General features: G+C 34.8%; 3 protein-coding genes across 3 annotated transcripts; all 3 read left to right on the forward strand.

The window, feature by feature from the left end:
* Positions 1–22,665: 22,665 nt before the first annotated feature.
* LOC128290084 (uncharacterized) lies at positions 22,666–28,274 on the forward strand. Its single transcript, XM_053025308.1, has 3 exons — positions 22,666–23,307; positions 27,553–27,639; positions 28,256–28,274. The coding sequence occupies exons 1-2, from the start codon at positions 22,839–22,841 to the stop codon at positions 27,606–27,608; spliced, it is 525 nt and encodes a 174-aa protein (XP_052881268.1). The 5' UTR covers positions 22,666–22,838; the 3' UTR covers positions 27,609–27,639; positions 28,256–28,274.
* A 10,374-nt stretch (positions 28,275–38,648) lies between these two features.
* Positions 38,649–44,950, forward strand: LOC108460650 (mitogen-activated protein kinase kinase kinase 1-like). The gene is made up of 9 exons (XM_017760228.2): positions 38,649–39,892; positions 40,783–40,867; positions 40,996–41,058; positions 41,844–42,001; positions 42,449–42,521; positions 42,617–42,676; positions 43,694–43,804; positions 44,088–44,335; positions 44,543–44,950. Exons 1-8 carry the CDS (start codon positions 38,886–38,888, stop codon positions 44,295–44,297), a joined length of 1,767 nt encoding a protein of 588 aa, XP_017615717.1. The 5' UTR covers positions 38,649–38,885; the 3' UTR covers positions 44,298–44,335; positions 44,543–44,950.
* Positions 44,951–55,568: 10,618 nt separating this feature from the next.
* On the forward strand, positions 55,569–59,573 carry LOC108458123 (nitrate reductase [NADH]). Its single transcript, XM_017757393.2, has 4 exons — positions 55,569–57,159; positions 57,261–57,401; positions 57,718–57,950; positions 58,068–59,573. The coding sequence occupies exons 1-4, from the start codon at positions 56,181–56,183 to the stop codon at positions 59,382–59,384; spliced, it is 2,670 nt and encodes an 889-aa protein (XP_017612882.1). The 5' UTR covers positions 55,569–56,180; the 3' UTR covers positions 59,385–59,573.
* Positions 59,574–64,080: the final 4,507 nt, after the last annotated feature.

Below are 64,080 nucleotides of genomic sequence, written 5' to 3' on the forward strand. Positions count from 1 at the left end.
CATATGATTTCCTTCTTCAGGAATTTGCTGACAGCCAACTTTGTAACATTGGCATATGAAGTGGCTTCTACCCACTTGGTGAAGTAATCAATGACCACAAAGATAAATCGATGCCCATTTGAAGCTTTTGAGGAGATCGGCCCAATGACGTCCATGCCTCACATAGAGAAAGGCCATGAAAAAGTCATAACATACAAAGGCGAATTAGGTACATGAATTTTATCTTCATAAATTTGGCACTTATGGCATTTATTGGCATAATTGATGCAGTCTCCTTCCATGGTGAACCAATAATACCCGAATCTCATGCTTCGTCTGGCCATTGTAAAACCATTGGCATGTGTTTCGCAGACACCCTTGTGGACTTCTTCCAAGATTTTCTTAGCCTCAACAGCGTCTACACACCTTAGTAGCACCTGATCCTTTCTCTTTTTATATAAGATCTCCCCAACTAAGACATAGTCACTAGCCAGTCTTCTTAGCGTCCTTTTGTCATTCTTAATTGTTTGGGCAAGGTATTCACGATTCTTTACGTATCGCAGTATATAGTGATACCAAGGGTGATCATCCTTTTCTTCTTCTTCTTCGATGTTGTAACAATGAGCCAGAGTCTCATAAATACTCATCTAGATAGATTTTACATCCTCTTATTTGCTCACTTTGATCATAGAAGCCAAGGTAGCCAAGGCGTCAGCCATCTGATTTTCGTCTCATGGAAGATAATAGAAGGTGATATCATCAAACTCCTCAAGTAACTCAAGAACCAGCCTTTGATAATTAATCAACTTGGGATCTCTGGTCTCCCATCCTCCTTTGAGTTGATAGATCACCAGTGCAGAATCCCCATATACCTTAAGCACTTTGATCTTACGTTTTATGGCTACACGGATACCCATGATGCATACTTCATATTCTGTCATATTGTTTGTGCAATCAAAATCCAATTTTCTAAAGAAGGGATAATGATCTCCGTTTGGGGATACCAAGACTGCCCCAATTCCGTTACCCACAGCGTTTGAAGCTACATCGAAGTTTAGCTTCTAAGGATGACCTTCTTGAGAGTCTTGTTCAGTCGTTGCCACATATATTGGATCTTCATTCGAGAAATCAAAGTTCAAAGGCTCGTAATCTTCTAGAGCTCTACTAGCCAGAAAATCTACTATTGCATTCCCTTTTATATCCTACATTAGAGGGTCTAATTTTAGGATGAGCCAAGTTGTGTGGTACAGCATGTACGGTCTCAGTCTTCAGCTTGTCGAGATCAAGGCGCAACATAACTTTTTGATTGGTGAATATCTTATCTTGTATTCATTGAATTTCTTACTGAGATACTATATCTCTCTTTCTTTTCTTCCTGACTCATCATGTTGACGAAGCACGCGTCCCATGGAATTCCTGAATACTGCCAAGTACAACATCAGCGGCCTATCTAGGCTAGGTGGCATCAGTATTGGGGCATTGGACAAGTAATGTTTGACCTTGTCGAAAGTCTTCTAGCACTCCTCATCCCAAACGCCTGGGTTGTGTTTCTTAAGAAGATGGAATATGGGGTAGCATTTCTCAGTTAGTTGTGAAATGAACCGAGCAATGTAGTTTAGTCTTCCTAGAAAACCCTGAACTTCTTTTTGAGTGCGTGGTGAAAGAAACTGTTGTATAGCTTTTACTTTGTCTGGTTCGATCTCAATCCTCTTTTCACTAACTACAAATCCTAGCAATTTTCCCAAACTAGCCCCGAAAGTATATTTTGCTAGATTGAGCTTCAACTAGAATTTTCTCAATTTCAAGAACAATTTCCTCAAGACTTGTACATGCTCTTTCTCTGTTCAGGATTTTGGGATCATATTATCAATATAAACTTCGATTTCCTTGTGCATCATGTTATGAAACAAGGTTACCATCGCTCTTTGGTATGTTGCTCTCGCATTTTTCAGTCCAAATGGTATCACTTTATAGCATAATGTTCCCCACATGGTTACGAATGTGGTTTTTTCCATGTCTTCAGGATACATCTTTATCTGATTATATCTCGAGAAACCATCCATAAAGGAGAACAGTGAGTAACCTATCGTGTTGTTCACTAAAGTGTCGATATGCGGCAATTGAAAACTGTCTTTCGGGCTGGCTTTGTTCAAGTCCCTGTAATCTACGCACATCTATACTTTTCCATCTTTTTTAGAGACGGGGATGGTATTGGCTACCAATTCTGAGTACTTAACCACTTGTAAGAAACCAACATTGAATTGCTTATTGACTTCCTCTTTTATTTTTAGTAAAACATCGGGTCTCATCCTTCGGAGTTGTTGTTGAACTGGCTTGCACTCTTCCTTTATAGGGAGCCGGTGTACCACAATATCAATATCTGACCCCGACATGTCCTGATATGACCATGCGAAGACATTCTTAAATTCTTAGAGTTACTCAATAAGGTCTCGCTTTGTCTCTACAGTAATGCGAGCTCCAATCTTTACCTCTTTTTCCTCTCCTAAGCTCACAATTTCTACTGACTCTTTGTAAGGTAGGATTTGTTTCTCATCTTATTCTACCATCCTAAACAAATCAGGAGATAGGTTACAGTCTCGATTATCTTCCAAATTCTGAGAATCCTCCATACACATTTCTTGTTCAAAAAGAGATTCTGAGTCAGTAGCAGTGTCGCTCATATCATTGATATCTGGAGACCTGTTATAGGGATGAAGAAAAATTCAAAGAACAAAAGAATCTAATAATAATTATATATATGGTATGGTTATGAATGAAATAAAAGAATAAAAGAATATTTGCTCAAGATGATATGCAAAGATTTATTTTTATTGAGATAAAGATGTTGGACATAAGTCTATCTTATAAAAGGATTCTTATTGCTCCTAGGTTTAGAGCAATAAGTGTGTTTTGAACATTACTCTGAATTGGCTCTAAAAACTGCAGGAATCTCTTCTGCAGTCTAGTTGTTTAGAACACTTCCAGGTTCATAGGGGCAGATGTCTGATAAATTTCCTCCCTAAATTCTTTCTTCAGATATGGTGTTGATGTTTAGATTTCCAAACATTTCCTCAGTGGTCTCTTTTCTTGACATCTTTCATTTAGGGTGAATAGTTCCTTCTGACGTGAAAGCTCAGGATATATGATGAAAGTCGCGCTCTTCTCCTTTCTTATTTCTTCTCCAACTCTCTCTTCTTTTGCTTCACATTTGGCCTGTATCTTAAGCTAAAATGGTCTCGTTTTTCCTTCAGCATAGGTGCCTCGACCCTTCCTTGTAGGCATTTTTCATGTCCTCTCCCAGGCATGGCTCCTTTTTCAACCATCAGTTGCAGGCCCATCCTTATAGTTCTGGAGATTTTGGGCATCGAGATCTTGTTCCCTTCGATAATGAAGGTTGCATTCACGAACTCTAGCAATCGAAAGGAACATTCTATCGCTTCATCATCTGCCCCTATATATGGCGCGTCACTGGTTACTGATGCAATAATGTCTTCCTCCGTGTTTATCATTACCAGCCGACCTTCTGTTACCAGCTTCAATTTTTGGTGCAGTGATGAAGGCACTACCCCCGCTAAGTGAATCCAAGGCCTCCCCAACAAGCAGTTATAAGAAGGCTTAATGTCCATCACCAGGAAGTTTACCTCATATGTGTTTGGGGCAATTAAACGGGGTATTTCAATCCTTCCTATTACCCTTTTTTCAATACCATCGAATACTCTTACTATGTTTTGGCATGTCTTCATATGAGAGCTATCCACAGGCAACCTATTCATTGTGGATAAGGGTAAGACATTCAAGGCCGATCCATTATCAATTAACACCCCTGGCAGTGTATATCCCTTGCAGCGGGTGGTAACATGCAAAGCCTTTATAGATCCCATGCCCCCTGGCAATATTTCATCATCATTAAAAAAGATGAAGTTGTCAGCACTTATATTGTTGACTAGGCGGTCCAGCTTGTTTACAGAGATATCGTTAGCGACATAAGCTCCGTTTAGCACTTTCATCAATGCGCTACAATGTGTCTCTCAGCTTAAGAGTAAAGCCAGTACCAATATGCAAGCTGGTTGTTTATGTAGCTACTTTACAACGCTATACTCCCTATGCTTTAGGAATTTCAAGAATTTCTTAGGCTCTTTCTCAATTATCAGCTTGTTAACAGGCAATTCAAATCTGGACACCTTCTATTTCTTTTGTTCAATCACCAAGGCTTTTCCTTTTGTGGGCTCAGCTTTTGTATTTAATGTATCATAGCGCCTCCCACTGCACGTGTAGAAACCCACATCCTGGTCCTCACTTGAAGCGCCAACCAGGTTCTCCTCTCCTGGGATCGTCACTTGCAGGCATACTTCCATAGAATCTTTTTGCTATCCTTGTAGGGAAGAGCTACATGTCTCTGAATTATGACTCTTAGTGCCATTCGAACTCCTGTTTCATTGCTTTTTGGTCGTGTGATGATTACTACCGGTTGATTTACTTTGTGGACCTTCTCTATTGATCCCTCATCTGAAGCATAAACTTCTCCTTCTCTTGATCCCTTGACCTCCTCATAAAACTCTATCTATTTATTTTCCATCAACTTTTGCACTAACGCCCTAAACTCAATGTATTCTTGGATCCCGTGACCCTCTTTAGCATGGAACTCACAGTAGTTCCCAATCCCTTCAAGTCTCTCTTCTGAATCATGTTTGATTAATCCTTCCTCTACCATTTTCTTCCAAACCCATTTCAGTAGGGTTTTTACTCCCGCTACATCCGTCTTGGTTCTTTTCCCTCCATTCTCAACTATCATATTTACCCCTTTATAGGAATGACTGGGCAACAGATTTCCTGCCACATTAGGTCCTGATGAGTCATCCAACTTCACAATTCCCATCTTAATGAACCTTTCGATCAATTTTTTAAATACAGTGCAGTTCTTAATTGAATGTCCTATGATCCCCGCATGGTATTCGCATTGAGTATTTGAGTCGTACCATTAGAGGAACAGAGGTTGCATAGGTTTTAGGTAGAAAGAGGATACTACATGTGTGTCAAACAGACTCTGATGCAACTCCTTATATGTCATTGGTATAGGAGTTAACTGGAGCCTTTTTGTATTTGGTCTTGGGTTGGATTTTGGCCTTGGAGGGCCCTGATGGCTAGTAGTCACCGTCTTTGGCTAGCCCATAGTAATTGGTTTCGAATAACCCTTTTTGTATGTACTTACATTATTCACCTTGTTTTCGTTCTTCCTCGGGGCCGATCTTTTAGAGTTTTCCCCCGCGTCTTTCTTACCATTTCTCACTGCGTTTTTGATCATTTCACCGAACATCATTATATCCGAGAAGCTCTTAGGGCATATTACCTGAAGCTCTCATTTTGCTTCTTCTCCATATTCTGCAACATGATTTTTTCCGGTGCCATATCTGTTACGTAACCATATTGTTTCATGAAGGCCTGTGCCAGATCCTTCCATGAATTAATTTCGGCACGACTTAGTTGATTATGCCATTTGGCCGCAGCCCCAGTCAGGCTGTCTTGGAAACAGTAAATTAACAATTGATCATTACATATCTTGCCATCTTTCGACAAAACATCGTGATGTGAGCTTCAGGGCAGCTAGCCCCATTATATTTCTAAAACTCCAGGGTCTTAAACTTGGGCGGGAGCACTAAATCTGGGACCAAACTCAGGTCCTTAGCATCAATTCCGCAAGGATAATCAACATTTTCAATTTGAATTTTTCTTCTAGCCATCTGCATCAACCTCAAGTTACTTTGGCAGTTCCACTCTTGTTTTTTCCATTTCTGTCATATCATCTAGATCAGGAACAAAAGGATTGGTTGGGTTATCCCCTGGATTGGAACCTGAGCCTGTTTGGTAGTTTATCGGAGATGAGGTACTTGTCTGATATTAGGGCCTGACGTTAACGGACACCCTTTTGTGGATATGCGTTTGGATGTGCTTGGGTGTTTGTTGGGGTAAGGCCTGAAAGATAAACAGTGTCCTCGTTATCATCCCCGAAATTGACCATAGGGCTCTTTTCTTTTTCTAGCCCTCCAGTTAGCAATTGGGTTAATTGGCTCATCATATTCCTTTAGGATTCTAGCATCTGATCCCTTACATCTTGTTGAATTTTGGCCAATTGTTCTTGCATCTGTATATGCAGCTAATCTTGCATTTCTTTTTGCATTTGCTCTAATCTTTCCAATCTTTGGTTTATTTCTTTGGTTTTGACGCGAGTACTATAACGATGTTCGGTTGGTTGAATCTTGTTGGTTTCCATATTAACTGAAATAATTTCATTTTAATTAGGGTCTTTTCATGAAATTTAATGCATATGATGCAATGTAATGCAAATGCATGAAATGAATGCAAAAAGAGGCATTGATTCTAATTCAATTCTGTTAGAACAACTATACTAGAAAACAAATTTCTTTACATAAAACGGATTACATATATAGCTTTGCCGTAATGCTCAAAGCTTTAACTTTCCTAAGAAGCCAAGCTAACTCTCGACCTCGATCTGACTCTGACTCATTTCAAACTCAGCACATCAGCCTGGACTGCTAAAGTTTGTAAATGATCAGCCACCTCTCGTACTTAAGTCAAAGCTGCACCCATAACATAATCCCTATCTCTGACCTAATCTTAATATCGATGAAGTTGCTCTTGCCACTACTCGTTACTTGCTTCCAGGAGTTCAACTCGAAGTTCACAGTTTTGTAGCAAGATTTCAAGTTCTTTTATCTTTCCTTTTAGCTCTTCAATTTTGCTTAAGCTCGCTTTCAGTTCAATTGTTGAGTTACGATTACGATATTGATGAAGTGACTTTTCTAGTTCTGCTACCCTGGCTTTTAATCCTACCTTTTCACTTTCGCATTCCAATAGGTCTCTTTCTAGAGCATTTTCTCAAACCTGGGCATCTTAGCATTTCTTTTCAATTTGATCGGCTATATTCTTCTCTTCTTTCATCTCTTGCCACCATTGTTCTGATGTCTTTCCTAGCCTGATAGTCCTCATTGATAAACACAACTTCTTAAAATCCGTTTTTAGACTGTCTAAATCCTCTTCGGCCTTATTATTTCTCTTTCTTAATTTCTTAGCCACTAGCTTCTGAACACCAACATCTAATCCCAACTGTATTTTTTCCTCCTCCAATTGTTCTATCTTCTTCCCTAGCTCCGAATTCCTTTTCTCAAAATCCTGCTTTCTGATCTCTAGCTCGGATGGGACTACTTGCAGGTGTTCTTTCATCGATCGAATGCCTTCTGGACTTAACATAGGGATGTTGTCATTGACTCTTTTACCCCACCACCAGTTATATTTGGGGGTCGTCAAGGGACCTGCAGCAAAACTTTTCATTCTGGGGGTTTGGTTCCAAGTATTAGATATCTCTCAAACCTTTTTCTTGTAGTTATCACCCCTATATACAAACTCGCACTAGGCCAATCCTTGCGTTGTTAAAATGAATTGCCTTGATCTATATTACTTCAACACCAGCAGAGGAGCATATCCAGCAGCCCTCGATATCCCAAGTAGAAGGATCTAGTTGAAGTTTCCACATCGATATAGAATCTCAGCAGGGATCATCCAAGGAGCTTTCCATTCGACATCTTCATCCTCTAGACCCTGAAGAATTGCCATCCATTTCTTCTTTGAAATGTCATCTCGTCTTGGAGTGGCTACAAATTCTTTGAGCGGAGAGTAATTCTCGGAGAATGCCCAGTAAAAGACCTTTTCCACTTTCCAAAAATGGTTGTGAAACCAAACTAGTAGGAGTTGCGTACACCTGATGAATCTTCCTTCGCCCGCTCTTCGGCATGCACTCAAAGGTCTAAAGGTTTTGACCAAGATTGCCAGGACGGGCATGACCTTTTTATCTAGCCGATCAAACAAGTCTGAAATTGCCTCGTCTACGTGCCTTAGAGCGTTAGGGAAGATTACTAACCCGTAGATGTTCAGAGCCATCAACCCTCTTTTTTGTGTCTGGATGTGCTAAGATCAAGTCCCATAAACTTCTCTAAGGAATACACTTACTATCTCCTTTTTGCTTGATCCGGGCCGCGACCCATTGCTCACTCATCCCCGTGATGCTCATCAACTTCTTTACAAAAGTCGGGACATTGACGGCTCTAGAATAGGCCTTATCGACCCAAATCTTTGGACAATGAAGCAAGGTTGTATATTCCTCCACAATAGGCACCAAATCTGCCATCCCAAAGGTAAAACAGTTGTAAACAGAATTCCAAAATTGAGCCAAAGCTCTGAACAGGTGTTTATCCACTTTGATGTCGAGTAGATAAGGCAAGTCACCATAATTACCATAAAATAATTGCTTTGTTTCATCGTCCCATTGATTCCACACCTCTTTCAACTCTTAGAGGTCATTTTGGGTTACACTAACACGAGTGAAATCCCACAATTCTGAAACGTACCCTTCCGTCAAACTATCACCTTTCTCAAATTGTGTTTTCTCAGACCATATTTGGACAGCCTATAACACCCCTTACCCAAGTCCGAGGTCGAGACTGGGCACGAGGCATTACCTGACTTAAATGCATGCATACAAGCATTTCCGAGTTGCAAAAACTGGATCAAATTTAAAACTCTTCAATTTTAATCTAGAAATTCTTAATATGGGCATACGAGGCCTAAAACACACTTTGGAAACGATTTGGATTTAGTCCGAACACCTTTGAAAACTTTGTAAAATGTCACTTAAAACAGGGGCACATGCCCATGTGGCCATTTTGACATGGTTATGCTAAAGGTCTGCGTGGTTCACACGGCCTAAGCATGAGGGACACGCCCGTACCCCAAACTCGTGTGGAATTAATTAAAAAATTCAAAACTACAGGGGTTTTCACACGGCCAGGCACACGCCCGTGTCTATAGCCTGTGTCCCTCACACGGCCATGACACGCCCGTGTCACAGCCTGTGTGTAAAAACCTTGAAATTCTATTTCTGACATCAGCAACCAATTAGGGGCACATGGCCAAGGCACAAGCCCGTGGCCAGAGGCCGTGTCCTCTACACGACTGAGACACACGGTCGTGTCTCTGCTCATGTGTTTACTACCATGCATACTGACTTGCAAATTCGAGGTGCAGGGGACACACGGTCGAACAACAAGCCCATGAAGTTGACCGTGTGTCAAACACGACCTAGGCAAATACCCGTGTGTCTAGTCGTGTGGATAAAAATAGGCTATCAACCAAGCCTTTTTGCCACCCTTACTTACATCAACCTACAAAACAACTCATACCACTAAGTCACACAGCAACACAAAGCCAATTCAACCACAACAACATATCTAATACAACCACATTACACTTTAACAACCTCACAAGTACTTGATTAGTCATGCAATTTACTCATCTATGAAATCATCATCATTTGTATATAAATCATGATACTATTAGCCATTATCCTTGGTCTTATACAAAATAAAAGGGTTTCACCCCAAGCCAACACATTTGGCCAATTAACAATGACACAAAACTCAAAGACAAGATCTTATACATGCCATAATTAAAATAAAAGAACTAATTATACCAAGTGCTTCAAATGATAGTGTGAACAAGGCCTCTGACGTTCTTTGATCCACGGACTAACTTGGCGGCACTACAAGGAAATGGAAAGGAAGAGAAGTAAGCACAAAGCTTAGTAAGTTGCATGTAAATAATGAAATAACTATAAGTTACCATAAGGGATCATACTCCCAGCATATCTCAATTTGCACATGAAAGTAAGGATTTATAAACACTACTTGCTCATATTTGTTTCTCACCAATCATACAACATTGATTTGAACTCACATTTCATAATTCGTGTAAAATACACAAGTAGTCATAGGCACAACTTACTCATTTTCCTTCCTTACTAAACATAAAAAGTAAATGAAGCTCGTGTTTCGTAATTCTCATTTAAGTACCTGTACCACTCACCATATGGTCATAAGTTCTTTCATTTTGATATAAAGCATAAATCTCTCGTTGAACCATTTGGAATACTGCAGGAGATTCAATAGCCCCAAACATGGGATAAGATGCCGACGCCATGTCCCAGACAAGGTCTTATACTGGCTAGTACATCAAAGTCGATGCCATGTCCCAGACAAGTCTTACATTGACTTTCATATATCGAGCTAGTTGCCATGTCCCAGACAGGTCCTACACTGGCTCTCATCTATCAGTGTCGATGCCATGTCCACTATAGGTCTTACACTGACACACAATAAGCTGACACCATGTCCCAGACAGGTCTTACACAAGCTTGTATATCTCGAGGCTGATGCATGCCCCAGACATGTCTTACACTAGCTCTCGTCTCAATGTCGATGCATGTCCCGGACATGTCTTATACTGACTTGTATATCTTCAGACCGATCCATGTCCCAGACATGTCTTACACTGGCTCTCATTATGTGGTCAATGCATGTCCCAGACATGTCTTACACTAGCACCCATATCACCCAATGTCATGGCATTAATATCCAATTCTATTCCTAATGTTCAACCAGGAGTCTTTATTACATTAATTTCTCAACATGCATACCCATATTCACAATCAAAACAATTTATGCAATATCAATTCAATTATATATCATAACAATATAATTGAATTATTAACATACAACTTACCTCAGATTACAAAACGTAGGCGACTAGTCGGTTTAATCTACTTGCTTGGCCTTTCCCCAGTCTAGGTTCGGATTTTGTATTTCTTGATTTAAAATAATAAAAATTCACTCATTTAATAACTAAATAAATTTAGACAATCTAAAATTCATATTTTTTGTAAAATGACCATTTTGGCCCTAGACTTTCACAAAATGACCATTTTACCCCTAGGCTTGAAAATTAATTTTTATCAAATTTCTTCATGTCTTAAGCCTAGCCAAGCTCTTTTTACTCTTATAGCAACCCAAAATTTCCATTATTTCACCACATTACTATCTATTTTACAAATACTACAAATTAGCCTTTTTTTAGGTGTTTTTCATGAACACCAATTCACAAAAGTTGTTTATTAAGCAACTAAGATTCATTTTCTTCCATAAAATTTCAGGAAATATCATAAATGCTCTCATGGTGAATCTCTAAGCCTTTAACCATTTTGCAAAATAGTCCCCTCAATAGGTAGCTCATGCTACAATGGTTCCAAAAGTACCAAAATCATCAAAAATAACCATCTAAATCACTTACTTGAGAGAAGAATAAGCGTGATACGAGCTCGCCTCGTCTTGAGTGGAGTCGTATGTAGATTGCCCGATCGTCTATGAGAAGAAGTTGATGAGTATGGAATAGAGAAGTGATTCCGGGTTTGAAAGAGACTTGGGTATCAAAGTTTAGGTTCGAGAATGGTAATTAAGTTTAGGTTTAAGAAAGAAAGAAGTTGGGATAGTTGGTAGGTTGTTTATGGTTAGGGAAAGAAACGAAATTTGATTGAATTGGAATATTTGGGAAATGGACGAAATATGGTATGGTTGGTCCTAAGAACAAGTTGAACCGATATTAGCAAATATCGACCCGAGACTTATTAGTTCTGAAGAAGGGATGGTTAAAATTAAATGGACCTCGACCCACTATCTAGGCAGATAGGAACCTCGGTATAAAGGGTTTTGAACGCCACACTAAAACTAGTGATAAGTTCGGTTTCGTGAAAGAATTAGGTTGACGCCACTACTAGGTAGATAAGCCAACGAAAATCTTAAACGAGACTTAGAGAAGAAATTCTTACAAGAACAAAAGTTTGGCTATATAAAATTTGGTAAAAAGTCCCTTTACAAGAAATAAACAAACTATTTATAGTTGTTGCAAAGGCTAGCCGAATAGCCATTTTAGGTAGCTAATTAACCTTTTGTTTTCTTCCTAATTAAGCTAAAAAATTCCAAATTTTTTTAGGGAGTTTCCTTGAAGCTTCTTGGCTTTGGAGAACTCATTGGGCGGCATTCTAGAAGCATTTGTTCAGCTGGAATTAATGGCACATTTTGGGAGCTGAAATGCATATTTAAATTTGACATTGGAACTTGGAAGCTTAATTAAGCTGATGCTTGGAAGAGTTGAATGGTATTAGCATTTAAATGAGCTTCTTGAGTAGTTGGCCGGCCATAAAGTGTGAAAACAAATCAATGGACAGCCCCTCAATGTGAACGCATGGTTGTTGGTGTGAAAGTCTTGAATGCCAGCTTCGAAAATTGAGTAGCCACGTTGGGGAGAATAACCATCAGCTGATGGTGAATGTTGCATTGACCGAGCCATCATGGCTTTTGGGAAAACCAATTCAGCAACTTTAATTTGTTTAAATGTCGTCCCATGCATTGCACCTGCATACACAAATTAATTCAGCATATTAATTAATTTAAACACATTAATTTCGGCTGCTCAAGACACATTTAAAACTTGTAGTAGCTAAGACAATTTAATTATGCAAGGTTAAGACATGTATTAAATAGGCTGGAACTTAGACAAATTTAATAGCAAAAATCGGCTGGGCAAATTTAATGAGCAGCTCATTTAAAACCGGTCTTAAACTTGACAACTTAATTAGCTAATAAATTAAGCTAGTTTAAGACACCATTATACCTATATATAAAGTCTAGATTATGACAAATTAATTATTAAGACCTAATTAACTAATTTAGCTAACAGCAAATTAAATGATTTTATTCCAGCAAATTAAACGAAAAAAAATAAAATGAGCAGAAAACAGGCTCTTAAGCTAAGTTAAGCTGATTTGAGCTTGAAGGAGAATGCATGGGTCGCTCGGCTTGCTGATCCAAGAGCTTGCAATAAGTCCAGCAACGGTTTCACCCCAAACTCTATCAACTAAGGTTGTTGTTGCGTCTTTGAATCTCTTTGCTCGAGCTCGGGTAATCGGTCCTACGGGCAACTCGAGAGAATCTACATTAGTAGCTGACAACTCGGGAGGTGTGGTCGTATCAAAGCGGCTGAAAGTTTCAAGCTCCCATGGCTATTTCTTGGAGGAAAAATCGGTGGAAGAAGGAAGAGAGAAAAAAAAGATGACAAAATTTTCTCTTTATTTTATTTATTAGTCAAATACATCACCTAATGCCAACAACCCTTGATTTTTTTGACTGTCTTTGTCTCAATGGCCGGCTATGCCTTAAAAATTGGCCTATTAGCATATTAAATACCCCTACTTTATAATCTATGGCCATTTAACACCCTTTCCTAGCAATTCACAACTTTTTCCCTTTATGCAATTTAGCCCTTTTTCAAAATTAAGCTTCCACGCGCTAAAATTAATCCATCAAATTTTTCATGCACTCATATAATCATCCTATAACACCAATTTAATAATAAAATAATTTCTCTGACTTCAGATTTGTGGTCCCGAAACCACTATTCTGACTAAGTCCAAAATCGGGCTGTTACAATTCTCTCCCTTAGGGATTTTCGTCCCCGAAAATCTTACCGATGAATAGATTCGGGTATTGTTCTCTCATGGTCTCCTCGGGTTCCCATGTGGCTTCTTCGACTCCATGTCTATGCCACAATGCTTTCACGAGCATTATACTTTTATTCCTTAATTAGTTGACCTCCCTAGCTAAAATCTTAACCGGCTCTTCGCCGTAAGTCATATTCGGCTGAATCTCAACCTCAGTTGGGGCGATCACATGCGAAGGATCCGATCTATATCGATGTAACATGGACACATGAAACACGTCGTGAATCTTTTCCAACTCTGAGGGCAAAGCCAATCTGTAGGCAACAGGCCCTACTTTCTCAGTAATCTCATAAGGTCCTATGAAACGAGGACTCAGCTTGCCCTTTCTACCGAATCTGAGGACTTTCCTACACAAGGATACTTTCAAATATACCTTATCACCGAATTGAAACTTGATTTGTTATCATTTCAAATCCGCATAGGATTTCTGTTTATCTAAAGTGGCTCCCAAGCAATCACGAATCACCTTAACCTTCTCTTCAGTCTCTTTAACTAAATCGACCTCGTGAATCTGATTCTCTTTAAGTTCCGTCCAATACAGGGGTGTTCGGCACTTTTGCCCATACAAAGCCTCATAAGGTGCCATTTTCAAACTCGAATGATAGCTATTGTTGTAGGTAAATTCAACCAGCGGTAAGTACTTTTCCCAACTTCCTTGAAACTCGAGAACATAACACCGTAACATATCTTCTAAAATCTGAATTACTCTTTCTGACTAACCGTCTGATTGCGGGTGAAATGCAGTGCTAAAATTTAGTTTCATTCCCATTGTCTCTTGTAACCTCTTCTAAAACTACGAGGTAAATCTCATATCTCTATCCGAAATAATCGACAATAGTACTCCATGAAGTCTCACGATATCAAAAACATACAATTTAACCAATTTCTCAAGGGAATAGTCAGTACGTACCGGTATAAAATATGCCGACTTGGTGAGCCTATCAACAAGCACCCAAACGGAATCCTTTTTTCTTGGCGTCAAAGGCAACCTCGACACAAAATCCATGGTTACACGATTCCATTTCCACTCAGAAACCATTACGGTTTGAGGTAAACCGGAAGGTACTTGGTGTTCGGTCTTCACTTGTTGACAAACTAGACACTTAGAAACAAACTCTGAAATGTCTCTTTTCATTCCCGACCACCAGTACATTTTCTTCAAGTCGTTATACATTTTCATGCTACCCGGATGGATAGACAAGTAACCACTATGTGCTTCTCATAAAATCCTCTGAATAAGCTCATTGTCCTTGGGTACACAAACCCTATCTTTGAACATGATACACCCATCGGTACCAATCTAAAAGTCTGATTCACAATCTGTCTTGTTCCGAGTCATCTTGGCTTGCAATTCATTAACACCCTTCTGAGCTTCACGGATCTCTTAAAGGAACATCGGTCCAGCTCTCAGTTCTACTAGAACCAGACCATCATTGGCCATAGACAGCTGAGTGTTCATGGCCCTAAATGCGAATAATGACTTTCTACTCAGAGCGTTGGCAACTACATTTGCTTTTCCCGGGTGGTAGTCGATTATCAACTCGTAGTTTTTTATCAACTCCAACCATCCCTGATGTCATAGGTTCAACTCCTTCTGAGTCATCAAATACTTAAGGCTTTTATGGTCGGTGAATACTCGACATTTCTGGCCATACAAATGGTGTCTCCAAATTTTCAACGTGAACACGATGGTAGCCAACTCTAAATTATGTGTCAAGTAGTTTTTCTCATGTGGCTTCAGTTGTCTCGAAGCGTAAGCTATGACCTTACCTTCTTGCATGAGTACGCTCCCCAATCCATTCAAGGAGGTGTCGCTATATACCACAAATTCCATTTTCAGTTTCAGTTGCACTAAAATTGGGGCTTCGGTCAATAAAGTCTTTAATGTCTCAAAACTCTGTTGGCACTTATCATTCCACTCAAACTTGACCTCTTTTTGTAGCAGTCTAGTCATCGAAGTAGCTTCATCAAGAACCCTTTGACAAACCGTCTGTAGTACCCAGCTAAGCCCAGAAAGCTTTTAATCTCTAACACATTCCTCGACAGTTTCCACTCTGCAATAGCCGAGATCTTACTTGGGTTAACTCTAACTCCTTCACCCGACACTATATGTCATAATAATCCGACCTCTCGGAGCCAAAATTCACTTTTACTAAACTTGGCATACAGCTGTTTTTAAATGCTCCGCATGTTCACTCACATCACAAGAATAAATCAATATATCATCGATAAAGACCACTACAAACTTATTCAAATATGGCCGAAAAATACTTCATAAACACCGCAGGGGCATTCATTAAACCAAAGGGAATAACAAGGAACTCATAGTGCCCATACCTCATCCTAAACGATATTTTCGGTATATCTTGCTCCTTTACTCTGAGCTGGTAATAATCGGACCTTAAGTCTATCTCGGAAAACACGGTGGCTCATTTCAATTGGTCAAACAGATCGTCTATCCTTGGAAAGGGATACTTGTTCTTTACCATCACCTTGTTAAGCTGTCTGTAGTCTATACATAGCCTATTCGACCCATCTTTCTTTTTCACAAAAAGTACCAGAGCACCCGATGGAGAATAGCTCGGTCTCGCAAAACCTTTATCCGTTAACTCTTGTAGCTGAACTTTCAAATCTTTTAACTCCGTCGGTGTCATCCTATACAGAGTAATCGAGATGAATGCCGTACGAGGGACTAACTCAATTCTAAATTCAACTTCCCTCACTGGAGGCAATCCGGATAGTCCCTCAAGAAAAACATCTATAAACTCACATGCCACTGGTACTGATTCGATCTTCAGTTCAGATACTTGAGTATTCAATACAAAAGCGAGGTAAGCTTCATACCCTTTTCTTAAATATCTCACTGCTAACATGGACGATATCACCACATGCGAATTGTCCAATTCACCTGATTCAACCCGAAGAACATCCACGCTTCCACATTTCAACTTAATCACTTTTCGTCCATTGTCCACTACAACACCATGAGAAGTTAACCAATCCATCCCAAGGATTACATCAAATTCATTAAATGGCAATAACATCAAGTTAGCCGGAAAACAATGACCTCTAATTTTCAAAGGATAATTCCTACATACTCAGTCAACTAACACATGTTTGCCTGACAGGTTGGACACTTTTATCACAAATTCAGTGGACTCGACTAGCATGTTCATATGGGGTATCAATTCCATACAAATATAAAAATGGGTAGACCCCGAATCAATCAAAGAAACAACAGATATATCATAGATAGAATTGGGAGACTCTGCCTCTTCACGGGCACGTATAGCATAAGTCCTTGTAGGTGTTCTCCCCTCGGACCTCGCAGCAGCATCTCTAGGTGCACCTCTGCTGCTAGCCCGACTTCTCAGGTTCTTACGTGGTCTACCCCTTGAAAAAGCATTACTTGATCTCACATTTTGATCTTTATCTTTCTCGACCATATCGGGACAGCTACGAATAAAATTGTCCAATGACCCACATTTAAAACAGCCTCTTTCATTACCTCGGCACTCACCAAAATGACGTCTACCGCACTGTGAACATTCTGGTCTATTTGGTCGAGCACTACCAACACTTGCGATAGAAGTGGTTTGAGCTTTAGACACTGCATGCTGCTTGCTCTTGTTTCTGTTCGAAAATCCTACTGATGCATTTGATCGAGCAGGAAACTTTCTCGATCTCTTGGATGAGGTCTAGTGTGATTCCCCATCTATCTTTTCTTTAAGTTACGAGACTTGATGTCAGCTCTCCTATTCTCTTTGGCTATTTCTTCGGCCTTGTAAGCTCTCTTGACAAGTACCACAAACTCCCTTAACTCTTAGATGCCAACCAATAGACGGATGTCTTCGTTCAGACCATCTTCAAACCTCTTGCACATGGTGGCTTCTGTAGATACACACTCCAGCGCATATTTGTTGAGCCTCACAAACTCACGCTCGTACTCTGTCACCGTCATATGGCCTTACTTCAGTTCAAGGAATTCTTTCCTCTTTTGATCAATAAACCTTTGTCTAATATACTTTTTACGGAACTCTTCCTGGAAGAATTCTCAAGTTACTCTCTCTCGGTACCACTGACACGAGAGTATTCCACCATTGATAGGCCAAGTCTCGTAGAAGTGACACTACACACTTCATGCACTCCTCCGACGTGCACGATAGCTCATCAAATACCCTAATGATATTTTCCAACCAAAACTCTGCTCTCTCTGGTCATCATCAATGTTCACCCGAAATTCCTCGGCCCTATGCTTACGAATTCTGTCTACTGAAGGTTTCTCCCTTCTAATCATGTCTGCTCCATGGGGAGCCATAAGGGCAGGCTGTGGAATCGGAGGAGGTGGGAGAGGTGGAGTGTTTGGATTCACACGAACAAACTCCGAGTATCATGCATCCATTATGTGGCAGTAAGCTTCTTTAGCCCCTCCGCCCTGACTCATTGTCACGGGCCCACTATCTACCGAAGCAGTCCCTTCAGCGGGAGTCGGCGCATTACTTTCCACATCATCTACTGTAGCCACTTCAGGATCTATTTACTATATATAAAAACACAATTTATAGCATCAGGAGTCGTCACACTATCAGTATACAACTATGGCATATATAGCTAGACTCGTACTCACGCTAGGTTAGTCCTAGAATCGACTAAATCATAGCTTTGATACCACTAAATGTAACACTTCTTACCCAAGTTCGAGGCCGGGACTGGGCACAAGGCATTACCTGACTTAAACTCATACATACAATTATTTCCGAGTTGCAAAAACTGGATCAAATTTAAAACTTTTCAATTTTAATCTAGAAATTCTTAATATGGGCCTACGAGGCCCAAAACACACTTTGGAAACGATTTGGGTTTAATTTGAACACCTTTGAAAACTTTGAAAAATGTCACTTGAAACAGGGGCACATGCCCGTGTGAAAGGGCAACACGCCCATATGGCCATTTTGACATAGTCGTGCTAAAGGCCTACGTGGTTCACACGGCCTAAGCACAAGGGATACGTCTGTGCCCCAAACTCGTGTGGAATTAATTCTAAATTTGAACCTATAGAGGTTTTCACACAGCTGGGCACAAGCCTGTGTGTACAGCACTTGTCCTTCATACGACCATGACACGCTCGTGTCACAGCCCGTGTGTAAAAACCTTGACATTCTGTTTCTGACGTCAGCAACCAATTAGGGGCACACGGTCAAGGTACACGCCTGTGGCCAGAGGTCGTGTCCTTCACACGATTGAGACACACTTTCGTGTCTCTTTCCGTGTGTTTACTACCATGCATACTGACTTCCAAATTTGAGGTGCAGGGGCCACACGATCAAACAACACGCCCATGAAGTTGACTGTGTGTCGTACACGCCCGTGTGTCTAGCCATGTAGACAAAAATAGGCTATCTATCAAGCCTTTTTGCCACCCTTACTTACATCAACCTACAAAACAATTCATACCACCAAGCCACACAGCAACACAAAGTCAATTCAACCACAACAACATATCTAATACAACCACATTACACTTTAACAACCTCACAAGTACTTGATTAGTCGTGCAATTTGCTCATCTATGAAATCATCATCATTTGTATATAAATCATGATACTATTAGCCATTATCCTTGGTCTTATACAAAATAAAGGGGTTTCACCCGAAGCCAACACATTTGGCTAATTAACAATGACACAAAACTCAAAGACAAGATCCTATACATGCCATAATCAAAATGAAAGAACTAACTATACCAAGTGCTTCAAATGATAGTGTGAACAAAGCCTCTGATGTTCTTTGATCCACGGACTAACTTGGCGGCGCTATAAGGAAATAGAAAGGAAGAGAAGTAAGCACAAAGCTTAGTAAGTCGCATGTAAATAATGAAATAACTACAAGTTACCATAAGGGATCTGTAACATTCCGAAATAGGGCCTAAACGGAACAGTGGTTGCGAAACCACAAATTCAGGGTAAAAAAAAAAATATTTTATTATTATTTTGAGGTTCATGGTATGATTACATGATTGTGTGAAAATTTCGTGATAAAATTCTATGCATAAAGTGCTTAAATTGAGGTTAAGGACTAAATCGAATAATTTGCAAAACTTGCATTCTAGAAGTTTTTAGTATGAAATTATTTTGGAATATTAATTAGGAGATCTTAAATGGTAATTTGACCAATTTTAAGTTCATGGACAAAATTAGGACATGGAAGGAATTTTTGAAAGTTTAGTAAGGAGGGCATTTTGGTCATTTGGTTATTAACATTAATAAAAGGTAAAAAGATGATAAAATTGTATCATCTTCTTCAAGTTACCAGCAGAACCTTACCTCTCTCCATAGCTGGGGTTTCTTCAACTTTCAAGCTTCATAGTAAGTGATTCCAAGCCCCGTTTTTAATGATCTTTACGTTTTTGAAGTCCCGGTACTCGATAAAGCTTATGCTAGCAATAATTTAAGTTAGGAATCAAATTTGGAAAAATACCCATAGGTTGAAATTTGTGTATTTTGATGTTTTATGATGGAATATGAGGTTTTAAATTATGTTAGACAACTTGTGCTACTTGGTTTTAAGTGAAAACGAGTAAAAGGCTTAATCGGTAAAAATACCTAATAGTCATAAGTACATGTTAGTGTGTGAATTTGATGTTGCCATAGAAGGAAAAATGATCAGAATGTCATAAAACATAAGAAAATAGGATGAAGTTTAATTTACGAGCCTTGGGGAAAAAGTGCAAATATGTGAAGTTTAGGGCAAAATTGTAATTTTGCCAAAGTTTGAGTAAAGGGTTGTTTTGATAAATGTTGATATTAAATAAGCTAAATTTGCTATTATATATCAAGAAGAGCGAAATTCGAGAGTAGATCGGGAAAAGAAAAGTAAAGGACTAAATTGTAAAGTTTAGTCACATTTTGTATCGAGGTAAGTTTACAGAAAATAAATGCAATATTCTTTTATTTTACATTATTATTGTCAATTTCAGCATTTATATATTTATGTTATGAAAATATTTAAAGTCGAATTTAAGTTTGAAGTGACAGAGGAAAAGTGTTAGAAAGCCCGGTTGAACCCTAGGAATGTTAGGATATTAGGGTTGACAGAGACGAAACGAAATGAGCCATGTAAGTCCATATTAGAAATATGGCTTTGGAGACAGGATTGAGCCATGTAAGTCCATATTATATATGGCATTGGAGACAGGAATAATTCATGTAAGTCCATGTCAAAGACATGGCATTGGCGAGATATTGATGAGCAGAAGCGACCCTAGTATCCTTAGTATTCCGAGTGGTTCAACGGGTCGGGATACGAGTTAAATTACAGTGAATTAACAGCAAAGGAAAAGTAGATTATACTTATGAAAAGGAAAGGTCGGTAAGAAAGAAGGTAAGGAATAAAGAAGAAGATAGAAATTGAGAAGTAAAAAATTTATGATGTTAGATGATATTATGCATAATTATCCATTATGTTGAATGTTGTGATTTATTTGCTTGTAAGCTTACTAAGCCTAGTGCTTAATCTCTTTATTTTCTTCTTCTTATAGTACTTATCTAGCCACTCGGGGATCGAAGGAAACGTCGGAGGCCGATCACACTATCAAAGAAATAACTCGGTATAATTAGGCGTTTTGTTTTGTGTATGGCATGTATAGAAACTTAGCCACTTTTGGTATAATATGAACAATGAATGATGTGTAAATACTTGCTAGTGATTAGCTAATAAAATGGCCGATGATATGCATGTTTATTAATATGTATGATTGAATGGTGATTATCACATGAAAATTATGAAAATGTGAAAGTAACCTAAAAACAGATTCAAGTAATAGCAATGACATAACTTTGAAAAATCACTAAAATTGTATAAACATATTTTGAAGATGAATAATATATGAAATTAAAGCTTATTATGTCTATTTTCTTATGGAATAAGAAAAATAGGTAAAGGTATTATATTTCATGATATATCTGAGTTTTAGTGAAACAGGGTCAGAGCGATTTCTGGAACCCCTATTTCAAATTTGGAAATTCACCATAAATTGTAAAAAACTAATTAGAAGGTATACTTTATATGGTTATAATCCTTGTTGAGTCTAGTTTTAATAGAAATAAACTTCTTAGTGATATGAATTTTGTACAGGAAGAAACATGGTTCGTAGTAACAAGAGGTTAGTGCAGTCGAGTTTTGAAATAGGGGAAACTTTAACTAATAAACTGTACTAATTGGCCAAGTCAAAAATCTATGAAAAAAATTAGTAGATAGATATATGAGTCTAGTTTCAGGAAAAATTTACGGATCTTAATTTCGAGTTTCAAAACTCAAGATATGAATTTTAGGCGACTCGACGCAGAATGGCAGACATTCGAAATGCTTAAATAAACAATTTAAACCTATTTAAGGGATAGAATAAGTTTAGTAATGCCTCGTGCTCGATTAAGCAACAGTCTCGGGTAAGGAGTGTTACATTTATTGGTATCGAGCAGGTTTAGTCGGTTCTCGGAACAGTTAGTGTGAGAAAAGTCTAGCTATACATGCCATACTTGTATTTTGATAGTGTGACGACTCGACGATTTTTTTAAATATTTTGTTTTATAGTAATGGATCCCGGGCGAGCCGGTGATGATGATGTAGAAAGTAATGCGCCTACTTCCATAGAAGGGCAGCGCCATCCGAGAATAGGCCAAGAATAGTTGATCGGGGAGGAGTGACTCGAAGCTCTCTTAGAGCTTTGAATGATTTGTTTGCCGAGTTCGTTCGTGCGAATCCGTGAGCTAGACCTCCACCCCTCATGATTCTCGGGCTACCCATGTAGCTCAAGCTTCCCGATCCACGAGTACAGTGGTAAGAGAAAACCACCGTTGATAGAATCAGAAACAAGGCGTAAGAGTTCGAGCAACAAAAGATGATGATGCGAAAAGAGCGAAATTTTGGTTGGAAAATACTATCGAGTCTTTGACGAATTATCTTGTACACCGAGGAATGTATGAAATGTGTAGTATCACTTCTTAGAGACTCAACCTACTACGGTGGAAGACACTTGTATCGGTTGTACCCGAAGAGAGGGTCACTTGGGATTTCTTTCAGAAGAATTTCGTAAAAAGTACATCACCACCATTTATTGACCGAAGAGAAAGGAATTCTGGAATTGAAACAAGGCAATATGATGGTGACCGATTATGAGCGTGAATTTGTCGTGCTCAGTAAATATGCTCAAGAATGTGTGTCCACAGAGGCTATCCTGTGTAAAAGGTTTGAGGATGGGTTAAATGATGATATCCGACTGTCAGTGGGTGTCCTAGAAATAAAAGAGTTCGTTATTTTAGTTGAGAGAGCCTGTAAGGCAGAGGAGCTATTAAAAAGAAAAGGCAAAGTTGAGACAGAGACACAAGATACAAAGAAGAGACAGATGAGCAGATCATTTCAGGCTACATCCAAGAGGCCCAGAGAGTTTTCTACCAGATCTAGCTTTTCGGCAGGGCAATCTAGTCAGAATAGAGGTAGCAGATTTAAGGATCCGAAGGCTCAGACCACCTCGACTACGAGTGTAGGTAATGTCAGACAGGGTAGATCAGGGTGTCCACGGTGTGGTAGACTTCATTATGGTCCTTGTCGGGCGGGCGAAAATGTTTGCTATAAATGTGGTGCTCCAGATCATTTTGTACGAGAATGTCCAGAAGTGGCTAGCCGAGAGGTAACACAGAGTGCTAGATCCGGAAATGCTCCTACTAGAGGCAGATCACCGAGGCAACCGGGAGTAGGAGCAAGTAACAGAGGTACCTCTAGAGATTCGGCTGTGAGACCAGATGTTAGAGCCCCTGCAAGGACTTATGCTATTCGTGCACGCGAAGAGGCATCCTCCCCCGATGTGATTACGGGTACATTTTCTCTACATGATATTAATGTCATTGCTCTGATTGATCCGGGTTCAACTCATTCTTATGTTTGTATGAAATTGATGCCTAGTATAAGTATGCCTATAGAATCTACAGAATTTGTGATTAAAGTATCGAATCCATTAGGCAAGCATGTATTAGTAGATAAGGTATGTAGAAATTGTCCTTTAATGATTAGAGGCTCTTGTTTTTTCGGCCGATCTCATACTATTGCCATTTGATGAGTTTGATGTGATTCTTGGTATGGATTGGTTGACTACACATGATGTGATAGTGAATTGTGGAAAGAAATTCATTGAGTTGAAGTGTGAAAATGGTGAAATTCTTGGGTTAATTCGGAAGAGTCGATAGTTCATTTCCTATAATTTCATTATATGTCTTTCGAAATACTTGAGAAAAGGGTATGAAGCTTATCTTGCTTTTATGTTGAACACTAAAGATCCGAATTGAAAATTGAATCGATTGCTGTGGTATGTGAGTTTCCGATGTGTTTCCTAAGAACTACCGGGTTTGCCTCTGTTAGAGAAGTTGAGTTTGGTATTGAGTTGATTCCGTGTACCACGCCCATTTCTATTGCTCCTTATAGAATGGCTCTATTGGAATTGAAAGAATTGAAAGCTCGATTGCGAGAATTAACAGATAAAGGCTTTGTAAGACCCAGAGTTCACCATGGGGTGCACCAATGCTATTTGTGAAAAAAAAGACGGATCGATGAGATTGTGCATAGATTATCGGCAACTTAACAAGGTAACATAAAGAACAAGTATCCATTGCCTAGAATTGATGATTTGTTTGATCAATTGAAGGGAGCTACTGTGTTTTCCAAGATAGATTTGAGATCCGGATACTATCAGTTGCGAGTTAAAGAGTCAGATGTCCTGAAGACTACTTTCCGGACTAGGTATGGTCATTATGAGTTCCTTGTGATGCCATTTGGCTTGACTAATGCTCCTGCCATTTTTATGGACTTAATGAACCGAATTTTTAGACCATACTTAGATAAGTTTGTAGTTGTGTTCATTGATGATATTTTGATTTATTCTCATGATGAGACCGAGCATGCGAGCATTTGAGAACGCTTTACAAATTCGAGAGATAATCGGTTGTATGCCAAGTTCAGCAAAAGTGAGTTCTGGTTACGAGAAGTTGGTTTTCTTGGACATATTGTCTCAGGTGAAGGTATTAAGGTTGATACGAGTAAGATTTCAACCATTGTTGATTGGAAGCCTCCTAGAAATGTATCGGTTAGAAGTTTTCTTGGTCTTGCTTGGATATTATAGACGATTTGTGGAGGGATTTTCCATGATAGCTACCCGATTGATTTAGACCTGCTACGGAAGGATGTTAAGTTTGAATGGATGAGAAGTGCCAACAAAGTTTTGACAAGTTAAAGGCATTGTTGACGAAGCTCCTATCTTAGTACAAAGGAATCGGGTAAAAATTTGTGATTCTGATGATGCATCCTTGAATGGGCTCGGTTGTGTACTCATGCAGAAGGAAAGGTAATTGCTTATGCCTCTAGACAATTGAAGCCACATGAGAAAAATTATCCGACACATGATTTAGAGCTAGCTGCTATTGTATTTGCATTGAAGATTTGGAGACATTATTTGTATGGTGAAAGGTGTCGGATATTTATCGATCATAAAAGCTTGAAATACTTGATGACTCAAAAAGATTTGAATTTGAGGCAAAGAAGATGGTTGGAATTGCTTAAAAATTATGAGTTAGTGATTTATTATCACCCAGGTAAGGCAAATGTAGTTGTTGACGCTTTAAGCGAAACTTTTATTTACATTGCGAGCTTTGAATACCAATTTAGCCATGTCGATGATGGTTCTATTTTAGCTGAATTTAGAGCTAAACCGGTATTTCTTGAAGAGATTTGTGAAGCTCGAAAGATGATAATGAGTTACAAGCTAAAAGAGTTCAATGTGAGTCGGGCATAGAATCGATTTCGGATTGGTTCGATGGTTGTTTGATGTTTAGAGACGAATTTGTGTACCAAAGAATGATGAGCTTATTCGAAAGATTTTACTGAAGCACATAGCGTTCTTTATCTATTCATCCAGGCAGTACAAAAATGTATAATGATTTGAAGAAATTGTATTGGTGGGTAGGAATGAAAAGAGATATTTCAGAGTTTGTTTCTAGATGCTTGATTTGTCAACAGGTAAAGGCCGAACATCAGGTACCCTCGGGATTATTGCAACTTTGTGCTAGTTAGGAATGGAAATGGGACGAGTTACTATGGATTTTGTGATGGATTGCCGTTAACACTGAAAAGAAAGATGCAATATGGGTTGTGATTGATAAGCTAACTAAGTCGGCTCATTTTATCCCAATCCGTATGGATTATTCACTTGACAAGTTGGCCGAGTTATACATTTCGAGATAGTTAGACTACATGGAGTGCCATTATCGATCATTTCGACGAGAGATCCAAGATTTACTTCATGGTTCGGAATAAGTTACAAGAGGCTTTAGGTACGAAGTTGAGTTTTAGTACGACTTTTCACCCTCGAATCGATGGTCGGTCGAGAGAGTTATTCGGTACTTGAAGATATGCTTAGATGTTGTGTATTAGAATTTCAAGGTAGTTGGGAAAAATACTTACCATTGGTAGAGTTTGCCTACAATAATAGTTATCATCAAGTTTGAAGATGGCACCTTATGAAGCTTTGTATGGACGTAAATGCCGCACACCTTTATATTGGATGAGCTTAAAGAAAGCCGATTCTGGGATTGATCTAGTTAAAGAAACGGAAGAAAAAGTGAAAGTTATCGAAATTGTTTAAAAGCGACTTGAGACGGTGAAGTCGTATGCGATTTAAAAGAAAAGAGATCGAATATCAAGTTGGTGACAAAGTTTTTTGAAAGTATCCCGTGGAAGAAAGTTCTCGATTTGGCAAGAAAGGCAAACTAAGTCCACGTTTTATTGGACCGTTTGAAGTGATTGAGAGAGTCGGACCATTAGCATATCGGTTAGCTTTACCGATTGAGTTAGAGAAGATTCATAATGTATTTCATGTGTCTATGCTACGTCGTTATCGTTCAGATCCGTCACATGTGATTTCTTAAACAGAGGTTGAGATTGACGGACATGACTTACGGTGAAGAACCAAGAAAGATTCTAGCTCGAGAGGTAAAGCAATTAAGGAACAAAAGTATTGTACTTGTGAAAGTACTATGGAATAGACATGGGGTAGACGAGGCTACATGGGAACCCGAAGAGGCTATCGCGAAAACAAGTACCCATATCTCTTCACGGGTAAGATTTTGGGACGAAAATCCCTAAAGGGAGAAATGTAACATTCAAATAGGGCCTAAACGAATAATGGTTTGCGAAACCACAAATTCAGGGTAAAAAAATATATTTTATTATTATTTTGAGGTTCGTGGTATGATTACATGATTGTGTGAAAATTTCGTGATAAAATTCTATGCATAAAGTGCTTAAATTGAGGTTAAGGACTAAATCGAATAATTTACAAAACTTGCATTCTAGAAGTTTTAGTATGAAATTATTTTGGAATATTAATTAGGAGATCTTAAATGGTAATTTGACCAATTTTAAGTTCATGGACAAAATTAGGACATGGAAGGAATTTTGAAAGTTTAGTAAGGAGGGCATTTTGGTCATTTGGTTATTAACATTAATAAAAGGTAAAAAGATGATAAAATTGTATCATCTTCTTCAAGTTACCAGCAGAACCTTACCTCTCTCCATAGCTGGGGTTTCTTCAACTTTCAAGCTTCATAGTAAGTGATTCCAAGCCCGCTTTTAATGATCTTTACGTTTTGAAGTCCCATTTTCGATAAAGCTTATGCTAGCAATAATTTAAGTTAGGAATCAAATTTGGAAAAATACCCATAGGTGAAATTTATGTATTTTGATGTTTTATGATGGAATATGAGGTTTTAAATTATGTTAGACAACTTGTGCTACTTGGTTTTAAGTGAAAACGAGTAAAAAGGCTTAATCGGTAAAAATACCTAATAGTCATAAGTACATGTTAGTGTGTGAATTTGATGTTGCCATAGAAGGGAAAAATTATCAGCATGTCATAAAACATAAGAAAATAGGATGAAGTTTAATTTATGAGCCTTGGGGAAAAAGTACAAATATGTGAAAGTTTAGGGGCAAAATTGTAATTTTGCCAAAGTTTGAGTAAAGGGTTGTTTTGATAAATGTTGATATTAAATAAGCTAAATTTACTATTATAGATCAAGAAGAGCGAAATTCGAGAGTAGATCGGGGAAAAGAAAAAGTAAAGGACTAAATTGTAAAGTTTAGTCACATTTTGTATCGAGGTAAGTTTACAAAGAAATAAATGCAATATTATTTTATTTTACATTATTATTGTCAATTTCAGCATTTATATATTTATGTTATGAAAATATTTAAAGTCGAATTTAAGTTGAAGTGACAGAGGAAAAGTGTTAGAAAGCCGGTTGAACCCTAGGAATGTTAGGATATTAGGGTTGACAGGATGAACGAAATGAGCCATGTAAGTCCATATTAGAAATATGGCTTTGGAGACAGGATTGAGCCATGTAAGTCCATATTATATATGGCATTGGAGACAGAATAATTCATGTAAGTCCATGTCAAAGACATGGCATTGGCGAGATATTGATAGACAGAACGACCCTAGTATCCTTAGTATTCCGAGTGGTTCAACGGGTCGATACGAGTTAAATTACAGTGAATTAACAGCAAAGGAAAAGTAGATTATACTTATGAAAAGGAAAGGTCGGGTAAGAAAGAAGGTAAGGGAATAAAGAAAAGATAGAAATTGAGAAGTAAAAAATTTATGATGTTAGATGATATTATGCATAATTATCCATTATGTTGAATGTTGTGATTTATTTGCTTGTAAGCTTACTAAGCCTAGTGCTTAATCTCTTTATTTTATTCTTCTTATAGTACTTATCTAGCCACTCGGGATCGAAGGAAGCGTCGGAGGCCGATCACACTATCAAAGAAATAACTCGGTATAATTAGGCGTTTTGTTTTGTGTATGGCATGTATAGAAACTTAGCCACTTTTGGTATAATATGAACAATGAATGATGTGTAAATACTTGCTAGTGATTAGCTAATAAAATGGCCGATGATATGCATGTTTATTAATATGTATGATTGAATGGTGATTATCACATGAAAATTATGAAAAATGTGAAAGTAACCTAAAAATGATTCAAGTAACAACAATGACGTAACTTTGAAAAATCACTAAAATTGTATAAACATAGTTTGAAGATGAATAATATATGAAATTAAAGCTTATTATGTCTATTTTCTTATGGAATAAGAAAAATAGGTAAAGGTATTATATTTCATGATATATCTGAGTTTTAGTGAAACAGGGAGCGATTTCTGGAACCCCTGTTTCAAATTTGGAAATTCACCATAAATTATACAAAACTAATTAGAAGGTATACTTTATATGGTTATAATCCTTGTTGAGTCTAGTTTTAATAGAAACAAACGTCTTAGTGATATGAATTTTGTACAGGAAGAAACATGGTTCGTAGTAACAAGAGGTTAGTGCAATCGAGTTTTGAAATAGGGAAACTTTAACTAATAAACTGTACTAATTGGCCAAGTCAAAAATCTATGAAAAAAATTAGTAGATAGATATATGAGTCTAGTTTCAGGAAAAATTTACGGATCTTAATTTCGAGTTTGAACTCAAGATATGAATTTTTAGGCGACTACGACGCAGAATGGCAACACATTCAAATGCTTAAATAAACAATTTAAACCTATTTAAGGGATAGAATAAGTTTAGTAATGCCTCGTGCTCGATTCTGGCAACAGTCTCGGGTAAGGAGTGTTACAGGATCATACTCCCAACATATCTCGATTTGCACATGAAAGTAAGGATTCATAAATATTACTTGCTCATATTTGTTTCTCACCATTCATACAACATTGGTTTGAACTCACATTTCATAATTCGTGTAAAATACATAAGTAGTCATAGGCACAACTTACTCACTTTCCTCCTTTAGTAAACATACAACGTAAATGAAGCTCGTGTTTCATAATTCTCATTTAAGTACCTGTACACTCACCACATGGTCATAAGTTCTCTCATTTCGATATAAATCATAAATCTTCCGTTGAACCATTTAGAATACTGCACGATATTCAATAGCCCCAGACATGGGATAAGATGCTGACACCATATCCCAGACATGGTCTTACACTAGCTAGTACATCAAAGTCGATGCCATGTCCCAGACAGGTCTTACACTGACTTTCATATATCAAGGCCGATGCCGTGTCCCAGATAGATCTTACACTTGCTCTCATCTATCGGTGTCGATGCCATGTCCTAGACAGGTCTTTCACTGACACACAATAAGCTGACGCCATGTCCCAGACAGGTCTTATACTAGCTTGTATATCTCGAGGCTGATGCATGTCTCAAACATATCTTACACTAACTCTCGTCTCAATACAGATGCATGTCCCAGACAATTCTTACACTGGCTCACATTATGTAGCTGATGCATGTCTTAGACATGTCTTACACTAGCACACATATCACCCAATGTCATGGCATGAATATCCAATTCTATTTCTAATGTTCAATCGGGAGTCTTTATTACATTAATTTCTCAATATCCATACTCATATTCACAATCAAAACAATTTATGCAATATCAATTCAATTACACATCATAACAATATAGTTGCATTATTAACATACAACTTACCTCGGATTACAAAACGTAGGCGACTAGTCGGTTTAATCTACTTGCTTGGCCTTCTCCCGGTCTAGGTTCAGATTTTGTATTTCTTGATTTAAAATAATAAAAATTCACTCATTTAATAACTAAATAAATTTAGACAATCAAAAATTCACATTTTTTGTAAAATGGCCATTTTGCCCCTAGACTTTCACAAAATGACCATTTTACCCCTAGGCTTGAAAATCGATTTTTATCGAATTTCTTCATGTATTAAGCCTAGAAAAACTCTTTTTACTCTTATAGCAACCCAAAATTTCCATTATTTCACCACAATACTATCTATTTTACAAATACTACAAACTAGCCATTTTGAGGTGTTTTTCATGAACACCACTTCACAAAAGTTGTTTATTAAGCAACTAAGATTCATTTTCTTCCATAAAATTTCAGAATATATCATAAATTATCTTATGGTGAATCTCTAAACTTTTAACCATTTTGCAAAATAGTCCTCTCAATAGGTAGCTCATGCTACAAGGGTTCCAAAAGTACCAAAATCATCAAAAATAACCATTTAAATCACTTACTTAATAGAGGAATAAGGGGCTGAAAGTTTCAAGCTCCCATGGCTATTTCTTGAAGGAAAAATTGGTGGAATAAGGAAGAAAGAAAAAAAAGATGACAACATTTTCTCTTTATTTTATTTATTAGTCAAATACATCACCTAATGCCAACAACCCTTGATTTTTTTGACTTTCTTTGTTTCAATGGCCGCCTATGACTTAAAAATTGGCCTATTAGTATATTAAATACCCCTAATTTATAATCTATGTCCATTTAACACCATTTTCCAGCAATTCACAACTTTTCCCTTTATGCGATTTAGTCCTTTTTCAAAATTAAGCTTCCAAGCGCTAAAATTAATCCATCAAATTTTTCATGCACTTGTATAATCATGCTATAACACCAATTTAATAATAAAATAATTTTTTTGACTTTGGATTTGTGGTCTCGAAACTACTATTTTAACTAAGCCCAAAATCGGGCTGTTACACAGCCGCATTATCTTCCACTTTATCAAAAAATCCATTCTCCATGGCAAGCTCTCTATTTAGCAACTGAATGTGAATCAACACTTTTTTTATGATGAAAATGTCATGCAATCATAGTTAAATCAAAACAAAATAAGTTAGTATACAAAGCTAGAATTCAAATAAAGCAAGAAATAATAAATAAATTGCCTATTCGGGTAACCATTAGGGCTTGGTGCAGTTCTACCTAGGGTAAACTCTTAGGGATCATTATATGTGGTTCGGTTCTAAAGTAAAGGTACCTGAACCGAAAGATTCCTCGATCCTTACCCATTATAGGCTCATGCGAATCGAGTTCGGTTCATGGGAATACATTTCCCTATGGCTATACGGAGATAAAAATCTCACGAAGATATAGGTACAGACGATCTTCTATCCTATACGGAGGTGAAAACCTCATGAAGGAATAGTTTCTCACACCCACTTAAAAGGGTAAAATCCACCGATTATGCAATGCAATATGCCGAGATATATTAAAAGACTCAAACCAATAAAGCAAACATATCGAAATGATGCAGACCATAAAAATGAAATGCAATGAAAGGATCGTAAGTTTAAATCGAATTCTCAATTTTCGACAAAAAGACAAGAAATAATCAACTTGTGGCTTGACTCTCTTATTTTGTCCCCAGTGGAGTCGCCAAGCTGTAGAAACCATTTTTTTTGAAAATCGACTTTTTTTTTGAAAACGAAAATTGGGAGTTCCACCAATCCTTTTTATAAGGTGTGATCGGATCACCTCATAATTTGATCGTTTTAATAAAATGTTTGATTTATTAAAACAACGATTTTTGGTCTACAAAGTTCAGAAAAATGGGTTTGGGAGTCAGTTACGCACGAGGAAGGGTTAGCACCCTCGTAACGCCCAAAATTGGCACCTAATTGATTAATTCATGTCTTAGTGTCGAAGGTTGAGAACTTGAAAATAATTTAAAGAATACGATCTCTCTTTGCATTAATGTTAATTTTGCTTACAAATTGCTTGAAATAAACGTTAAAGGCCTTCTCGTCGTGAGATGACAAAATGTCACATCCCGTAAGTTAAGACAGGACATCTTGAACCTTTGAGAATAAGCTTGCCTTTATTTTTATTTGAAATCTTACGTATTTTAATTTTAAAAGGATATTCAGTTATTAGAGTTCAACGAGAAAATCAAAACCCCGTAAGTTAGGGTAAGATTTTCTCGAACTTCCAAATATAGAACATTGCCTATTTTTTCGAAAATTTATTTTGAACAATAATAAGTGTAATATTAAAACGATAAGTATTTTTCTCATTTTGGGGTAAAAGCGGCTAATTTCATAATGCTTGTAGCGATTTTAAAATGGTTATACTGGATAGAATATTTAAATAACACATAATAAGTGAATAGAGGAATGATATGATAATATCAATGTAACTATAATGATAGTAAGAATATTAACTGTGGTGTAAAATAAATAAAGTGATAAAATACATAAAAATAATAAAATAAAAATAAAGATGTTAGATGCCTTAAGACGATTATAAACGTAAACGATGCGAGAATGATAAAAGAAACGACAAAGTAATAAAAATAAGATAAAAGTAATGATAATAATAATGAATAAAATGAACAAGTAAAAAAATAAAAGTAAAGAAAATATATAAAAGGGGTAATAAATAAGTAGATGAACAAATATTAATAAAATAGTAATAATAATGAAAGCATACACAAGAAAAAAATCAATGAAAGGAAATAAAATATTAACAAAAAAAATGACAAAGACGATAAATAAATGAACATAAGGATTGAAGCAAAATAAATAAATAAATGAATAATACATGGATAAATGAGTAAATGAATAGATAAATGAATGGAATAAATGGAATAAGGAATAAATAAACAAGTGAATGAATAAATAAAATGACGTAATTAAAATAAGAGGTCTTAATAGTAACTAAAATAAAATTAACAGGACAAATAGAATAAAATAAAACAAAAGGGGCTAAAATATAAATAATAAATAATCAAAACAGGGTCAAAGACTAAAATGGAATGCGTAAAAAGGAATAGGGATTAACTGGGAAAATATCTCAAACCCCACTGAATGCGCTGTATCCTTTGGTAAATCGAAGGACCAAATCAAAAATAGAATGATATTGCATGGCCAAATTTAAAAGAAAAAAAAATTAAGGCCTAAATAAAACGCTCGCAAAGAGACAGGGACTAAATGAGAAATTATCCCAGCCCTTAAAGTGCGGCGTTTCATAGAAGACTGAAATGAAACAAGAGCAAAATTATGCGGAAAAATTTTAAATACATAAAGCTTAAATAGGACTAGATTGAAAATTATAAAAAAGGAGGAAGGATCCAAGGGATAAATATCCCTTCCAGGCGAAAACACTCGAATCCTAGGGGACGGATCGAGTCGTGCCCCGAGTCGTCAAAACGATGTCATTTTGACGTTTGAACATCGGCCCAAAACGGCACCGTTTAGGTCGCCTATTTAAACAAAAAAAATCGTTTCTTCCTTAAAAGAAAACCCCTCCCATTTTTTCTCTACAGTAGGCCCTAAGGCCGGCCAAAGGTTCGACTGTCGACCACCGTGGCGGCCACCGATCGCGGCGATGGCGCCGCCATTCACGATGGCCGAAGAGATAAAAAATTTATTTCTTCTTTCAAAAAAAAAAACCTCCCATTTTTTCTCTGCAGCAGGCTCTAAGGCCGGCCAAATGTCCGGCCATCGGCCACCATGGCGGCCACCGGTCGCCAGCGCCGCCGTCCACAGTGGCTGGAGAGATAAAAAAGGTAATTTCCCCAAAAGTGCCATCTTTCATTAGAGATAGCAACCTCTTTCGTCTCATGACAACAAAAAACGTGAAAAGAAAAGGGTAAGGTTTCTCCTTTTTTTTATTTTGTTTTATGTTTTTATTAAAATAAATTAAAAAACTAAAAATAAAAGAATCAACTCTTTCAACTTTGAAGTCTGTTTTTTTATTAATGTCGTCTGTAAAAAATACATCGATGATTTTGTGGCTTTTATAGTCGAAGATTTGATTTTACACTATTGTCTAGGCTATTGTTTCTCTGCTTTGTGTCCTCCTTTTTATTTTGCTTGCAGGTATTGGAGAGGTCAACAGAGGGGGGACTTTGCCATTTCGGTGCAAGACGGCCAAGGGTGCCAGGTCTCGGGCGTTAGGTGCGCTGCGGAGGCATGTGGGTAGCAGCAGATGGGTGCGGCGCACATGGGGTATTAGGGTTAGGATTTTTTCTAAAAAACTTAATGTTATGGGCTACTGGGTCTGTAATTTTTGGGTTTGTAAGATTTTGGGTTTGTAATTTTATTTAGGTTTGTACTAGACTTTTTTTTTTATTTGGACTTTAAGAATTTTTTTTTGTTTATTTTGATGGGCCCGAGCAAATTGGGTTATTGCAAGTTACTTACGTTATCGTTTTCTTACGAAGTGCTCACTGTACCATTAACCTTCGTTACCTCCCTAACGGTAGTCTAAATGAGTTTTAAATGTCAACTAGGATATCCAGTTGCAGAGATGAAAATAGGTTTTTAATTAAATAAATTTAATTTGGACTACCACGTAGGCCCATCGTTAAAGAGGTAACGGAGCTTAATGGTATAGTGACACCTTCGTAACAAAATAATAATGTAAATGACTGAAACATAACATTTCAAATATAAATAACTAAAATATAATCGATACAAACAAAAGTGACTATTTTATAGTTTACCATTTAATTTATATATCACTTAATGGTTATATTTAACTTTTATTTTTTATAATTATCAAATTGTATTTTCACATATTACCATGTCAATAAAAATTACAAATAAGATACTACAATGTATAAAAAATATATAAATAAAATAAATCTCGTTCTAAAATGTTATAAACTTATATTGATTTTAATGAATATCTATTTAATAATAAAATATTAATAACATAAACCATTTTATTTTTATTTTTCCTTCCATTTCCCTCTCTCGTCATTTTAATTATTTATTTACTTCACCTTCCCCTCCACCATTCCTTTCCCACCTGATTCCACTTTCCACAAAACATTTAAAAATGCCGTATGTCAATATAAGAAGCGACAACATGTATAGTGTTTTTGAACATAATTTATAATGTTACGATATTATCATTTTCCACTATATGCTTTTTACGTATTTTTAAATTTATGATTGTAACTAATAATCATAGCAAACAAACCTATATATTTATGAGATAATTCGATAATTTTTAAAAGTGTAAATGAATTTTGGTCAGATATATATAAATTTTAATTTTATGTAATTTTATATATTAAATATTTTGATTTAATTTTTATAGAACATTAATGTAATTATTAATATAACATTATTTATCCTTAACATATTACATATACAAATAGTGATATATGTATTCTATATAAAATTAAAATTGATGTATTTATTATTTAAATTTATAAAGTTAAATCAAAATTAAAATTTTATATATACATTTAAATTACAATTAAAGTCTCATATGTATAATTACACCAAATTACACATTAAACTAAAATTCATGTATAATTTTAATATTTATCCTTTTAATATTATTATACATTTCTATAATTTAACTTATAATTATAACATATATTCAAATTACTAGATTATAACACTCTCGTAAAATTTTAAATGATAAACATATTTGTTAAAAGTGATATTAAATAAAATTTTAGTTGAAATAATAAAATTAAATGTCTAAGATTTATTGTGTCATGGGTTCAAAATTCATCATAATTGAGTTGTTATTCATTTTTTTATATAAAATCGTATAATAATAAATAAATAAACAAGAGTATTCTTGTAATAATATAACTTACTTTATAGAAGGGTATTTTGATAATTTTCTAAATTAGTTGACTCCCCATTGACTCATGAAACCAATTAAGTCGTTTAAGCTCTTGATTGAGATCTTGTCACAAATCAACTAGACACTAACACTAAAACCTTTGACTCGTACAAAATAACAAATATTAATCTGAAGGTATTTTTATATTTATATATATATTTATAAAATATTATTATAATGAAATTTGAACCTAAAATGCATTTTAACCAAAGCCTTATTTAGCTTTAATATTTTTTTATAAATATACATGTTATATTAGCTTTTTCATCCACGTCACGAGTGTACTATAATCAAGTAATCTAATATCATTTAAGAGTTTGACTAAACTAATACTCAATTTGATTAAAAACCATGTATTTATAAAGTTACACTATTAAAACCTACATATAATGAGATTTGAACTTAAAACCCATATAATATTTAAACTTTCAACTTTACCACTTAAATAAAAATAGAGTTGTTCATGGGTCGGGTCATTCAGCCCCATTCTCGCTCGAAAAATGAGAGAGTTTGGGCAAAAATATAGGCCTGTTTAGAAAATGGATTGAGCCTCGGATAAGATTTTTTTGAGTTTGGGTTGGCTCGAATTTTCATTAAAAAAATCCTTATTCTTTCATGTTTTGTTGTTGTTTTCTCACTTTTTGCCACAATTTTGCTACCATTTTATTATTATGTTACTACTATTTTGTTGTTAATGTTTGGATATTGTATAACACTTGTTTTATTGTTAATTTTGCTACTATTTTAGAGGTATTTGCTTGTTAAGTTGTACTTATCTTATTGTTATTTAAGTACAAATATTTTTTAATTTATTTTCAATTTGTTGGAAAAATTTTATTTTAATATTTTAGTATATTTGATATATCATATTTTTTATTTTTTATATAAAAACAAAAATTAAAAAATTAATACAGGCAAGCTAGACTTAGACAAATATTTAAACTTATTTTTCAAACTGAGCTAAAGCCACACTTATCAATCGAACCTAAAATTTTATTACAACTTTAACTCAACCTTAAAAAATATGGTATGATGTAAATGTGAATTGAATGAGTTAACTAAAATTTTATAAATAAATCTTGATTCCAATTGAATCAAATTAAAATTAGAGTGGATGGCTCCACTCACATAGCATTACACTAATTCAATTCCAGTAGAGATAGATTTTGTTTTAGAGTATAAATCTCACCATACTCTTGACATTATGCAAATTCACACATTTACCAAGGATAATGACGAATATCCATGTTGGTCTACTTTTGATGCCAGCCGCTGTAGACCATTAACCCCTTTGTTTTTATACACATCTTTCTATATTTGATATCAATTTTTTTAAAAAATTGATTTTTATTATAAATTTTGAAGTCAAAATTTTATTTAAAAATATCTAATCTTTATTCATGAGGTTTAGACACTACACACCTATCTGGTCAATATAAAATTTTAGATTTATTTTTAGGTTTAGATTCGGTTTAGTACGAAAAATAAACTTAAAATTATGTTTAAGTTTTATTCAAATTAAAAATACTAAATCTAAATTTGATCTGTCTAGCCCGTATTTATTTTTTAAAATTATTTTATATAAAAATAAACTTAAAAATATAATACATTAAATACATTAAAAATATTAAAATAAATATTTCCTAACAAATTAAAAATACATTAGAAAAGCCTTTATACTTAAAAACACTAAGATAGTTGTAACTTAGCAAAGTTGCAAATTTAATAATAAAACATGAGTTATACAATATCTAAACAATAATAATAATATAATAGCAATATAATAATAAAATGAAAGCAAAACAATAATGAAACAACAACAAAACAACTAATTCTGACTGGCTCGATCCTGAACAAAAATAATTTTACCTGAAACTTAACTTGTTTAGAGAATTAGTCTTATTTTTTTGTCCAACCCTATTTTTCAAGTTTATATTTTATCAAAATTCTCTTACTTTTCAAATAAGCCCTCGAACTTGGACAAGTGACTCAGACAATGATTAGATTAAAGACACTATTAGCAAAAGCTAAGGCACTAGACCTTAAAAGGTTTGAATCTTATTCTTTCTTTGTTGTATTGTATATTGGTTAAGTTTTATATTACGATTGATCATAAATATATATATATATATATATATATATATATATTTGTATATGTATTATAGTTGTGGGACTTTAAAAAAAATTTAACTCCAACACAATAAATTTGGGTATAAGCTTATTATTCATGTGGCGACAAATTTACGATAAAAGTATTATGAAGATTCTTATATTAGAAATCAAATTATATTTTATCTTTTTATTAAAATTTAGACAAATTAATTCTTATACGTTAAATTAAAGAATAATTAATTTTTCTATTAAATATTTATCAATTTTTAATATACAAAATAATCAATTTATTTTTAATCTAATATATATGATTAATTTACATTTTTTAAATATAATCAATATCATACAATTAAAATATAAATACAAATGTGAGTAACTATAAATATTAAACTATTACAAATGGACAGTCTAAGCAACTATTCGATTACAAACGGCCTAGTGATTACAATCCAAAATAAAATTTACAAACTGAAGGAGCTAACTGGATAAAAAAGTAATCCTTGGATGCAAAGATTTAAAAATTTCTTGCAAGCGACACGTGGCGACGCGTATAATCTCTTTATTTCTCTCTCTTCCGACGGCGTTTACTAGCCAGCCACTCTGTCTACCATTATCACGTTTTTTTTTCTCTCTCTTTAGGTCAGCCGCTTTTCGCTCCCAATTTTTCTCACCTAAATTTTCCTAGGAAAGTTACGGAGAAAAAGAACAAAAGCGTTTCTCTTTGTTAAATTGATATTTTCGAAAACCCTATGCTGCTTTAGCTTTTTTTTTGAATTTTGATGGATTCTGTTCCACATGCATCACTTACCTCGATTCTTTAGCAATAGAGTCGCCATGGACTCGAAAAGGAGCAGAAGAAAACCTAGACTCGAGCGACGCAATGCAGCGAAGGACATCGATTACGATGCGGGCTCGTTTTGTTCGTCTCTCGATGATTCTTCTTCTTCTTCTTCTCCTCTAGTCACACGATCGCTCGATTTGTATCAAACAAGCTTTCGTCTCGAAGGAACCGACGGAGAGTTCGATCGAATTTGTCGGAGCTTGGGCCTTAATGGTCCTGAAGATTTTTCAATCCCGACCGCCGCCTGGGAGGCCCGTAAGATCAGATCGTCGTCGGATCTTCTGCCTCGGTCCAGATTAAACCGGTTGGATAGTCCTAAAGAAGAGACAGCTCTAGTAAAAGGCGGCGCGGGCGCTGAAGTAACAGTAGATGAATTGGCTGAGAGGGTTTTGGCTACTGAGTTGACTCGGAAGGACTCGTCCGAGTCGAAAAGGGAATGCTGCTTTTCTGATAAAATTGCGGTGGATAATACTACGACAACCGAATTGAAGTCAAGCACGTCTTGCGTTTCGAATGTTGTTGTTGGAGGGGGGAATAGTGGAATTAAAGGGGATAGGCCACCGTTTTTAAAGCCACCTCCGGGAATGAAGCTAAAAGCGATCGATAACGGCTGCTCCACCTGGGATCTGTTTAGGGATTTCGGCCCCGATGACGATAGAGGGTGTGCGATTCCGGTTAACTCACATTCGTCTTCCGATGACGAAGAATATAAAAGAGAGGACGGTGGGTTTAATGAGGGAAATACTAAGGAGGAAAATTTAATGAGAATAGGAGACAATGCGGTGCTTTCAGAGTCTTGTTCTTTCACAACTTCGAATGATGATGATTCTTCGAGTACTACAACAGAGCCTATGTCAAATATTTCTCCTAACGGTAGGTTCAAAAGGACAATTACTTATTGGGAGAAAGGTGAGCTTCTGGGAAGTGGATCATTTGGATCGGTTTACGAAGGGATTTCTGAGTAAGTGATTTGATACTCTGCCTATAATATAACATCCATTTTCATTTAGTAGCTTTTGTTGCAAGTTATTTTATCTTTGGGCACCTTATTTTATCTTTTGTTTCAAGCATCTGGGGTTAGGAAGTGTTCTTGGTCTTAGTTAAGCATTTAAGAAAGCGCCTCTGTATGGCTCCTTTCTTCTTTAGAGAGCACCTTCTTACATGTTTGGCTTGATGGATTAAGGATAGTAGCATCTTAGGATTGCTAGATTTCATTTATATGGTGAATTCCAAATGTGACTACTTTTTGGACATCTCATGTTTCTGCGTCTTGAACATGAAGGTTTGATGTATTTTAGCCTGCACTATCATCTGTCTTTAAGTGTTACTTTGTTTTTGTTTTTTATTTTTGCTGCTTGAAGTTTTGCATGATTGGACCTACATTTTTTGTGGGCAATTTGTGAATGGTAGTAAGTCCTGTTTTAGAAATAGATTTTGATTGTCGATTCAAGTATATGTTTTTGGTGGTATTATTTGGTTAGGAACTTTTTCCTTGGAGATATCTTGTTCTGTATATAGATTTCAAGATGACGAATTTATTGTTTACTGTTTTTGAAGACATGAGAAACATAATTAAGGGAGGCAACACTGCACTAGGATTTTTGAGATTTGGAGCTAATTGTAGAGATTTTGGATTGTTATAGGCTTTAAGCTATATGATGACATTTACTTGGGAGTTACAGAAAAAATCACTGATCATAATTTTTTTCATAATAGTGTACAAAAGCATATTTTATCCTAGCCAGCAATTAATTGGTTTTCCACTTGTTCAGTAGATCATGCATTTCTTTAGGGAAGAGATATTTTTCTTTCAGTGCTATATTAATAAGTTATCCATTCGTTTTCCTGTAGTGATGGATTCTTTTTTGCGGTGAAGGAAGTTTCGTTGCTTGATCAAGGAAGTCAGGGAAAGCAAAGTGTTATCCAACTTGAACATGTGAGACAGATCTTGGCTTTTATTTATTTAAATTTTCAGTTTCTTTTATGCTAATCAATCTTTTTTCTTGAAATATCTATTTTCTTCTTTTCTGTCCATTTAATTTCTCTCTTTCCTTTCTTTTTCAGGAGATTGCGCTTTTAAGTCAGTTTGAACATGAAAATATAGTTCAGTATTATGGCACAGATAAGGTACTAATTTGTCACATTTACCATAATCACTTGAATTGATAACTTTGGTTATTCTCTGAATTTTGAAAAATTGGTTACGCTTAATTTTGTTTTTAGTTTTCTTTCTTGAGTTTTAGGACAGAAACCTCTCTTTGTTTTTGTCATTTCATTTGTAATATTTTAGCCTCCTTTCCTACTTTTTTTTTTCTCATCAAAATAGATATTAAACAAAAAATTCAAATATAGCCATTTGCAATGTATTTTTCTCTAAAAATTAAATTTGACAGAATGTGTATATCCATAGAAATTTATCATGGATAAAAGAAAACATTTGCTATCCTGTGGCCTACTGTAAATTTATCACGGGAACTAATTTATCTTGGACTTAGGATGTTTTGTCATCTGTACCCATTGAAAGGTTATATTGCTGCTGCCGTTTGAGGCTATTTTGCTAATCTTAGCATTAGTGCATTATTGCACTACAATTTGACTGTTACATATCTACCTCCCCTGTATATTCTTGTATTCTGAGAAAGGCCTTAATGCCAAAGTTTATGTTTAAATAGCCTTACTTGTTTAGCTATAGAGAGATGGTTGAAAAGAAAAGAAAAAGATTGTCAGCTCAATGCCAAATATTGAATGACTGTTGATGCATGTAAATCGCTACATTTATGTGTGCTTCTTGGAGTATTATCATGCTAGTTATGCAAGTGGGGTTGTTGAATACCTTGGCTTAACAGGATGACCTTTTACTTTTGTTTTGTTAATTGTCTAACTTCCATCTTTCGATTTTTTGATTGTTGCAGGATCAATCAAAATTATACATCTTTCTTGAGCTTGTAACCAAAGGCTCCCTTTTGAAACTATATCAGAGATATCATCTTAGGGATTCTCAAGTCTCTGCATATACAAGACAGATTCTGCATGGATTGAAGTATCTTCATGACCGAAATGTGGTTCACAGGTAAGTCGAGACTTTTTATGCTGCTTCTCATTTAATTACCATATTGCTTAATTTTATCTATTTATTTTGTTTGCTTGATCTAGCTAAATGTGAAATTTTACTGCCACTTTAGTTGTATGTTCTTACATGCTTATGTTACTTCATATGGAAAATTTGCCCCTTTAATGTGAACTTTTTGCTTTACCCAAGATTCCTTATCTCTGTTGATATTCCTTCTCAAAAGGCATTTAAAAAGTCAAGAATGTGATATACTTTGATAATAGAAGTTTTTCTAAACATTTTACATATCATTTTGTATTTATTTTCCAAAGGTTGGTTGCCTGCTTGATTTCTGTCCTTTTCCCTTGGTATTTGTTATAGTTTTTAACGTTGGAACTAAAAATTGTTTGTTCTATGTTATGCTTAAGTTACCATGAACTTGAATTAATTCCTTGTTTGTTGATACAGGGATGTTAAGTGCGCAAACATATTGGTAGATGCAAGCGGATCTGTGAAACTTGCAGATTTTGGGTTGGCAAAGGTTTTTTCAACTCTTACGACCCTGGTTTTCTTTCGTTTCTTAGTAGCTTCTAAAATGATCACAGTAATGATATTGGTGCTGGTGTTTGTCTTCAGGCAACCAAGTTGAATGATGTTAAATCATGCAAAGGGACAGCATTCTGGATGGCCCCTGAGGTTTGCTTCTATCCTTTCCACTCAGAAATGATATATTCTGTAATAGTTGTTGTTTGATGTGTGTTGAGCATCACATTTCCTGTATTAGTGATACTGCTCAAGATATCTAGCTTAGTTGGAATACTCAATAATGGCTATGGTGACAACAGGAATGATAGAATATGTTTTTAGCTAATATTCTCCTATCCGAGAGATACTGGTGGTGGTATTTTAGCTTTTAGGAATAGTCAATCATGAATATGATGAAAATGAAACAATTTCTTGGCCAATGTTTCTCTATATAGAGAAAAATGTATAAATCTCTCTTGCTGATCCAACATAATTTCCCAGGGCTTCATTTACATGAACAATGAATACTTATTTTTCAAAAAGTAAATCTTTTTAGCCACCAGGAAATTTTGAACAAAGTTGTTTTTGGCTAGACAAATTTCATGGACTAATAGTTGCAAATGCTTGATTATGGCATTTCTCCCATTGTGAAAGATGCTGGCTCCTCTTGAGATCAGACCTAAATGGTGTTTTCTCTTAGATGAGTTTTGTTATGATCATGGGTCTGAGATCGAGTTACTAGGCAATTAACAGGAAAATCAGATTCGACAGAAGGGTCTTTGCCCTTGTTTCCATTCCAAGTTTTGCCTATGGTGATGGAACACTAAGGGAGTTGCTTACCTTAATTTTCTGGAAATTCAACTTGTTTTATTCCTTAGTTAATTTCGTCATAAATAAAGGTTTACAGTAAGAGCAACCCTAATTTCCTAGCATACTAGGAAAGTTTTGTTTTCAGCTAATAGAGAAACCTTAGGAAATAAAATAAAACCAGAATCACAATCCAATCAACCTCCTTGATTGCGTCCTTGATTCTTGCCTTGATTCTAGTGATTCTTTCCATAGGGAACAAGTTCCAGTGCCTTTTCCCCGGAAACATGGTTACCATTGTTGCCTTTGCTATGGTAGTTATTTACTTTGTGACACATACTACCAATAATGTTTTGTTGATCATCAGCTGTTGAATTACAGGTTGTCAACCAGAAAGGTCAAGGGTATGGACTTCCTGCTGATATATGGAGCCTTGGTTGTACTGTGTTGGAGATGTTAACCCGTGAAATTCCGTACCATCAGTTGGAATGTGTATGTAGCTTTTCTCTGTAATATAAATTATTAAGTGATCTAGTATAAAAGTAGAAAGAATAGGCAATATGGAAATTTGTATGTTTTCATCACCAAATGACGAAATGGCTTATAGAATTTTATGGCATGAAGTTGGGTGAATTCTGTCGTGCACTGCGATGGAGAGCTATGAACAAGTATTGTTGTTAGTTAAATTTTTTATATTCTCCGTTTTCATGCATGCAATTGTAGCTTGCTTAAATATTGTTATATTGTTAATGATTTCTTGTGTAACTCAAAACAGATGCAAGCATTGTTCAGAATTGGTAAAGGTGAGCCACCGCCAATTCCTGATTCTTTGTCAAAAGATGCACAAGATTTTATCATGCAATGCTTACAAACCAATCCTGAAGCTCGGCCAACTGCTGCAAAGCTCTTGCAGCATCCATTTGTGAAGAGGCCTCTTCCATCGCACTCAGGCTCTGCATCCCCTCATCTTGGCCGGCGGTTTTGATTGTTCAGCCTTGAAACTAAATTGCAACAAGTTATGAGGTATAAATATTTTCTGCTTGTGTTATATTTATTTCTTTCCTTGCTATTGAAACTAGTCTGTTTGATCAGACCTGGAATCTGCCATTTTGTCACAATGTGTTGTGTTTTTAGATCCTAAGATGCCTAAAATATAAAGTGAAAATGGTATATTGATTCTTGTGAAACATGTGTTTGTGAAAAGTTTGTTTGACTTCAATTCTTACACAGATGTTTATTCTCTTTGGGTGCCGCTATGTCCATGATGAAGAAGGAAGACAGCTTTTCGTCCATAAGCTCAAATGCTTTTTACCTTTTACTTTTGCCCCTAAAGACTAAAGAGTCAGCACAAGGGTAGGAAAAAGGAGTATGAGGCATTCTATGGGCCCTTGTCATTTCCGTAGATCGAAAACATCATGATCCCACTACAATGTTGTACAGAAAAGAACTGCGGTTGAATTATTTGTTGTGATTTTCCCTGTTCTGAAATTGCTTTAGTTTGTTTGTTATTTTGGGTGTAACATTATAATTTTACTAGGAGAAATTATTGTAAGAAATAGAGGCACGCACTATTTATTTGTAAATATGTATCGCTCTAAATTTTTTATGGAAATTAGTACTAGTTACATTTTAAGTACATATTCAACTTGTTTGCTATCTATCAAGGACTGGACGTTTACTTAGCTGCCGTTGGATGATGAAATATATACCTTGATCTTAAGTAATTACATAATAGATGGAAAAACTTTTTGTCACATAGAAAAGAGTGATTCAACTGGATAAACTATGCTGATTTATACCATGAACTTGTCAATTTGGATGTTCTGGGTTGGGGCAGAAGATTACGAGGGAATGGATTTAAGTTTTATTAGCTAAGCTTGGTTGGCATTTGATGCATGAACCGATTCAGTTATGGGTGAGGGGTGACTGCAAAATATTTGGGTCATGATGATTTTTTTACCGTTACAGGTAATAGCAGTAACTCCCATTTGTGGCGAAGCATGCTGGTGCGAAGGGTCTGTTGTGGCGAGTGGGTAATGGGGCCATTACCAGGTTTTGGCTTGATTGTTGGACAGCTGATGGACCCCTTCTGCAGCATTTTAACGAGGCAGTGTTCGGAGTTGTTGAATGTTTCGGTTAGGGAGTTTCGATTGAATCTTTGTTACTTTTGCCTATGATTAACACAATGCTGCCGAGTCATATTGTTGGTCAAGTGCTTGCCAATCCGGGCCGAATTAGGGTGGAGCACGAGGATATATTAATCTGGTTGGGAACGAGTTCTGGTGAATTCAGTCTAGATCAGCTTACCAAATTTGGATGGGGTGGGATGATGTGTCGGACTCGATTAATGTTGAGTTATAGAGGATACCAGCGCAGGCAAAGATCAAACTGTTCGTCGCTTGTTTGGCAGGATAGGCTATTGACTAATGTGGCCAGGAATATACCGGAGACGGAAGCATGTCGGCTTTGTGGTTGTGTGGGAGAGGATGTTATTCATATTCTTTGGGGTTGTAGAGCGGCTCAAGTCGGCTTTGTGGTTGTGTGCGAGAGGATGTTATTCATATTCTTTGGGATTGTAGAGCGGCTCAAGAGTTGTGGAGGCGTTTTTTTGGACGACGAGACAGCTTGATTCTTTATCTTTTGCGGATTGGTGGACAGTTTATCTTATATGATTTAAGAAGCGGCGGGTTGGTCATTGGTGCTGGCCTCTATTGTTCTCAACTCTGTGTTCGCGGATATGGAAATGGAGGAACGAAATGGCCATTGCGGGGCACTGCTGGGCACTCTTTGTGAAGCTCCAGGCTATTGGGTCAATTCTGAAGGAAGCTGTTGCTGCTGTTTCGGGTGCTGCTGTGCGCAGCAGGAAGCTTTTTATGCTTGGAGTAAACCGGTGGAGGGATGATACAAACTAAATACTAACGGACGAGACGGAGGATTGGTGATTGGCTTTACTGTTAACTTGGGTAGTTGCGACATTGTGTTGGCTGAGTTATGGGGTATCTTTCATGGGTGTAAGCATGGAATGCTGGCATAAGGTCTGTTGTAATCGAGTCGGACTCAGAGGTGTCGGTCAGGATGATCCAGCATGGAGTTGGTAGCTGCCATCCTCTGTTTTCCATATTTGAGGGTATTCATCATTTCCTACAAAAAGACTGGCAATGGAAATTGTCGCATGTGCCAAGAGAGGTGAATTTTGTGGCGGATTGGCTTGCAAATGATAGCTTATCACGTGAAAGGGATTCGGTTCCCCGGATGTTACTAGCTTGTATTAGCCGATGCGGCGGTGTTGCGTTTCCTAAACTAATTCCTTGATTATTGTACTATGGAGTGTCCCTCCTTTAATCACCAAAAACAGTATTGTCTTAAATATATAAAAAAATCTTTCAAATGATGCTCTTCGACGTTTCTTCTCGGAAAAGTTATTAAATTTTATACACAATCTTCCAAATTAGCCTACTATCAGTAATGCATGGTAATAGATTGAAGATAATTTGACGCATAAATGGTGGAAATCTATAACGTGGGTGGCCATCAATAGTTGCTACTTTCAGCAGTAGTATCGCCAGCACTTCCGAGCCAATGATGAATAACAGTTGAGAGATGAAGCCGAAATCAAGGGATATTCTCAATGGATCATCTCGAAATCAAGTGAAAATTAGTGTGGCTTGAACTAGATTATATTAATTAGTTGGACTGAACATCGATCGAGATATTAGTTCGAAGAGTGACAAAAAATGATTGACCGTAACTCGTACAAATAGATTAAATCGGATTTAAAAACCAACAATTGAAATGGTTGAATCAAATTTTATATTTTTAAATATTTTTTAACAATTTATTTATTTCAGATTGGTCAAAAAAGAACGTACCCATGTCATGAAAGAACAAGGTACATAGACATCAAACCATCAGTAACAAGTATAATCTAACCACAGGGATGATAAAACATTAAGCGCAAACAAACTCAGATACAAAGCCCAGCAAAATAAAACACAAGCCCAAAACTGAGCTCAAACCATAACCTCAAAATAAGGAATCCTAGCTGCCACACTTGGGGAAGGGAGGGAGAGGAAGGTTGAAGTTGCACCTGACCCGCACAAGAACACCGGCGGGGACCATGCCGTCAAGAGAAACATAGCCCGCCAAAAAAGAAAACCTTGAAGACAAATGAATTAGGGAAAGGTTTCGGTTGTCACTAATATTGAATTTTAACAACCTCGATCCAATATCCCTAATTATTAAAAAAATCGCAGTGTAAAATTGTAGTGAAAATTATTTATGTATTTTGTCTATTAAAACAACTCTTTGGTATGGAAATTTTGCATATTTTTGAGATCACTAGCATTAATCTCAATCAATCCAATAAACTTGGGTAAGGCCATTACACAAAAAAGCACAATCATTTTTTTAGTTATAATATCAATAGCAATGTCACATATTTTAATTTTTTTTATGTCAATCTATAATCAAATATATATTACACCAAATATATGTTCAAATATAAATACTTTAGAACCTCTTGTGATGGCTCCAGGTATGGCTTGAGTTTGAGTCACACTAATTGTGTTTATTGTTCGGGCTTTGCTCTGTTATTACAATACCGAATAACATAACTCAAATTTTTATTTTTATTTTGTTCAACAATATCACAACCAGAAATATAATATGTATGAGAGTTGGAGTCTACGTGATGAATGCTTTCAATAATTCACAATAAATTTTCTATACGTAAAAGTAGCATTAAAATTTTTATACAAGGAGTCAGATTACATATTGCTCTCTATTCAAAAAATAAACAAATTAATCTCTGTACATTAGATCAAAAAGTAAATTTGTCCTTATATTAAAAATTTCATCCACTTTTTTTTGTTAAAAATTGGTCCATGTATGTCGACATGAGGTACCCATGACATGCCATGTGTAACTATCTGATTATTTTGTTACCACGCTAATTTTTAACAGTAAAAATGTATGGAATTTTTAATTGAAAGGACTAGTTTGCTCTTAGATTTAATGTACAAGAATTATTTTGCTCATTTTTTTGAGTCAACGGGACAAAATGCAATCTAACTCATAGTACAAGGACCTCCATGGTACTTATACCATTTGTCACTTTAATAATTTCTTTTATAATTTTTTCTTCTACTATATACAATAGGGGTGAGTATTCGATCGAGTAAAAATTTTCGAGTTAGTCAAGTTGACAAATCCTATTTTAGTAACTGAACTCAATTTAAATTTTTTCGAATTAAGTCGAATCGAGTCAAAAAATTTCGAGTCAAATCGAGTCGAGTTAACGAATCCTATTTATCAAAACCATTTTAAATTTGAAAAACGGGAGTCGACTTAAAAACAAAAATGGAGTCGCCACCAATCTTTTCCGAGGTGTGATCGGATCACCTTGAGTTTGATCATTTTAATAAAATATTTTGATTTATTAAAACGATGATTTTGATCTACGAAATTCGAGAATAAAGGTTCGGGAGTCAATTACGCACGAGGAAGGGTTAGCACCCTCGTAACGCCCAAAATTGGTACCGAATTGATTAATTAATGTTTTAACGTCGAATGTTTGAAAAGATTTTAGAATACGATCCTTTTATGTTATTTTTTTTAAAAGAATACTTGAATAAATTAAATGAAATGCTAAGACCCTCTTATCTCGAAGAAATAAAATGTCACACCCAGTAAATTAGGATACAACATTTCAAACCCTCGAAAATAAGTTAGTCTTTTAATTTTCAAAAGTTATGCATTTAAGTTTTAAAAAAAAAAGATATTCGGTTATTTGGGTCGAATGAAAAATCGGAACCCAGTAAGTTAAGGCACAATCTCTCAAATTTTCAAATACAGAATATTACCTTTATTTTGAAAAAACTTTCGAATAAAAAGAAACAATTAAACGAAAAGCATTTTTATTTTAAACAATAATTTACTGAATAAAATGTCGCACTAATAAATTACAAAACACAAATACTAAAAAAACAATTAACGAAAACTACAAGATGGACCAATTTTAAAACTAACATAGACAATCAAAAGAAATGATAATAAAATAACATAGTTAATAACGCAAATAATAATAATACATTAATAAAAAATAATACGTTAATAATAATATTAATGGTAAAATAGAAAATAATATATATATATATATATATATGAGGATGATGAAAGTATGTAAGTAGTAATAATAAAACAATAATAATAATAATAATCATAACAAATATAAAAAGAAAATATATAAGCTAATGAAAATATAGAATTAATTAACGATAATAATAGTAATAATAGAATCATGCTAACAGTAACTATAAACATAGTAATAACGATTAAAATAATAATAACAACAACAAAATAGAAGACAATAATAATAATATATTAATAACAATAAAATAATATATGGGAAAAAAATATATAAGAAGATATAAATAAATGATAAAATAAAATAAAGGTATATAATGTTTTAGGTAAATAAATAAATAGAATGAAAATATAATAATAGTAGCAATAACAGTACAAAACTATTTAATATAGTACCATGATAATAATAAAATAATAATAATAATAATATGTTACTAATAATAATAATAAATAAATAATGGTAATAAATATATATAAAATAATAGTAACAGTAATAAAATAAATATAATATAATAATAATAATATATAATAATAATAATATTAAAAATAATATTCTCCCCCTCCCTTCTAAATCCGGCTATTGGTCTGGCCTTGCTCCGGTCACCGGACCTCCACGAGCTGCCATCGGCACCACTGTACACGACAGCCGGACCTAAAAAAAAATCCTTTTTCGGTAATTTTAAAATGGGTAAGCTTCTTCCCTTTATTTTTACTTTCGTATAAAAAAAATAAAATAAAATTGAAAGAAAAAAAATAAACAAACAAAGAACTTAAAATGAGAATAGACAAAAAAAACCTCTTTTGCTTTGATCCTTGATTAATCTTCAAAAACTAGCCCCCTTTATAATAGTTTTGAATGGCTTTTATAGCCAAATTTTACAACTGATTCCTCTTTCTTTTTGCAAGCAAGTGAGGTGATGGAGTTAGTGGGGTGGTTTAGTGGTCGGTTTAGTGGGGTGTTGGAGTTAGTGGCGTGATTTAGTGAGGTGGTATTTGGGTTGTAAATGGGCTTTGTATCTTGGATTGTTGTTTATTGGGCCCTACACTATTATTTATATTTAATGTTGCATTTAGATGGACCGATTATTTAACTGGTGGACGAAGTACAAGATTATTTAACTAGATGAACAATATAATAACTTAATGGGTAAACATTTATCAAAGCAATATAGTTTTGCCTTTTAACTTAATTATTTTGAATTTTAACTTTTAAAAAAGTAAACATTTATCAAAACGACGTAGTTTTGTCTTTTCTTATTCAGATTTTTGGATAACTCGAATTGTGTAATTCATATTCGAGTTAAACCGAAAAATTTAATTTTTTATTCGAGTTGATCCGAATAACTTGATTAACTTAAATAACTCGAACTATTTAATTTAAAATTTAAATTTTTTATCGAATTTTTTGAATCGAATTAGATTTTACTCACCACTAATCTATAATTAGACTTGTCAAATGATCGGGTAGCCTGCCCAGTCAAGTAGGCCCAACTTGAGGATTTTCACACCTCAAATCGACCCTACCCAAATAAAAAAAATAATTTTTAAAATTTAAACTTAATTATAAAAGTATATAAAATATAAATTTTAATATTTTATTATTAATTTGGATAGTGAAGCAAAGTGGGTCGACTTAAAAACAGACATGAAATATTTTTCGAAATCATACTTCAACCTGAGCTGACCATTCTATTTATAATGTATATAAACATATATTTGTATTCGTGTATATCTTAAAGTAGTGCTGCAAAAGGTTTAGCTTTTTTTTTAAAAAAAAAAAAAAAGAACAAGATAAATACTATTTGGTCGCATGAAATTAACGAAAAGGATTATTTCTTTTTCTTTTTTTTTTGGCGCAAAGAAAATATTCTAAAAGTCATAACCTGGAACCTACTGCACTTTTTAAGTTATGGACTCTGCAGTATCTTTGTTGGATTCATGAATCAAAATCACCATAATTGTTTCATCCATTTTCTTCTTCTTCTTCTTCCTCTTTTTTTTTTTTTTTTATTTATAAAAAAGTGATGATAATCATTCCACCAAAAACCCTTTTTTGGCAGAATCTTGAATACCAAACAATGTGCTATTGATGCTTGTTTTAATGTTGGTGATAATGATAAACTACAATAGATAAGTATATATATTGTTATACCTGTATATAACTATCGAAATTTATTACTTTAATGGTAAAAATATCATAGAGGTTTTTACATTAAGTATCAAATTACGATTGGTTTCTCTAATAAAAATAGGTAAATTTACATTAGATCAAACAAGAAACTGATCTTTTCTATTAAAATTTGATCCAAATCTACTCTTAAAAACTAGCATGAGTGATAAAATAATCAAATAATTACATGTTAATGTACAGAGACCAATTTTAACAATAAAATAGATAAAATTTAACAGAATAATCAATTTATTCTTTTATTTAATATACAAAATTAATTTATCTTTTTTAATAGAGGAAGCAAAATAACATTCAACTCCTAATACAATAACCTCTATAATATTTTATCTAACTTCATTAATGCCATATGTCATTTTTTTTAAAGTAAACACAGTGTCGTCTTTATTTTTTATTTTTTACTCTACAAGTTAACTGTACCTGTATGTTATAAGAATATTGGTGACAGCAAATTATATAACACCATCATTCCTGGAAACTTCATTTGGCATGTTAAATAAGGCAATCACAATGTTTGCAATGGCCAATCAACTTTGAACACATGCTGAAGCACATGTTACCACCCAAGTGAAACAGCCTTTTTTAGCTAACAAATTGCATTTATTGAATAAAACTAAAAAAAGAAAAAGTGAAATAAATAATGAAGTAGTGAAGCAGCCACATAGGTATGAACCCGAAATATGAGGTGCCACTTGATCCATTCACAATTTGTGAGCTTATATTCCCAGTTTTCTAGTCAAAGCTGAATGCAAAAAGGTTCAAAGTGTATATAACATTGAATCCTAATGTTGTATAAACCCCCCATTGTATCTCCCCTTCCCACATTGTCTTTGATATTTTATTATTTATTTTCCTTGGAGAATCACATCGTACAAAAATAAATGTGAGGAGCAGAGTAGTTTATAATTGAACCCCAAAAAGTGTTAAAGAAAGTTGGCCCTAAATCTATGGACCTCATTCAAGTATTGACACGCAAATTTGTCTGCTATAAAGTGTGGTATGTCAGGCAAAGCAGTTGACGGGCCACCAAAAAACCAAGGGAGCTTGGCTCATCGTTTCCCCCAAGAGCCAACGTCCCATTTCTTTTGCTTGCCCCTTTCTCCCTAATTCCTCCCTTCCCCAGTTGTGATCTTTTTTTCACTTCCCTTTTCACTATTTTTTTCCTCGTTCTTTCTTTCTTTTCTGATTTGATATCTTTTTTCTTTTATATTTCCTAATTACCTCGAGTTTTGATTAAATTTGGAATTCTTAAATAGGAAATATTTTTTTTGATATTGAATATAAGTATCATAAAGACACATGTATTTTATTTTATCTATTAAAAAACAAGTAAATTTGTATAAAATAAGTTTTTAACAGTAAAAATAATTAAAATTTTAATAAAAAATTAATTTACTATTTGATCTAATATATATAAACTAATTTATTTATTTATTTATTGAGTAAAGAGATAGTGAGGCATTTTAATTTTCAACTATATTGTATTTTGTTGAGCTACACCAAAACCCGCCCCATGTATTTTGTTTTTTGCTGGTTGGCCGTTGAGCTCTCCCATGCGCCACTTCCCTCATTTCCACACCTAGTAAAATTTATCCCTTTTCTTATTTGTCTTACACATCTGTGATCTTAAATATATTTTTTATTTAACAGTCATAATAACTATAATGGAAAGCAACAACAAAAAAAAAAGTAGTGTAATTATAGCTTTAAAGATGAGTAAAAGCGAGATTAATAAGATATGTAATTTTATTTTTAAATATTAATATAATAAACACATCACTTAGGTTTTGTTTTCTCGAAAAATATTAATTTTAAGTGTTTGATATTGTTGTCAAAATTATTATTGAAAGTTGAAATATTATTTTTAAACATGATAGTGGAAAGTAAAATATTAATTAAGTTATGCAATATTTAAATAATTTAATTCAATGATACGATACATTTTGAGTAATTAGTATAAATTATTTGTAAAATTAATTATACATAATATATTTTAAAATTTTAAATATAATAATAAATGATATTTAAATAATTTAATATAATGATACATAAAATATAAATTAATCTAATTTTTATATAACTTTTAAATAGTTAATATAAATAAGGATATTTTGATCATTTCGTTTCCAAACGCAAAAGTCAAGATTTAGGTTAATTTAAATATTACTTTTTGTGTTTAGATGAAAAACACTTTTGACTCTAAAATCAAGTGTTCTTTATTGTATTTATGTGGAAAAACACTTTACCGAAATGAAAAACACCCTTAACAAGTACAGGAAAATCATATAATAAATGAATATAAATATCAAAACTACACATAAATTTTGATCAAACAATTTGATACATTAAATTTCATTTTATGCTATTAAATATATATATATATATATATATGAAATTTTAATTTTAATCCACTCTTTCATAAAACCACAAGCACAACTATCAACATGGCATCGTTTATGCTTACTTATTATATCCACAACTTGGAATTATCTAGATTTAATTTTTAAAATGTGTATAGTTGAGTTGCAATAAAAATTCATATATAAAATTAAATGAAGATAAAAATTTACGCTGAAAATTATAAAATTAAAATTCATATATTATATTATATATTAAATTAAAGCTGGTATTAAAATTTATTCATATAATAAACTTATATCTAATGGATTAAATTCTGATTTTTTTTTTTTTTAGAAAATACAAACATAACTTTTTATGAATAATTTCTTTTCACAAAGATATTTGATGACATTTTAGATTTTCTGACATCTAGTACAAATATTTTTAGACCATAAAATTGTAATGTCAAAAGATATGACATTATATTGATTAACAGCCTTAGACCATTTTCTTCAAGTTTAACCCTTTGTTTATTGGTGAAAAATGTCATGAATACTCGATTTGAATGTTATTCTCTAATAAAAAAATCCACTTAATTTCCCATTATATATTTCAATAATAAAACCTATTCAATAAAAAGTCAAAAACTAGTCCCTTCAATAATAAGTAATTTATGTTCATCTAATACAAAATCATTAGTTAAATATTTTATGTTGTTGGTAATATAGATATAAAAAGGTTAACACGTTACCAATAAGTAGTTGAGTACAATGGTAAGACATGTATTACTTTTAAGGAGAAAATATAAGTTTTAGAAACAATATTGTTGAGAGAGACAATCATGAACATCGAACATAAACCGTAAATATTTATAAAATTAGTTACAACTTGTATAAAAAGATATTTTAAAACTTAGTATATATATATATATATATATATATATATATATCCAAATGAATAAAACTTTGCTGTCAATCAATTCCGAAAAGGATAGACTACAGCTAATATAGGAAAAGTTAGTATTAAAAATATTTACCAATTTCTAGTGATACTAGTAAGATGAGATCTAAATGGAAAGAAAATTATGGTTAATTCTTTACATTTGTTTCTAAATTCAATAAAAATAATGTTAGAAATGTTTAGAAAAAAGTAGAAATATAGTCGAACTCCTATGAATGTAAAAAATAGATTGGATTAGTCGCTCAAATCGTCTAGTTTTGTTTGTTTGCTGTGTTTCCATGTTGGTATATGCATGTTTGAGAATATTAAACTTACATATTGGGTTTTTTTTACATAATATCTAAAATTATCCATAACTCTTCTTTAACTCATAAATAGAAAGATAATGTGCATCAACACACTTGAATTCATGTCATTTTACATTGGTAATAATACCTATACCAATCGAGCTAAGACTCAATTAGCAACTTACATGTGTTTTGTATATTTTTTAAAATATTGTACTTAAACAATATCATTTATTCTTTAATCCGTGCCTATAGGCAAGGTTTAAGCAGAGCCAATAAATCATTTTCAACCTATACATATAAACATTGATTGAGCTGAATATTCTCTTTTTATGCTTATTAATTTGAGAGCCTAATTAATACTGATATTTTTCCCTCCACACACCTTCTTCTATATTTCCAGATTTGTTCAAAAAAGTGTCCCAGGAATCATTATTTTTTCGTCCTATTGATCAATTTTTTTAAAAAATAATAATAAAAATTTTAGTAGATATTTTATTGTATGTAAGTGGTGCGTATTTATCAGTCTGTTGATCCACGGAAATAATCGTGTGGCTGGCTAGCTAACTGCTTTCTTAACTCAGCGCAGCGAATGGAGCCGTGGCTCGGCGCGACGGCCGCATCTCAGCCCCCGACAAAGAACACAGAATATAATTTCTCTCCCAGGAAAAAAGGGGATTGAAAAAGAAAATACAAATATTTTTAAAAACTTCTTTTGATTAGAAAAGGCAAATACAAAAACCATTTGAATTTAGTGACCAGGTTTACAACGCAATCGTGCAGAGGGTCCCATTTGATATGTTTATGGCCTCCACGAGGCTATTTAAACGCCTTCACCCTCCCCCAGTTTCTTCATTTTCTCAGTGAAACAAAAAAGAAAATCCAGTCAAGAAAGAGAAACAGAGAATTTTCTTTCTTGTTTTCAAGTAAATATTGAATCTCCATAGTTATGGCGGCTTCGGTCGATAATAGACAATTCAGGGGGCTTGAACCGACTTTGAACGGCGTGTACACCCCCTTGAAGCCCGGTCCAACCCCAACCCACCGTCATGTTCACCAGGTTTTCCTCGACCATGATTATGAATCCTCCAGCGATGATGATGATAACGAGATCGAATATTACAAAGCCATGGTCGTCAAATCCAACAACGAGGTTGAATCGTCAATCTTGGACCCTCGAGACGAAGCAACCGCTGATAACTGGATCGAGCGGAACCCTTCCCTAGTCCGTCTTACAGGGAAACACCCTTTCAACTCTGAACCCCCTTTGAACCGCCTCATGTACCACGGTTTCATCACTCCCGTTCCTCTCCACTACGTTCGTAACCACGGTGCGGTCCCCAAAGCTTCGTGGGATGACTGGACCGTTGAAATAACCGGTTTAGTTAAAAGGCCAATGAAGTTGACGATGGATCAGCTCGTGAAAGAGTTTCAAAGCCGTGAGTTCCCGGTTACCTTGGTTTGCGCCGGGAACCGTCGTAAAGAACAAAACATGATCAAACCAACGGTGGGTTTCAACTGGGGAGCGTCGGGGATTTCCACGTCGATATGGAGGGGTGTACCATTGCGTGACTTGCTCAAACGATGTGGGATCTACAGCAAGAAACATGGCGCCCTCAATGTGTGTTTCGAAGGAGCTGAGCATTTGCCCGGCGGCGGCGGATCCAAGTATGGAACTAGCATCAAGAAGGAATTCGCCATGGACCCAGCTCGGGATATTATATTAGCTTACATGCAAAACGGGGAACTTTTAACCCCGGACCACGGCTTCCCTGTTCGAATCATCATACCAGGGTTCATCGGCGGGAGAATGGTGAAATGGTTGAAACGAATCATTGTTACAACGAAAGAATCTGATAATTTTTATCACTATAGAGATAATAAGGTCCTTCCTTCTCATGTTGGTTCAGAGCTAGCCAACGCTGAAGGTATTAAAAATGTTTTTAATTTTTTTTACTAAGCAGTAAAATTATTTTGCATGGGAAATTCAGTTTTTTGATAATGAAACATGCTGATGTAATGTTTGCAGCTTGGTGGTATAAGCCGGAATACGTCATCAATGAGCTAAACATCAACTCGGTGATAACGACGCCTTGTCATGAAGAGATCCTACCAATCAACTCGTGGACAACTCAGAGGCCGTACACTCTGAGGGGCTATTCATATTCGGGTGAGTTCAAAACTTCGTTTTTACAAAGTGAATCTTCTGGTCTTTTTCCTCCAATTGGATTCCAACTGTACGTACTAAAGTCCCCGACATGGTTGGCTGTTAACTAAGGTCCAAGCACCTTTGTAAAACTGGACTAGATTTAAGGTCAAAGCTAAGTAGTTGGATTGCAACTTGTGTGCTTGTGACTGCAAGTTGTGGGCGATGAGAATCAGCCTTTCTTATGTTCCTTTTCCTCTTTTTTTTGGAAGAGTCGTGGAAATGTAGTTAATCATCCCATAGCTAAACGCGCTTTATGTTGGTGTAAAATTGACGACAGGCGGTGGGAAAAAGGTAACACGTGTAGAAGTAACAATGGACGGTGGTGAAACTTGGCAAGTGTGCACGTTGGACCACCCCGAAAAGCGTAATAAATACGGTAAATTCTGGTGCTGGTGCTTCTGGTCGCTTGAGGTCGAAGTGCTTGACCTTTTGGGTGCCAAAGAGATAGCGGTTCGAGCCTGGGATGAGACCAATAACACCCAGCCCGAAAAGCTCATTTGGAATCTTATGGTAACACCCTACACTTCACTTTTTTTAACATGTTTTTAAAAGAATAAACTGCTCTATATTCTTGTTCTCTGTTCCCCACTAATGGAGTTAATAGGTTTAATGATTCACATGTAACAGGGAATGATGAACAACTGCTGGTTCCGTGTAAAAACAAACGTGTGCAGGCCACACAAAGGTGAAATCGGGATTGTTTTCGAGCACCCGACACTGCCGGGCAACCAATCCGGTGGATGGATGGCTAAGGAACGACACCCCGAAAACCCAACCATAAAGAAGAGTGTCTCTTCTCCTTTCATGAACACTGCCTCCAAAACATTTTCAATGTCCGAGGTCAATAAACACAACTCTGCTGATTCGGCTTGGATCGTTGTCCATGGTAACATCTATGATTGCACTCGGTTCCTCAAGGATCACCCTGGTGGCACCGACAGTATTCTTATCAACGCCGGAACCGACTGCACCGAGGAGTTCGACGCCATTCACTCCGACAAAGCCAAGAAAATGCTAGAAGATTATCGAATCGGTGAGTTGTTAACGTCGGGATATGTTTCCGACTCGGCGGGGTCCTCGCCTAATACTTCCGTGCATGGAGCGTCCAACATGAGCTTTTTAGCTCCTATTAAAGAAGTTGCGCCCACAAGACCTGTGGCGCTTATTCCACGTGAGAAAATCCCATGCAAACTCGTCGAAAAAACATCCATCTCCCATGACGTTCGTCGGTTCCGATTCGCGTTGCCGTCGGAAGATCAAGTGCTCGGGTTACCTGTAGGGAAGCACATATTTTTGTGTGCCACCATTGGTGATAAGCTTTGCATGCGAGCCTACACCCCAACTAGTAGCATTGATGAAGTTGGCCACTTTGATCTAGTCGTCAAGATTTACTTCAAAGGGGTGCACCCGAAATTCCCTAACGGTGGCCTCATGTCACAATATTTGGACTCTCTCCCCCTCGGTTCGTCACTAGACGTGAAGGGTCCTTTGGGTCACATCGAATACACCGGTCAGGGCAACTTTTTGGTTCACGGCAAACCCAAGTTTGCCAAGAAACTAGCAATGTTAGCCGGTGGGACGGGGATCACCCCCATTTATCAACTCATCCAAGCCATTTTAAAAGACCCCAAGGACGAGACCGAGATGTATGTCGTGTACGCAAACCGAACCGAGGACGACATTTTGCTGAAAGAGGAGCTCGACGACTGGGCTAAGAAGCATGATCGGTTGAAAGTATGGTACGTCGTACAAGAATCTATAAGGGAAGGATGGCAATATAGCACAGGTTTCATCACGGAAAGTGTAATGAGGGATCACATCCCGGAGGGCTCCAGCGACACCCTTGCGTTGGCTTGTGGGCCGCCGCCGATGATCCAGTTCGCCGTGCAGCCTAACATAGAGAAGATGAAGTATGACGTCAAGGATTTTTTGTTGGTATTTTAAGGAAAATTTGGAGATGTTTAAATGTTTTTTAGTCACTGTTCTTTGTCTTGTATTATTATTAATTTTTCCCATGGCATAGCAAAGTTGTTGGGAAAAAGATGTACATAGAGAAATCAAGGGTGTTGTAGTTTGAGAGAAGGAAAATAAATAATAATAAAAAATCTTCTTGTATCATGTTCTATATAGAAATTCGTTTCCAAATAATAACCAGAGCGAGAAAAAGTTTATGGGTAATTAGAATTATTAAATTAATGACTTTGAAAACACTAATTTTTCCTTCCAAACAAAAACCAGAAAACATGATTTCCGAATAGAGACAAAAGAAAGTGATCATTGTGGATTTACCAACCTGATGAATTTTATTAATAATTATATTATGACATACTATAAATTTTATTCATACACGAAAACTAAAAATTGAGAAATATTATCTCTACACTAACATTTATGTGTTTCATAATCACATGTGTGAGAAATAAGAATTATTATTTCCATATTAGAATTCAAAATTTTGAAATAATAGATATTTAAAAAAATTTAAGTAAAAAATATATTTTAATATGATAAATTTGAATCATTAATCACTTATTTAGATTTTAAAATTATTATTTTATTAAATTTTATTATATATATTTTATATTTTTTAAAAATTTATAATTTTTTTAAAAATATAAATTTTAGAATTTCTGTAAATAGTTTGAATTTTAAATTTTTTTTAAATTTTAAAATTATTTTGATTTTTTGTTAATTTTTCTTAAGAGGAGATTGATTTGCTTATTTTTAAAATTGATATGGACCAAAACGGTATTTATATTAATTTATTATTCAATTATAAAATTTAACTCGACTCAAACTCGAAATCTAAAATTTCTTATTCAAGTTAACTCCAATATTTGAATAACTTAGATAACTCAATTTAATTAACTTAAAATTTAATTTTTTAAAATTTTTAAATAAATCAAATTTTTCTTATTTTTATTTAAAAATACTTTATAGCCTTTAAAGAGAAAAGTCCATCCGCCCCGTCTCCCCTACTGTTTAAGAAAATGGCTTCTCCTATCAAAATTTGCGATTTACAGGGGGAAGTGTGATATTAAATTAGGGTGAAATAGATGGGACCAGGGTGGGTTTAGAATTGAACGCGGCGTTCGAGAGAAGGATGGTATATTGACTGACCCTCTAATTTAAATACAGCTAAATGCATGCATGGGGGTTTGGTTCTTGGAACGTCCAAGGGTCACCTCTTTGCCTTTGTTTAGTTTCCGCGCTCCCTTCCCCTCTCTATTCTTTTTGTCCTTTTACACGTTATCTTTCCTCCCTGCTTCCCTTTTTATATTAATAATACATGTTCCAATTACCAAGTTGGAATCAAACCAGCAAATCATTTCATGATGTCCCTCACCTCATCTCTTCCAACCCCTATCTTTTTATACATTTTACTTTACCCCCAAATTTATATTTAATAATTACATAATTTACTTTTATAATATTTTAATAATTTAACGGCATATTTCATATTTCAATAATATAAATTATACATGTCAATTTTGAGGTAAATTAAAAAAATATTAATTATTCAATATATTTTAATATAAATAGTATTTTAGCTCGATATATTGATATATCAAATTAACCTATCATTTTATATACATGAAAAGTATAATTAATAAATTTAACGATTAAATTATTAAAATATCAATAGTAAAAGAAATTATGGAAATATATTTACATCTCTTAATTATTTGTGTATAGTAATTTATATTATATTTTAATTATTTTTCTGGTGTTTATAACAATTTTTATTGGTTAAAATAAATTGGATTCCTGGGAGCTCTAATGAATCTCAAATATTTTATGAAGTTTTTACATTACTTGTTTTGTCAGTATACATTTAAATGAATCTTAATCTAATTATTTTAATCCAAGTTGTGGAAACTAAACCCTAATTTAAATTATTCAATTTTTAAAAGTTAAAAAGGTTCAGAATGATGAGAGATAACATATTAAATTGTACCATATTTTATAGTTTATGCACTGTGGGCATATGTTGCATCAATCAAGCAGATTCTGACAAATGGTTTTGAAATTGGACCTTAGGGTTTATAATTTTTTAATTTATTGATAATTATTTTTATATAATTCACACTGTTATGATCGACATCCATCATTAGATGATGTCCTGAATAAAATATCGTGTTATTTAGTAAAACACCCATAGTTTTTATTTCTTTTATTTGTTGCTACAATGTTTTAATTATATAAAGTTTTGGTAGATACACATTATATAGTACAACACTTTCACTTTTTTTTATTATCAAATACAAAAACTGGCTTTGACTTTTATAAAATAATACACTTTTATTTAATTAAACTATATGGTGATGATTGACATGGTCCAAAAATAGAAAATTTTTATTTAAGTCTTTTAAATTTTTAAATTTGTAATAATAAAATTATGCTTTAATTATGATAAAATAATACAATTTAATTTCGCTCTTTAAAAATCTTGATGATGGATGCCATTTTTTCTTCTATATTTGGGACAAACTAGAAATTAAATTAATTTTAAAAATATTTTTATTATTTTTACATATTATATATAATTAAATTAAAACTAGGCTTGCAAAATTTAACAATTAGAATCCAATTGCTTAAATTAATATTAAAAGGATAATTGATTAATTGATTAATTTTTATCTTCGAAATGTGAGATTTTAAATTGGTTGAAATGTAAGTGGGCATGTTCGTTGGTAGGGTAGAAATTAGAATATGAATATTAAAGTCCACAATTTGAGCATTATCTCCAAAGACTTTGGATCATAATAACATTTTATAATTTATTAATTACAAGTATTTGCTTATATGTTTATTTGTTTATTTATTTATTTATTTAGTGCTCCAATGTCTAGCAGCCAAGGACAGCAATTTGTGCTGTCACTTTCCTAACACCATCAAATGTGTGTATATATAATAAGTTGCTTTTTCTTTTTTTACTTATTATAATAACATAATAAATAAATAAACGGTCTATATTATTTTTAAACAAAAGCGTTAACCCATTCTTATATAATTGATCCAATGGATTTTTAATATATTGAAAGGATGTGATTATTGTCCTCTTTTGAAGTCATTTTGGCTCTCTAAGGGTTAATTAATTTGTTTATTTTTTGTTCTATATTTTTTTAAAAAAATTATTACTTTTATTTCAACCCCGACACAATATTTCTATCTTCGTCCCTAAAAATATCTTGTCATCAAATGTGTTATAGAGCCGTCTTAATGTTGATGATAATCAAGTTTAACTAACCAATTGAAATTAGTGTCCTCAAAACACCAAACTTGACTGTGATGATCAGTATAGTAAATAATATAATGTTAGTGACTTCCAGATTGATAACCTTTTTATATTCTAAGCCATTGATAAGGAAATTTCCTTTTGGTAATAACTTCAAATTTGTCAGATAGAAAAAGTATAGAAGGACGAAAGCAAATCCTATGGATGATAGAATTATATACATATATGTACATGGAGGAGCAAGTGGGTGGACCAGTTGCTACTTCATTGTCTTTTCGTGTTTTGTTTTCTTTTTTCAAATATTTCATTATCATTTGCTTTCTTTATTTCTATCAATCACATTCAAATTACATTACTATTTTATAAAAAGTCCAATTGTTTTTCTCCGTCTTTTAATTTACGAGAAATAATTGTATAAAACTGTAATTCTACATCATTCTTATTCCTCTCCAATAGAAGGATGACAAATCAGATTTTTCCTCCTGATTTTCAACTCCTGAAAAATCTGATTTGTCATCCTCTTATTAGAAAGGGATAGGGATAACGTGAAATCACAATTTTATACAATTCTTTCTTCCTAACTTATATATCTATCTAATGATCGGATTATTTATTTAGCTCTTCAACGTGTTTTTTAATAGATTACATATTTATGTATATATATATATATATATATAACTGAATAGTTTAGGTTAAAAGATATGGAAATTGGGATGTGTTGGATCCACCCAAACTATAAAAAATCTAGACCTCTACATGCATGGACATTTTGGTGGGTTCACTCTGTCTAATAGTTACAAACGGTAATAAATGTCTTTTATAGTTGTTTGGCATGGTCCAATACTTAATTTCTTAGCCCCTTGAAACGCTGTGATGTCCCACTGATTAAAGTATCAGAGCATATTCTAAAAACATAAGTCTGATGCTTCCATCTTTGTAAGCCCTTTCTAGCCTTGTTAGTGTTGTGCATGGTTAAGTAGTTTAAAGGAAATTATTATTTTTTGTTTGGTTAATCGATTTTTTACATATTAGGATCTCCCTACTTCCTCCTATTTTCTCTCATTTTTTTTGATAATCCGAGTACAGTGGTCGTTTTTGCAAATCTGGTCATGGCTCAAAGTTTAAATATTTTGATTACAACTTATTGTTGGTAAGGTGCCTGCTCATGAACAAGTGGTTGACATGTTAACAAAGCAAGGTACGACAGAAGTTGGGAGTAGTCGAAAAACCAAAGTGCCAACTTCTCAGCACTGTTAATACAAAAACATGGGAGCAGATAATTACTACAACTGGCTGGTCAGCCAAACCAATACAGGATAGGTAAGCAGGACGACAAACAACATTATGGCAAACTGACATTTCCAAGTACAAAACTCCTTTGTTGAGAGATTTCAGGATTTG

The sequence above is a fragment of the Gossypium arboreum genome, chromosome 3, assembly GCF_025698485.1.
Source record: "Gossypium arboreum isolate Shixiya-1 chromosome 3, ASM2569848v2, whole genome shotgun sequence".
NCBI classification, from domain to species: domain Eukaryota; kingdom Viridiplantae; phylum Streptophyta; class Magnoliopsida; order Malvales; family Malvaceae; genus Gossypium; species Gossypium arboreum.

Excerpts from the sequence above, each read along its gene's own strand:
- LOC128290084 (XM_053025308.1), top strand. The coding sequence starts at position 22,839 with ATGAGCAGATCATTTCAGGCTACATCCAAGAGGCCCAGAGAGTTTTCT. Across the intron at positions 23,308-27,552 it reads CTCCCCCGATGTGATTACGG|ATCAAGAAGAGCGAAATTCG; the intron begins GTACATTTTCTC and ends TTACTATTATAG.
- LOC108460650 (XM_017760228.2), top strand. The coding sequence starts at position 38,886 with ATGCATCACTTACCTCGATTCTTTAGCAATAGAGTCGCCATGGACTCG. Across the intron at positions 40,868-40,995 it reads GTGTTATCCAACTTGAACAT|GAGATTGCGCTTTTAAGTCA; the intron begins GTGAGACAGATC and ends TTTCTTTTTCAG. Across the intron at positions 42,002-42,448 it reads GACCGAAATGTGGTTCACAG|GGATGTTAAGTGCGCAAACA; the intron begins GTAAGTCGAGAC and ends TTGTTGATACAG.
- LOC108458123 (XM_017757393.2), top strand. The coding sequence starts at position 56,181 with ATGGCGGCTTCGGTCGATAATAGACAATTCAGGGGGCTTGAACCGACT. Across the intron at positions 57,160-57,260 it reads AGAGCTAGCCAACGCTGAAG|CTTGGTGGTATAAGCCGGAA; the intron begins GTATTAAAAATG and ends TAATGTTTGCAG. Across the intron at positions 57,402-57,717 it reads GAGGGGCTATTCATATTCGG|GCGGTGGGAAAAAGGTAACA; the intron begins GTGAGTTCAAAA and ends AATTGACGACAG.